The sequence below is a fragment of the Polypterus senegalus genome, chromosome 16 (genome assembly GCF_016835505.1).
Source record: "Polypterus senegalus isolate Bchr_013 chromosome 16, ASM1683550v1, whole genome shotgun sequence".
Lineage (NCBI taxonomy): Eukaryota > Metazoa > Chordata > Cladistia > Polypteriformes > Polypteridae > Polypterus > Polypterus senegalus.
The window spans coordinates 69,481,147-69,553,235 of record NC_053169.1 but is presented as its reverse complement, the minus strand read 5'-3'; positions in this window follow the sequence as shown (position 1 = coordinate 69,553,235).

The window sequence follows — 72,089 nt, the reverse complement described above, 5'->3', positions numbered from 1 at the left end:
TTTGGAAGAGCACAAATGCAAAGACTAAATCTTTGGTATGCCAGATTTTTAACAGATGAGGCAAAGCCTAAAGAAAGTGGACTGGTATACATTGTTGAGAGAGACAGTCAAGGAGCAGTGGAACATGTTTTAAAATGTTTTACCTGTAATGTAGGACAGGTATATCCCAAAATTTGGAATGAGTGTGGAATCTTAAAAACGGTGTGCAGTGGGTTAATAAAGAGTTGAAAAAGAAGCTGCAGTGGAAAAACAGTTATATGAGGCATATAAGTCTAATGACTCCAACGTGAATCGTAGGGCATATAAGAGCATGACAGAAACCATTAAGAAGGATATTACGGAGCTTAATAGAAGTTAGAGAAGAATATTGCTGATAAGGTGAAAGATGACCCAACCAGATTCTTTCAGTATTTTAGAAGTAAAAGAACAGTCAAGGAGGAGGTAAAGTGCATCAGTTCTAGTAAAGGGGAATTAAAAAAAATGCAGATGGTGAAAAAGTATGTGCTGTCAACTTGCATTTTTCTGAGGTCTTCACATGTGAAAAATTTTATATCCTCCCTTTAGTAAAAGGGACTACTAAGGAGGTACTGAGTGATTTAAAAATTGTAGAAGGAGAAGTAATGATAGATAGATAGATAGATAGATAGATAGATAGATAGATAGATAGATAGATAGATAGATAGATAGATAGATAGATAGATACTTTATTAATCCCAAGGGGAAATTCACATAATCCAGCAGCAGTATACTGAAACAAAAAACAATATTAAATTAAAGAGTAATAAAAATAATAATAATCCCGCTAATAATGTTAGCATTTACTCCTCCGTGTGGAATTGAAGAGTCGCATAGTCTGGGGGAGGAACGATCTCCTCAGTCTATCAGTGGAGCAAGGCAGTGACAAAAGTCTGTCACTGAAGCTACTCCTCTGCCTGGAGATGACACTGCTAAGTAGATGCAGTGGATTCTTCATGATTGACAGGAGTTTGCTTAATGCCCGTCGCATTAAGTCTTTGATTAGCTTACTGTACTCCTCCTCTTGCCCACTCCTGATGCAGCCCACAATAGCAGTGTCATCAGCGAACTTTTGCACATGGCAGGACTCCGAATCGTACTGGAAGTCTGATGTATATAGGCTGATAAGGACCAGAGAAAGTACAGTCCCCTGCGGCACTCCTGTGTTGCTGACCACAATGTCAGACCTGCAGTTCCCAAGACGCACATACTGAGGTCTGTCTGTAAGATAGTCCACAATCCATGCCACCAGGTGTGAGTCTACTCCCATTTCAGTCAGCTTGTCCCTAAAGAGCAGAGGTTGCATGGTGTTGAAGGCACTAGAGAAGTCCAAAAACATAATTCTTACAGCACCACTGCCTCTGTCCAAGTGGGAGAGGGATCAGTGTAGCATATAGGTGATGGCATGCTTATCCTTGAGTTCTTAAGGAGGTTAGTGAGTACATATATAAACACTTAATGCATATTTTTAGGAAGTCACTGTGCACTGGGGAAATTCTAAAGGACTGGAAAATGGCAAATATTATCTATACAAACATGGTGATCAGGCAGTTCTAAGCTATAGGCCAGTAAGTTTAACACACCCCACACATAAAATTAATGGAAGGAATTATTAAGGGAAAGATTGAGCAACACTCGGCAAGAAAGGAGTTTAACTTAACAGTCAGCATGGACTCAGAAGGGAGAGGTCAAGTTTTACTAACTAGCTAGAATTCTCTGAGAAAGCAACAAATGAATTACAATCAAAGTGGTGTATATGATACTGTTTATCTTGATTTTCAGAAAATATTTGATAAGGTGCCACATGAGAGGTTGGGCATCACAGAAAGAAGATGGTTATCTGAAATTAGTGATGTTAAACGTGGTGTCCCTCAGGTGTCTGTGCTAAGGTTGCTGCTATTTTTAATATATGTAAATGAGTTGGATAGAAGTATAAATAACAGCCGGTTAAGTCTTCAGATGATACCAAACTATGTGGATTGGCAGATAATCTAGAATCCATTGAATCATTAAAGAGGGTTTTGGACAGCATACAGGCTTGAAAAGATTTGCAGCAGATGAGATTTACTGTAAGCAAATGTAATTTTTTATACATAGGAAATAAACATGTTAGGTTTTAATGCACAATGGGATGCTTGAAAATAGAATGTGCACCTTATGAAAAGTAATTAGGAATCATAGTAGACTCATCACTATCAATTTCCAAACAGTGTTCAGAAGCCATTAAGAAGGCCAACAGAATATTGGTTATATAGCATGATGTGAAGAGTACAAATACAAGAACGTTATGCCCAAGATTAAATAAAGCACTGGTTAGACATAAAATGGAGTACTGTACAAAGTTTTGGTCTCCTTGATAGAAAAAAAAAATTGAAGTGCTAGAAAAAGTAAAGAGAAGAGTGACTAGTCTGATTCCATGAGTGTAGGGGATGAGTTATGAGGAAAGATTAAAGGAGATAAACCTTTTTAGTTTAATCACAAGGAGATTAAGAGGTGACATGATTCAGGTGTTTAAAATTATAATGGGATTGAGACTGTTACTTTAAAATAAGCTCAACAATAACCCGGTGACACAGTTGGAAGCTTAAGGGTAAATTTTGCACAATCGTTAGAAATGTTTTCTCCACAAAAACCACTTCAGACAAATGGAATAAGGTGCCAAGTAATGTAGCAGACAGCTGGACTTCAAAGGTAGACGTGATATTATTTTAGAAGAACTAAGTGGATAGGACTGGTGAGCATTGTTGACCTGAAAGGCCCTTCTTGTCTAGATTGCTCTAATGTTCTAATTAATTAAAATACATCTACATTATTAAATGATTTTAACATTCCTGTTTTAAAACAGTTCACCCAAGCAGCATTTCCAAAGCTTTTTCTTCACTAAAGGAATTTTAGCCAGAGAAATGAACCAGGTGTTTCTGAAATTGCATCCACCAGCAGGTGCACGCTTACCGGATTAGATTTTTTTCAAAGTGCTCCTTCTACCTCTAAATGATATGATCAGTTAAGGTCAACATTTACCCTTCCTTTCCAAGAGCAATCAAGATGATGACCCTTCCTGTTTCATTTAATGCTTGGCCAGAGATTGTGAAAAAAATCATTCTTTATGGCTTCAGCATTCTCCTCTTGCACACAAGCCTTTCCTTTGTTATTGCATTAGCTTAACCTTGCCATAACAGACAACAACTACTACATTTTGAACACGGCTCCTTTCACCTTCCTACTCTGAGAGCTTGCTTAAGGTCTATTTGGAGTTCGTGTCCCTGATATGTAGGAAAAACCCTACTGGAGTTGAAAGATAAGCTCATCACTAACACAAGAAACTTAAAGTTGTTCCCAGCACATCCTACATAATACTTATTCTAGGTCTATCCAGGAGGAATTTTAGTCATCTGAGCCAGCGGGCTGATAGTTGACAGCTTAGCACTTCTTTTTACCAGAATGTTTAAAGCATACAGGCAGTCTAAAATCATGTGACATTAGATAAATTTTTTTACTGTTATCCTAAAGCAATCTGGTACCAGGAACACCAATGAATACTCTTCTGTATAAATATATAGTGTTTATTTTTGATAATCCATGACTAGCACAGAAATCTAATAAATAATAACAAATGCTCAAATGGTTTCACTGAGCCATGCCTCTCCAGGTATCTTTGACATTCAACACATTAGCACTGAACTTTCCTTGTAGGACTATAGTGTCAGGGATGGGTATCTTTAGGATTTTATGTATACAGATATCGATACCAAGACTTATTGTTACTCTTATCAATACTACTTACCATAATCTGGTGAGATAATATGCCTCTTGAATGGGGGTGATAACTGGTTTTAAAAGCTGTCGTCATATACCTACAGATAAAAAAAAATTTTTTTTACAAATTGAGTTAGCTAATTTTGTTCTTTTTGCATTGCTTATGTAGCACCCCTCAGGTTTTACTGAGGGAGCTGACATGAGTCAATTTTTTGCCACAAATGTAAACATGACCTTCTTGTTATATTTAGCACTATCTTTTAATGAACAAACCTATGTTAATAATCTAATGAATGAAAATTAATAATCTGAATTTTATAATCTGTTGAACTCATACTATGTCAAAAAAGATAAACTAATATTTTAACCAGTTAACTCAATAATTTACATAACTTTATCATGAATTGCACCCCTTGTTGCTAAACCACATTTAATAATACTTAGCCAAATGGTAAATCCCTTCCCCTTATTTTCACAACAGGGGTAAGCCAGTCATTATCAGTAGATTCAAGTCCAGGAAAACAATTTTAGTGTTTACTCAACAGATCTTTTCCTGAAAGCATAAAAAATAATAAGTAAAAAGTAAAAAAGTAAAATCTCCCAAGATGGCAAAAGAAAACAATAAAAAAGTCATGTAAATAGCACCACACATAAACGTTGCCGGTCTGGTACTTGCTTGCGATTGTGACTTTACTTGGCGACTGACTTCTTCGCTCTAACAGAGCATACAGAAATTGCTCGTTCCCTGCAGAAGCAAGCCAACACTTGTGTCCGTTGTGGCAAAGTTTGCTGTGATACTTGGTCATCTGGAAAAACATTCAACAGTGGCGACGATCTCCAATGCCCAACGACATCTCCTTTGTTCATCCTTTAATGGACGATGTCCCACAGCTCACCAATTTGGCATTCTCGACACAGTACATCCAACCACCAGCATGTCCACATATTCTCTCCCAACAGTTAACTCCATGCTGGAATCAGCTGAGTGTTAAATAAACTTCTAGTTGAAGTTTACCATTGATACTGTATAAACAAATTTCTCACAGTAAAAACTCAAATATAATTATCTTGTCTACACCTTTACCGATACCTACCTAAATACTCCCTACTTCCCTTTTTTCTGCTATTTTTCTTTTCTTCACGTCTGACCTGCGCCCTCATTAGCTACCATCCAAACTGTGGTCACTGAAAGTTGGGAACAACAGGAAATGGACACCAATATAAAGTAAAAAGCAATTTCTTTATTCTTGGTGGCAGAGAGGCTGCAGCCCCTGACAGCTCTGTTTGTTACAGGCAGCCCCTGAAAGCAGGAAGTTAGCTCAGTTTTATACCAGTTTGTTTACTAGCATAAAAAGAGGAAGCATGGCAGTTCATTTTGAGGTCATACATAGATTGCTATAGCCTGTGTTCACATCCTGGATTGAAACATAAAGAAAAGCACAGTATTTCTTACAGATAAAAGAGTTGTCAGCACATTCACAGTCTTAAGCAACACTCCCCTACTAGCCTTGCACATACACAATGGTCAGTTATAGTAAGTTCGTCCTATAGTCACAGGGTGTATGCAACTTGGCAGATTTAGACAATGCTCACTTCCTTTTTGTACGCACATAGCTTATACAATATCAAGGGTTACATAAAGTTTAGTTCAGTACATTACATTAGTTACAAAGAAATTACACTGTTATAGCTTTAGTATCTGCATTAGATTACATTTATTTTGTTAGCTTAACACATCCTTATTTAATGCATAAGTGACACACTTCTTATAGTTCTATTAGTACCATACTTTTGTTATTTGGAAAGGCTGAAGCATCTTAATTCTAAATATTCTTTCTCAAAACCAATAAAATAAGTTAACATAAATACCAGCGTTTAATTTTAAGTATAAAGCATTCTAAATAGGGTGGCACGGTGGCGCAGTGGTAGCGCTGCTGCCTCGCAGTTAAGGAGACCTGGGTTCGCTTCCCACGTCCTCCCTGCGTGGAGTTTGCATGTTCTCCCTGTGTCTGTGTGGGTTTCCTCCCATAGTCCAAAGACATGCAGATTAGGTGGACTGGCAATTCTAAAGTGACCCTAGTGTGTGCTTGGTGTGTTTGTGTGTGTCCTGCAGTGGGTTGGCACCCTGCCCAAGATTGGTTCCTGCCTTGTGCCCTGTGTTGGCTGGGATTGGCTCCAGCAGACCCCCGTGACCCTGTGTTTGGATTCAGCGGGTTGGAGGATGGATAGCATTCTAAATACATACATAACAATTTAGCGGCATGCATAATAAAATAAACTGTTTTAATCCAATTTTAATTATGTCATTAACATTGCTATTACCACCTTGTAACTCACGTTTTGAAGGCCTGCACTTATTATAGTTATAAATTAACTTTTCCTTTGTTGTCAAAACAGCTCAGTTCAAACTTAAGCTATTAGTAATTTATGCTATGCTATGCATACCAACTCGACTCCACTGTGGTGAAGGGCTGTAAATCTTTCACAATAAACTTTGTCACAGCCTGTGGCATTCTGCTGTTTTTGCCTTCATTGGTTTTCCTCATCGAGCGATGGAGAACAGGGTGGATGTGGGTGTCTGATTTCTGGTATCCATTGATGAAGCTGCAGTTATGCTAGTTATTTTTGAATTGTTCTTTGTTTGGTTTTCTTATCACAAATACATAACTACAAACAACATAGCTCTAAAGATCAATGAAGCAGACAGGCTTCTCCAAAACACCTAAATCACAGTCACAGGTAGTTTAACTTATCACTCATGTATTTTTTTAATTAGTAATATTTTAATACAGTATTTTTTTAATTCCTATTTTAGGACTATTAATAGAACTATATTATGTTTTCCTTGGAAAAGGAAGTAAACTTTGTAAAGCAAATCTGTGTTCTGGCAAGAACATGGGCTGATTTACATATGGAAGATATTTTTGCAATACATGAACATTTATAAGAAATTCATCTTGCTTCAGTCTTCATTACTTTCACACTGGAAACTTTACTCATTGTATTATATCTTAGTTTGAAAACCTATTATCTTTTTCTATAGTGACACCACAGTTAGGGCTCATTTATACTTCATGTTCAGAACGCGTACGCGCCCGCATCATGGCTGCCACGTGTTCCCAGCGTTCATTTCACACGTCCTCTGAGCAGATCCTCAGAAATTAGTGTGACGCATGCGCGAGTTGCAGTACCAGCAAAAAGTCGGGGGCGCAGTGTGCTAAAAGTCGGAATGTGACGTCAGTGTCTCTGTTTACTATTTACATGTGACAGAAAGCCTCTATGCAGATCCTACGGGATGAATGCTTCGATGTGGTGAAGCAAAATGCCGACATACAGATGCATTCGTGGTGCTTTTATATTCAAGCGTCGCATATTCCTGATCGTAATGACACGATACATTTTAAAAGTCTCACATACCATCTTTTGTGCCATCTTTTTTTTTTTTGCAACTTAACAACAGCAACATAATGTATAGCGCTGTATTTGAGCCACTGAGAAAAAAATAAAGGACACGGTGAAAACGTGTATTTTGTGATTAAAGTGGAAATTTTGGAAATTTCGGCTTTAATCTCGAAATGTTTACTTTATCATTATTGCGGACAATCGTAAACGTCATCCCCGTTTTTAATCGCTACGAGCTTCTTGGACCTTTTAGCAACGGCAAGCAGCAATAGATCGCCACGCAGAAAACATGATATGTATGATATTCCAACTCTCTTCACATTTAGAATCTTTAGATTTGTACTTGATACCACTTTCATGATTAAATGCATTAAAGTGTGTATGTTACATTTTACATATAATTTCGTTTAAATAATGAATACTGTTAATAATTACACACATGGGGGGAATAATTATGTGTCACGGTGGTGGAGTGATAGCACTGCTGTCTCACAGGGAGTTATGTTGCTGGTATTTCCTGCTTGTATTCCACACTGTGCTCCGGTATACTTCCAAAGATATGCAGATTTAGGGATTTGGTGCCGCTAAAATGATGCTAGTGTATGCGAGTGCTTGCATTCACCTTGCGATGAGCTGAGGCCTCGTCCAGGGATTGTTTCTCACTCGTGCCCAATGCTTGCTGGAATGGAAACATCCCTGGATTGATGGATTTCATCAATAAACATAATTTTCAGAAATATTGCAGTAAGGTGTCATCAGAATTTAATGAGTGTTCCAGGCAATTCACAACACAGAGAAGCCGAACATGTTCTCACCATGATAATATCTCGCACTGCCGCCTGGTATTTCCTCCAGATTTACGTAAAGTATGTGTGCAAGTGTAAGCACTACAATGCTTGCATAGCAGGAGCGTCCACTGCAGCTTGCGTCGCGTCGCGTCGCGTCACGTGAAGTATAACTCTGGCCTTAGACAGCTATACAAATAAAGAATGTCTAAATACTGTAACTACTTACAATTCCATACATACAATGATATATTCTTCCTTAATATAAAGGATTACATTAATGCATATTCTTGAGCCTACTCCTTAGAAGTGATGGCTAAGTATAGTACATAATGTTGTGAGCCACTAGGGGGTGTACCGCCACCCTAAACCAGACACAGACAGGCAGGACACAGGTTTTGCCACACTACACACGTTTATTTACACTTTGACATGCCCAAAATAACAGTCAACACAACACAACAATACCATTCAGTCCCTTCTTGCCACCAGTGCTGTTCCCTCCTCTCCTCTTCAGGGTTTTTCCTCTCCTCCTGACTTTGGCCAACTTATGCAGTGAGGTGGTTCCTTTTTATAGGGCACCTGGAAAGACTCCAGGTGCCTAACAAGCTTCTTCTGGCCACACTTCCGAGTGTGGCGGAAGCGTGACCAAATAAGGCCCTGGAAAGATCCATGCGCCCCCTGGCAGTGGCCACAAGTTCGAACAGGACTGGGCTCCCTTGCTCACAGCCCGTGGCCCCACTTGAAACCAAGGGGGCAGCCCTCTATCGGCCCAGGGGAGAAACTGTCCTGATAATACTCTTTCTCCCGGCCCTTCCACACCTTGGGCATCCAGGCTGGGTAAGGATTTCGGGCACCTGCCATGATATTCACAATGTTACCAGCATTGTCCATGTTGGAGTAAGTGTTGTGGAACAGACAGATAATTGCATCTTCCGCTCCAGTATTTGTCTGATTGGCAGACACAAAAATGGGTCCAAAGTGGTCTCTCACAAGAGGATTCATACACTCCAGGAATAGCCTTTTGAATGTTTTCATGATACAGTAATCCCTCCTTGATTGTGGGGGTTGCGTTCCAGAACCCCCCGCGAATGGTGAAAATCCGCTAAGTAAAAACCATAATTTTCTGCCTCACTCCACACTGTCTGTGCAATGCGGCCATGGAGAGCTTAAACAACTTGGCACATCCACATAAAAACGACAAGGGGTGAGTGAGCTTTCTTGAAGGCTTTTACTGGACGTACCTTGTTGTAAACTGAAATATATACAAAAGAAATATACAGGTATATACAGGTGTACAATCAAAGACAATAAAGAATGATTTACGAAGCAATACATAGCAGACAGTATATATTACAACAACAACATTTATTTATATAGCACGTTTTCATACAAACAGTAGCTCAAAGTGCTTTACATAATAAAGAATAGAAAAATAAAAGACACAATAAGAAAACAAAATAAATCAACATTAATTAACATCGAATAAGAGTAAGGTCCAATGGCCAGGGGGGACAGAAAAAACAAAACAAAAACTCCAGACGGCTGGAGAAAAAATAAAATCTGTAGGGATTCCAGACCATGAGACCGCCCAGTCCCCTCTGGGCATTCTACCTAACATAAATGAAACATTCCTCTTTGGATTTAGGATATAAAACAATAAAGCTATAAAAGACACTTACAAGGTGAGTGATTTCCACGGTTGGATCAAGACAAAGAGAAGTGTGTAGACAGAAGTTCAAATTACTGCGTACCACAACTAACCAGACCCAGGGATTTCTATACCCTAAGGATATGTTTTGGACGTGACCGAAACAAGAGATAAAGGGGTGCCTATGTGAGAGACATGGGGTGTATTGTATTCAAATGTTCATTATCGGACCTATGTGCTTTACGTGAGTTTCATAGACTTTTATAGTACCACTGTGAGTGTGGGATGTGACTGACTGGTGTGTTAATAAATAACAAGATGAAGGGGGAGCACAGTTCAACAAATAACAGTCTCAACTAACAAGATGTGGGGCAGAACACATATGTTTATATTGTTATTTTTATATTGTCACGCTTAGGTCACAGATTTGCACACTGCAAACAAAGATTTGTCTCTTTTTCAAAAGTTTAAACTGTGCTCCATGACAAGACAGAGATGACAGTTCTGTATCACAATTAAAAGAACGTAAACATATCTTCCTCTTCAAAGGAGTGAACGTCAGAAGCAGAGAATGTCAGAGAGACAGCGAGAGAAAAGCAAACAATCTAAAATCAATAGGTGCTTTTAAGTATGCAAAGGGAGCAATGTGAAGGTAGTCTTTCTGCATTTTTTAAAGGAGCATCCATATCTTCTAGGCCAGTGTGTGAACAGCCCCTCTGCTCACACCCCCTCTGTCAGGAACAGAGAATGTCAGAGAGAGAGAGAGAGAGAAAAGCAAACAATCATAATTCAATAGGTGCCATTCGGCTTTTAAGTATGTGAAGCACCGCGCGGGAAGCATATCGTATATCATTTGAGGAGTTTTATTTAATACATAATACCTGCTCTGATTGGGTAGCTTCTCAGGCATCCGCCAATAGTGTCCCTTGTATGAAATCAACTGGGCAAACCAACTGAGGAAGCATGTACCATAAATTATAAGACCCATTGTCTGCAGAAATCCACGAACCAGCGAAAAATCCGTGATATATATTTAGATATGCTTACATATAAAATCCGCAATTGAGTGAAGTCGCGAAAGTCGAAGCTCCATACAGCGAGGGATAACTGTATAGCATGTAAAGGTCTTTGGTCTGTAGTCATTAGTTGAAGAAGCACTTGCCTTCTTTGGAACAGGAACAATACAGAATGTTTTCCACAGCAGTGGTACTTTCTGGAGCATTAGCGACAGACTGAATGGGTAACAAAAGATAATACATATCTGGGCCCTGAGTTTTTTATGTGTAGTAAATATGCCAGTGCATTCCAAATATCTTTTGTACCACCGGAGTCACCCCTTCCTGCTAACTCAACATATCATCACCATCTTGTTTATTGTATTCAGTTCTCTTTTGAACTCAGTCTGTAAAGACCTTTTTTTCCAGCTTGCTTGCCAAGTATACAGAGTGGCTATTCCAAACCTTTATCTGTGCTAATTGTGTTTATTTTACAGTATAATATACATTAGTCCTTTTGTGAAGATCCCCTGCTCATTTTCAGTTCTTGGCATAATGTTCAGAAAACATGTAATATGTAATTTAACAAAACTCTTTATATATTAATTCAAAAGATTACAGGATAGCTGCAGAACAGAGTAAAGAAATAATGCTAATTAATATATGGTGTCTTTTACTATGGTAATTACTGATAAATCAACCATAAGATCTTATGAAGTTTCACAAAGGAAAGTATTTTGTATATATACAGTATATCTATATATCTATATATATATATATATATATATATATATATATATATATATATATGTATGTGTGTGTGTGTGTGTGTGTGTGATTCACCCTAGAATCCCTGAAGCCTATGAGAAAAGTAGTAATGTATCAATCAGCACAAGCAGCCTGCTATTCCATCCTCCACTGAAGCAGCTCAAGTTGTACCAGCTCAAGTGTCTGGGTGCGAGGTGCCTGGAGTTGTATAGGTTAAATAATATATCATTATATGGAATGCATACATTTCATGTATGTTCAGTGTCTACAACGATCTGGGCAAATGTAAGATGACAGGAAATGCTAGGCAAGAAATCCTGAAAACATACCTAAAACAGAAATGTGATATGTATAATATGCGAAGACCTTAGTTCAAATATCAAATAAACACATGCACTTTTATTCAAGAATACAACCAAAGGAAAAAAAAATCAATTTACTTGTTGCTGTCAATGAGTTAAAAACCCAAACTGAAATGTCAATCAACAGAAAGTTGATATGGCGCAGAGGTAAGAACTGCTGCATTATAACCAAAAGGTTGCAGGTTTGAGTCTGGGTGCTCCATGCTTTGAGTAGCGAGCTGCTATACATTTGATCTGAGTCTGTAACATCCAGAGTAAATTTTGTCTACTTGTAAAATGTATTTATTTTAAAACTGGAGTAATATAATCAAAATTCTTAGTTCTAGTTATGCTCCTTGCTGTAATAATTTGATCTAATTTTAGAACAGCATGTAACACAAATAACCATTCTATGAGTAAATGACTATATTACTCAGTTTGACTTTTTAGTGCTTTGGTATTATAAAAATATATGAAGTAGTTATATATGAAAACTACTTAAGATAGTTGAAATATATGAAATACTTTCATATATTTATGAAGTACACATAATATTTAATACTGTATGTACTGTAGTTTTGTCAGAACATCCAGCAAAACCAGTACATTCAAAATCATACCAAATTAAGAGTGTTTCAAGAGTACTGATATACAGTAAAATAATTTATGACAAATATATTCATTTTTTGTCACAAACAGACTTGCACATGGGCTAACCTGGACTGCAGCAGTTACAAAATTCATAAAAATATATTAATAAATATTTATTATTTGATTTTTAACTAAGTATTACTGCCACTAGTCCTTAACCCATGTAACTGTTAACTTAAAAACAAAAATCTCACCCACCATTAGCTGCCTGCCCACTTTCATCCTATGAACGGCGGCCAGTGATGGAGGGTGGATGGACAGAAGGTCTGAGTGTCCTCTACAGGTTGTCATTCATTGTGCAGCTCATTATTTTCTGACATAATCTGCCAATGTTGTATAGTCCTGAAGAGACTGGCCATCTCCTGGACTTGATATCTCTGGCACTCACAAGGCATAAACGTAATCTCTGTCTTGTACATCTAAAAATGCAGAATTTAAGTCATTTGCAGGAGAAATATTTAAACAGAAAGGTCTATTTAGATCTATATTCTGAAATATTTATTTAGCATATGAATTCATATGAAACAAACACAATTTTCCACTATCCATTGTAGAGAGAATTAACTTTCTATTCTGTACTCAAACCATACAAACGCTACTGACTAAAGATTTTATAAAATGGTTTATTAGGCTTGGCTGAGACATACAGAGGAATATTTCATTTTACTTTGAAAATGTACTGTAAAGAGACACAAGGCAAACGATAAAGGGTCTAGGGCACCCGAAAGGCAAAAACCGTATATTTAATACTCAAAAGGTGTAAAGGAAAATGTGTGGCAATGCAAGTTGTTGAGCGATGGTGTTGATCCCATCTTTGAGGAATTAGTAAAAGGTGGGCCCAGATGTTCTGACCCCAGAAGTGACATCAGAGTGGGAGAGGTTGCTCCTCAAGCACATGCGTGTGACAGTAGATAAAGTGTGTCTGACAATCTAAAGAAAGGATGAGGGAAAGAAATCAATTTTACACGTACACACACGCACACACACACACATACACACACACACACACACACACATATATATATCTATATTAATAAAAGGCAAAGCCCTCACTCACTCACTCACTCACTCACTCACTGACTCACTCACTCACTGACTCATCACTAATTCTCCAACTTCCCGTGTGGGTGGAAGGCTGAAATTTGGCAGGTTCATTCCTTACAGCTTCCTTACAAAAGTTGGGCAGGTTTTATATCGAAATTCTACACGTAATGGTCATAACTGGAAGCAGTTTTCTCCATTTACTGTAATGGAGATGAGCTTCAACGCCGTGGGGGGCGGAGTTTCGCGTGACATCATCACGCCTCCCACGTAATCACGCAGTACATAGAAAACCAGGAAGACCTCAAAAAGCGCTGAAGAAAACATGCATTATATAATTGAGAAGGCAGCGAAACAATAAGAAGCGAGCGAGTGACATATACAACCATATTCATGAGTTCTGCTACTTCGGAAACAAAGCACGATGTAAACCTAAACTTTAAATTAAGTTCATAGACAGGCTGCCGCTGGCGTTTGTAATTTAGTGCCTGCCCATATAAGGCCGTCCGTCAGCGGCAATCCAATAGCAAACTGCCACGGGTAAATATTCACGGGTGAAGGACTGTGCTTATGGAGAGGAAGATGAGATGGTCAGGGTGGTGTTTGACACAAACTCAGCGAAACTGCGAGAGAAAGTTTTAAGTGCCAGGACTAAGGTAACATTAAATACAGCCATGGACATAGCACGAGATGGCACCAGCACAGCTGGGAACCTTCGATGCATGTACACCGAGTGGCTCACGTGAACTGGCGCAGTGCACAGATAAAAGGCAACAGTTCCAAAGACGCTGAACAAAACCGAATTACACAATTGAAAAGGCAGCAAAAAATATGAAGCGTCTCATACATACAAGCATATTCATAAATCCAACTACTGCGGAAACAAAGCACACGTTGGAAAAAGTCAATGTCCCGCTAAAGGAAGACAGTGTAAAAAAAACCCGTGCATGCAGTGTGTCAGGTCTCAGATAAAGAAGAAGACGAGCTGTTTATTGATGCAGTAAGAAACGAATCGATGAATGAAACCTGTCATCTTTACAACGATTGACAAACACGGAATGTAACTTGAACACAACACATCCTACAAATACGAACCTGATTGAAAGAAATAATGATAATCAAATCCTTGATGACAGCAACACTCAGTAACACTCACAAAACAAATACTGTATATTGACAGTCATGTTACGTTATTTTTAAAATGTTCCCTTTTCTTTTTCTAGCTTTTTTAACACACTACTTCTCCGCTGCGATACGCGGGTATATATATATGTATATATATATAACCCGATCTACATACTCGAATAATGGATACTTTATTCGCCATCAGTGATTGTTTTGGTAAAGCCATACTCAGTGTATTCATTAGATGAACGGTAAAAAAGTAAGGGCAAGGGGAGGATGACTTATTGAGGCATGCAGGCTGTAGTGCGTCAACTCTATCTGAATTGCGATCACATTTGAAAAAATATATCTTTTCAAGTTCTATTTAGTCCATATGTGTCAAACTCAAGGGCCGCGGGCCACATCCGGCCCGCGAGATCATTTTATATACTGTATTATTGTTATTAAAGCCCGGGTATATGAAGCGCTGGTAACACAATAAACTACAGATCCCATAATGCAGCGCTTCAGCTGCCTTGCCGAACACTTACCGCGTCCCCGCGGTTTCTTCAGTTGTTTCCTTACTTTGCGAAGGAAGCAGCTTTCTCACAGCTTCTGCAGTGTTTTATAAACGAACGATATATAACAAAGTCCTTTTTCCTTGCTTTGCCAACGAAGCAGCCTTTTTATTTAATCCACGGGTTTTCTTCTGTGTTCACTACGGTGTCTTCTTTCGTTTACGAGCTTCGCCAAGGAAGCAGTTTTCTCACAGCTTCTGCACTGTTTTAAAAACGAACGACATATAAGACAGTCCTTTTTCCTTGCTTCAACAACGAAGCAACCTTTTTATTTAATTCACGGGTTCTCCGCTGTTTCATTGTTCATTTATTACGATTTTTATAGTTGTTTTGTAGGTTTTGTTTAATCCACGGGTTCTCTTCTGTGTTCACTGCGGTGTCTTCTTTCGTTTACGAGCTTCGCCAAGGAAACAGCTTTCTCACAGCTTCTGCACTGTTTTAAAATTGAACGACATATAAGAAAGTCCTTTTTCCTTGTTTCACCAACGAAGCAACCATTTTATTTAATTCACGGGTTCTCTTCTATTTTATTGTTCATTTGTTACGATTGTTACAGTTATTTTGTAGGTTTTTTTTAATCCACGGGTTTTCTTCTGTGTTCACTGCAGTGTCTTCTTTCGTTTATGACCTTCGCCAAGGAAGCAGCTTTCTCACAGCTTCTGCACTGTTTTAAAAACGAACGACATATAAGAAAGTCCTTTTTCCTTGTTTCACCAACGAAGCAACCATTTTATTTAATTCACGGGTTCTCTTCTATTTTATTGTTCATTTGTTACGTTTGTTGTTATTGTGTAGCTATTTTAGACTAACTTTACTGTTCAAATACCCATTTCCTTTATTTAATCCGCGGACTCTCCACTATTTTTTTGTTCCTTTATTACGATTAGAGTTATTTATTGCTTCCCTTCTTTCGCTGACTGCCTGCCCATATAAGCCGCTGCTATGTTTTTTTGTCAAGCAGCCTTTACATAGCTTCTCCGCTATTTTATAAACAAACGCCATATAAGGCCGTTGTTTTTCTTTGCTTCACCGAATTGGCAGCCTTTTTATTTAATCCACGGGTTCTCCGCAGTTTTATTGTTCGTTTATTACGATTGTTATACTTATTGTATAGGTATTTTATACTTTGTTTACTGATCAAGTAATCATTCCCTTCAGTATTTCACCGCTATATATATATTCACATAGTATATTTTTAATATTTGAAAATATATCAGGGGCCTCATGTATAAACGGTGCGTATGCACAGAAATATTGCCTAAGAACTTTTCCACGTTCAAATCGCGATGTATAAAACCTACACTTGGCGTAAAGCCACGCACTTTTCCACGGTACCTCATACCTTGTCGTACGCAAGTTCTCCGCTCGGTTTTGCAGACTGGCGGCACCCAGTGTCAAAGCAGTGCTACTGTTCCTGTGTGGTTACACCTTTATTTTCCTGACGCGGCTTTTTAAATACACTGAAACTAACCGCATATTATTTATTATTGTAATGCATCTGATTGTAATTAACTCGTAACAATATAATGGTCCAGGGAATAGCCCTAGTATTCCAAATACCATAACTGCTTTAGCGTTGTTACTCTCACTTCTCCTTCTTCTTCTTTCAGCTCCTCCTGTTAGGAGTTGCCACAGCGGATCATCTTTTTTCATATTACTCTCACTGCACCACTCTGACTATTTATTATCACTGCATCTGAGTGTGAATCACAGCAGCAGCTGATCGGAAGGAGAATTATCGGTATACAGCTTCAAGGACACGCTGTCTCAGCCACTGCAAAACGTTTTAAAGCCTTTCCTGTACGGACCTCACGGTTCAGAAACAGTTTCATCCCAAGAACTTTAAATGCACTCAATCAATTGCTCCTTGTAGAACTGTTTGTACTTATAAGTTCAATTACCTCACTGTAAACTTGCACTATAGTTATAATATCGCACAACCTGAGCCACTTTATAAAGCGCGTATTTACATATGATGACGATATCATTTTTAAGGTGAAATGCAGCAAAATATGTTTATTAAATTATACAGATAAAACTTTAACTTCATTTAAATAATCTATATTCTTCACTGGAAGTGTCGTGAAGGATATAATAATTAAACATGTACTACGAAGATATTTCAATGTTCCTTAAATGTTTTGAAGAATCGGCGCTAAGCTTACAGATGGCTTAATTTCTACTACAGAGCTGATTGTGTGGCGATAGGTTACTTGGGGAAAGAAAAGTAAGGACTGCAGTAGCGGCTATGCCAATATGTATTGAATATAAAACAGAAAGAGAAAATAACAACACAGCAAAAAACGCAGCGACAAATTTCGGCAAAAGTTAAATGTTTGTGTCATGAGCACGAGGCGGCTATGCAGTGTCCGCAATGGACGTAGCCATCCATCGTGCATAAGCTACCTTACTGACATTGGCGGGCGAAGGAGCCACCGATTCTTCCTCTGCCCAGTGCCACCACAAGCCTAGAGCTGCCCCTGACTGTACTGCTGCAATAAATTATTTCATTGAAGTGAAACACGTTTAATAACGTGCTTTAACTCCTATCATCATGAAAATGATATCACGTATACATCTCAGTATTTTAGTTATTCAGAGAGCTGTAATATCACAAATGTAATGGACTCTGTGTCCAGTTGGAGGAAGAGAGCCAGTTTAAGAAGCAAGTAGTGATTCACACACACAGAGCACATAGAAGATCAAATACAAAACAAAGCATTTAACGTGCTACTTTAATTACGATGTGATTTGAGAAACTGGTTAATTAAACGATTTTAAGATGAAGTTTATGATGTTCTACTTTAATGACAAAATAAACTACGTGATTAAAGTGGAAATGTCGAGATTGAAGTTGACATTTCATGCTTTTTCCCCACTGTGTGCCTTTTTCTCTCTGTACCCTAATAAGCTTTCATATGACACTCAGACAGTGGGCTACAACTCGCCTTTTCACGGCGACTTTGATATGTGACTTCTTTTTTATTTCCGGCACTATGCGATTTTGTGAACGTGAGCTTTCAAGTTTCTCCAACACGCTATGTCACTCGATCAACTTCCTTTTGTTGATTATACCACGGTTTATTTGAACATATAGTATGTTTTTCCTTTGCCTCCACTTGGTATTCGCTGAAATTCTTATATTTTCCCCCGTGCTTTTCCCATTGTCTTTTCACAGAAGGCTGAGCTTAAGGGCAATTTATATTCATTTGCATATTCAAAGAGGCGTAATTCTGGGAGGAGTTGGGGCGTTACATAAAGCGCGTGCACAAGCGTTATTTTTCACGCTGATCGGGATTTATGTAGCGGAAGAACGTGGAAGTTGGAGTACGCACGGATTCCAGCATCTGGATTTTTCTGTGCGTAAGCACATTTCGGCTTTTGTGCTTACGCCATGTTATAGTCCGAATTCTACGCACGGCGTTATACATGAGGCCCCAGGTCTTTATATTTCTGGTTATATGTGCTAAATCACATATTTGATTGCATCTTTTTCATAAGGGTCCTTTTATACTCTTTATTATGAAGATTAATCTTTTTTTATTGAATTTTTCATATCCCAAATTTCATCAATAATTGTTTATTAAAGTTGGGTCTTATATTTTGTCGAAAAAAATGTAATTATTTTATTATGCATAATGATCAAATTTGTAAAAAATATACTTTTCCCTTTACACCTCGGGTCGGCATGGTGGCGCAGTATTAGCTCTGCTTCCTCACAATAAGGAGACCTGGTTCACTTCCCGGGTCCTCCCTGCATGGAGTTTGCATATTCTCCCCATGTCTGCGTAGGTTTCCTCCTACTGTCCAAAGATATGCAGGTTAGGTGCATTGGTGATTCTAAATTGTCCCTAGTGTGTGCTTGGTATGTGGGTGTATATGTATGTGTGCCCTGCAGTGGGCTGGCACCCTGCCCAGGATTTGTTCCTGTATTGTGCACTGTTCTGACTGAGATTGGCTCCAGCAGACCCCTGTGACCCTGTGTTAGGATATAGCGGGTTGGTAAATGACTGACTGACTGACTTGATGTATTAGTCAGTCACTCTACAGTTTTATATGTACAGTATATTGCTATATCCTGTGGCTTCGCCCACATACTAATGAAACAGGAAAAAATTTTAAAATTAATCAACGGCACTATATCTGATCGTGTTCAAGTTTGTTTTTTTTTTGAAATTTTACTAATTTTATTGCAATCATTCCATACAAATCAATCAATTTTTACAAAAAGTAGGATTGAGAGCAAGTCGATCCTGTTCAACTCTGACGGGAAAACCACATGGCCGTGATATCTCTGGCAATCAGCAGCTACTCTCTAAAATACATGGAACTCTGATCTCTCTCTCAAAAACATCAAACATTACTCCTTAACAATCTGTAGATGATAATGTCTGTGAGGTACATCTTTCTTTCTGCATTATTTTGCACAAAGTCATAGCTGCAACTGTGTGTTACTGTTCCCTATGACACGTGTGTGTATTCCCTAAAAGTTTGATACCTACCCATATCAAAATAAAAGCACTTGTCTTAAGATGTAGAGTTCTATTCTTTATCTGATAACTATTTGTTGGAACTCTGGCACTTAGATTTTTTAAAATAATGAGATTTGAAAAAATGTGAGTTTTTATAATTTTTAAACTGCTGGAACAGGGGCCTCATGTATAAACAGTGTGTATGTACAAAGATGTTGTGTATGCCCGTTTCTACGTTCACTTTGAGATGTATAAAAGCTAAACTTGATGTAAAGCCACACACATTTTCATAGCCATGCTTAGGCACTTTTCTGCTCAATTTTGCAAACGGGCAGCACACAGCATCAAAGCAGTACTACTATTTCTGTGGTCTTTTTTAGATTTACACCCATGACGTGGCCCATATCAAATACATGAAAATGAATTGCATATCTTTTACAAATTTAAGATACTTGATTGTAATCATTCAGTAACAATATAATGGTGCATATAATGTAATAATATACAGTGGAACCTCGGTTCACAAACGTCTCGGTTCACATACAAATCAGTTTTCGACCAAAAAGTTTGCCAGACTTTTCCCTCTGTTCACGGCCACACACTCAGTATACGAACAAGCCAGTTTCCCTTTCGGTTTGTGTCTCTCTCTCTCTCTCTCTCTCTCTCTCTCTCATGCGCCTGTTTGTGTGCGTGTGTCGTGCTCTCTCTCGCTCGCTGCACAGGAAATGCACAGGGAGAGACTGAACACGTACAAACCGAAAGGGAAACTGGCCTGTTCGTATACCGAGTGTGTGGTCGTGAACAGAAGCACAAGTTAGGTGAACTTTTTGGTCGTAAACCGATTTGTACGTGAACCGAGACATTCGTGAACCGAGGTTCCACTGTAATTATAAAAAGCATTACAACATCCTGGCATTTAGAGACCCCACTTCTATGGAACCCTGGACACACCTGATTACCACAGCTGCTGATCTGCTTAACCTTGGAAATTTGGAATTGCTACTCTTCATGGTTTGCTACACTGTAAACTTCAGCACACCTGCGGAGAAGGCAACAGTCATAACCATTGACAGCACCTCAGTTAAATGTAGTGTTCATCTCTGATGACATTTATCTCAGGCCTCCCAAAAGGTCTAACTATGCATTGTTATTCTTAAAGACTCTTTTAATAAAAAAAAATATAAAATTATCATTTGTGTGTGATTTGTTCATGCAGTTGTTCTGGTGGTTAATGTGTTGTCATTGAGGCTTTAGGGTGGCATGGTAAATGCAGCAAACTTTCTATTGTGCAATTCATGGCTCTGAACCTGGTCTTGCTGAGGAGATGGCATTCCCTGCTGGACACATTAAAGAGAGCAATTCTGAAGCTTAGCTAAGAATAAGTTTAAAGCTGCTGTAAGTCCAGAATAGAGAGAAGAAAGTAGGATGAAGGGTCACTGAACAGACAGCATGTGAGGCTTGTTTCATTTTAGCAGCAGAGTCTGTAATATACTGTATACTGAAGCAAACCATATGTACAAAGCACCTAAGTATTGGCAGCACTTTTTCCACTTCACTCTGTTGTGTTTTCCTCTGCTTTGTATCATTTATGAAGTTATATTAGGCAGCTCTACTTCTGTAGGGCCATCACAGTGGTGTATCTGCTGCCTCTCAACAATGAGTTTATGGTTTGTGTTTTGGGTGCTCCTTATGTGAAGTCTGCATGTTCTATGGGTTTCCTCCCACAATCCAAAGACATTCAAGTTAGGTGAACAGGTATTGCCAAATTGGTCATAGTGTGTGTTTGTATGTGAGTGTGTTCACTGGTGTCCCATCCAAGAATTGTCCCTCCTCTGTACCAGATGCTTGCTGGGATAAGCTCCCACTTCCTCACAACAGGTCTTAGGATAAGTAGGTTTGGAACAATGAATGGAGGGACTAATTCTGTCCAGTATGAAATTAAGTGAGATACTTCATACACAAAACTAACACATTTAGATTCTACAAAAGAACAGTGCCCATCTCTCACATACCCATAACAAAGCTGGTTAGGTCAGTTTTACTTCATCTAAAATGCACTTCTTCATGTGCATGGTGGTGGTTGGGGGGAATAACAGAAACAAATCTCATTAGATGACAACTTGAACATCACCTAAAGTATTTATTGGAACACCAAAAATGAAATTAAAATGATATAAAATTGTTGGGGAAATAACTAACAAAACAATTATGCAGGATGAAAAGATGAAAGAATCTAAAAAAATTAATTTTGAAACTGACTTAGAAAATCATTATTTGGTACAGAAATACTGAACAAGCAAAAAACAGATATATAGTTGTTCTTGTGTTTTTAAGACCAGTTTACAAAAACACACATCAACATATTGGGTTTATTGTGACTGATAAAGATGTTTTTTTCAAGCAACCCCTACATATTCAACCTAAAATAAAGTCCCATGGTAACATATCTTACATAAATACAAGACTTTGTGAGAAATATTTTCTGATAGGAGGTATGCAAAATATTATTGCATATAAATTAAAACACGTTAGTTCAAAAATAAGAAGCAGAAAACGTTATCTGTAAATAAAGAATGACCTATGTAAAATGAATTTTTGATCTTACATACAGAAGAATAAAACAGCATGAAATCATGAACTGTACTGTAACAAGTCAAAAAGTTCTTAAAGGTGTTAATTCTAGATGGATATTTTGCACAGTTTGTACCATGCAAGCATGCGGGTATGCTTTTTTTAGTGGTTAAATGAAGAAAGGCATTTGGTATTTCGTTCAACATTCTACATTTAAACCATAAAAACCTTTACATTTTAACATTATGATAACCAAACACAAATGAAACACAACAAAACAAGTTCAGATTTGTTATTATGTCTCCTTTAAAGCTCAAACTTGTTCAGTCCTGCTTTCTCCAACTATAGTTTAAGTAGTTGCTGGTGAACTGTGAAGATAAAACAGAGAAGAGAACATGATTATATTACTTTGATTCAAAATTGATATTGTGAATGTTCATAATTTTCCTTTTGTTAAAAAAAACAAAAACCCTTAAGTTCTCAGCCTTTGAAGTTAAAGAAATTAATTTAGATATATAAAATTGTTTACATACATATATACACACACACATATACATACATTATATATATATATATACAGAGCACCAGTGGTGGACCTGCCAATTCTGGTATTCTATGGCAAATGCCAATGAAGCTCCACAGTGCCGGGCAGTGACCACAGGGCTCACTAGAGGACATTGGGCCCTCCGGCCACCCTCAAGAAGTCTGTTATTGATTGTTTGGTCAGAGATATTCACACCAGTGGTGTGCTGGAGGTCATTTTGTAGGCTCTGGCAGTGCTCATCCTCATTGGGTCCTGCTGATGGGTTAAGGACCTTCTATGGTCCTGTCCAGCTCTCCTAGAGTAACTGCCTATCTGTCTCCTGGAATCTCCTCAATGCCCTTAAGACTGTGCTGGGAGACACAGCAAACCATCTGACAATGGTACGTACTGATGTGCCATCCTGGAGAAGCTGGACTACCTGTGCCACCTCTGTAGGGTCCAGGTATCGCCTCATGCTACCAGTAGTGACACTGACTGAAGCCAAATGCAAAACTAGCGAAAAAACAGATGAGGAGGGAAAAATGTCAGTGGCCTCCACCTGTTAAACCATTCCTGTTTTGGGGATCATCTCATTGTTGCGCCTCTAGTACACATTTGGTTTCATTAACACCAAAGAAGCTGAAAGTGATTAACAGCCCCCTTTGTTACTTAACTAACCAGATCAATAGCCCAGAAGTTTCATTGACTTGATGCTATACTCTGATTAAAAAGTGTTCCTTTAATTTTTTTCGCAGTATATACCTACAGAATAATATGTAACAAATGTCCTATGGAGACTGAAGTTTCTCATCATTTTTCCTAATGCCCCTTACATTTTACATGTGTGCTAAGCACAGATTTTATTTTCTTCCCTCTTCGACATTTTTTTGAATGTGGGCAAGTTTATTTTTTTCATCTTTGAGAATCTGCAGTGATAGGCCTGTATGTTAAACTGAATAGTAAACAAAGGTATATCAATATGACTGCCTAATTGTATTAATTGTCCAAAACAAGGCATAAAAGGAAGTTATAATTCACATGGTGAGATTCTAAAACATCCATTCAATTTTGATGTGAACTTTTTTGGAAATGAGGCAGTCTCAGCAGAGTGGGCATTAGTCTGCACATATAAACACAATCAAAAGAACACTATGGCAATTCAGTTGTCAAAAAGCCTAACAGAATGTTACTGAACTATGAGAGAGCTCCAAAATACCTGGAGAAAGTACTAATGAATGCAAGGGCAACTTGCAGACTCGGCTGATATGATTATACATGTATTAACCTACAACTACAAAGGCAGAGAGTGAGTAAAACTGAAGAGGTAGCCAATTTTGTTCACCTTAACAGAAACTGGAGGGTCCAGGATGTTCATGAGATTCTTTTTTCGCTGCTTCTTCACAGTCACCTACTAAAGATCATCAATGAGGATAATTAACAGTAGAGTGAAGAGAAAAAACAAGTGCATTTTTAGTGTTTGTGCAAAACATTTATTTCATAGTGAGAACTGGTTAACGTAACATAAATTGTTGTTCATCCCCTTGACAAGTTCTAGTTGATATCTTCAAATGGATAAGCAATTGCATGATATTTAAATCATGACTTGGAAGATCTGCACAGTGAAACAGAGTGTGTTATTCTAAGCATATTTTATTACATAATATTTATCTACTGTAGACTTTACAGTTAATTTTAAATGGAGCAGAGGCAATGAACCATTTCAGTTAAATTTGATCTAATAGTAGTTCACATTTGAATTTACTTGATATCTGAAAATGAAACAAACAGCCCCATCTTACAAATGTGCCATTCTAAAAGATTTTCTGGTAAAATATGCCATATAATAGGTTGGTGAAAATGACAAAATATTGACTCTTAATTCCCAAGTATAAGACTCTAAAAAAATTAATTTGAGTTCAACCTCTTTTACTATAACACAGAGTTTAATTAGGTTTTGAAGTTCCATGAACACAAATGTAACTAGCCTATATAACCATATAACACATTCTGGTTCAAATGTTTCAGCCTATTGTCTCAGTATCATTAACTCTGCCAACCTCTTGAAAAGATTTTAGAAATTACAACAAATGATAATGGTTGCAAAAAATACCTCTAATCACTGTTTTGTCATATCCAATAGATCTGCAAATGTATTTTTTCAAATTTGGTTTGGTATTTCAATTTGTTTTGCCATTTTATGTTCCAACTAATTTATTCCTGTCTGTGAGTTTATATTATCAGAAATTCATTATACCATATAATTAACATCTTTCTCCTAATTATTGTATGACGTTTCAAAATATGTGTGACGATAGTGACTGCCTTAAGAAAATATCAACTAGTAATTCGTTTCTAAAGAAAATAGTTGCATATTCTAGAAAATTTTAGACGATGCAGAGCAACAACATGTTCTCTCATTAAATGTCATGCTTTATTATTGCTTACCAAACAACTTTATCCACATTCTATTCTTGTAGTGATAATATTAAGTTTTGGAATTCATGATTATTTACAATTACATGCTTTAATAGGAAACCAAAAAAAACAAATAGGATGTTAATTGGAAAGTTATGTTGAATTAAAAAAAATACATATTATATATACTGTATGTTCTTAATGCAGTGATTGAAGCTTGTTTATTCATTACACAGAATTCCATAACAAAACTGTACTTACTGGTTATGTGCTGTCCATAAATGTAGACTGGACCAACCCCAGAACACAAATTAAAGGTCACAGGAAGATTCACTTCATAGCCATATAAAATAACCTGGAAGATTTAAAAAAAATAAATTTTGCAAAAAGTTGCTTGGGCAGGGATCGGTTGTATAGAGTGCACTGGTCTGACTGGTGACAGAGGACTCTTGCAACTTTTAGTAGGGTTGACTGTGGTACTGTGTCAGACTGGTGGGTGAGGCTCTAAATGTAACTTTAAAGACAGAATACTTTCTTTCTTATGTCATCTTAATTATGATGGAGAGGCAGGTCAATATAATTAAGATATGTCTCAGGCCACATTTCACCTATAAAGACAACTTAATACTTCCTTCCTACACTATGCTTCCATTGTGATATTAAAGGGATACAAAATGGCTCACCATTGGCATTACCAACTAAAATATAATAATGTATATGTTTAATATCAATACACTACAAGTTATCTCAAAGCATCACTCACTGTTGATAAAAAAGCTTATGTTCCAATAAGCCATTTACTTTGAACACAAATTGTCTCTGGTTCTCTGTCAGAATACAACCTAAGGAAAGACAAACATAAAGCATTAGGTTGGGAGCTTCAAATCATGAATGGACCAATGAGTGAAAATGGCTTCAAGAAATTCATAGAAAACATGAATATTCTATTAGTTCATCTACACACTATAAATTGAGCTTTTCAAATCTAAAGATTAAACAGTTGAATCATGCAGATGACAAGGGCTGACAATGATAAATAAATAAATAAATAAATGGGTGAACATTCTGGTTAAAAAAAGCAATCAGTTCAATTTATATACAGTTAAATCCAAAATTTGGATGGCACTAATGCAGACCCCCAGAGAATCCTCACTCTTTGAAAACTCAAACATTTTCAAATTTCTCTGTTTTTGTGTTTAAGGGTGCACAGATGTGGATGATTGCTACAGACACATAGTGGCAACAATCGATAACACGGATCATAAGAATGCAAAGAAATAACAAAATCATAAACAAGGTGTTATAAGAATATATTTAAAGAAAACAATAGAAGCATCTGTCAATCAAAAACATTTTCCAATAACAATTAGTACTGCGCATACAACAAAAGTCATGGGAATGAACAAATACAATAAGTATATTAATTTTGAAAAATGGAGTACTCTGTATATGTTAATAAATAAACCAACAAAATTTGCCTGTTCATCTCTTTTGTATTCTTCTTTAATTTTTGAATTTTAAAAGTAATGGAAAAAAACATAAAAAGAACAAAAAAAACAAAAATCTCTTGACCAAATCCCTGAGCAGTCCTGATTTTAATACTTTTATTATAATGTTATTTTTTACTAATTAAGAAGAAAATTAAGTTTATTCAAAAATTAATTAAAATTAAAGACATTTATTGAGTTAATCATAATTCTTTTTGCTTAAGAAACATCCTTTTGCAATGCTTCAATAAAGGAATGTAGGGAATTCTTTTCACAAATACAAATATGCTTGTTTGGAAGCAAAAGGTAACCTTTCAAAACATAAAATCAGTTTCAAATATTTCACTGCACAAAACTGCAAAAGCCAAAACCTCAGAATCAAACTTTAACACAGCATTGTTTTTTAAATAAAATGAAACTGCAACGATTCTAGTTCCTTTAGAAATAGAAGTGTCTGCTGAACTTTAATACAAGGAGAGACATAAAAGAATAACTTGGTACTCTTTCAATCTGAGCTATTTTACCATGCATTTGAACCCAAAAGATCAACAAATATGTTTGTGTTATTTGCGGCTGTTTCCTCTCTTTGTAATTATGAAGCCAAACTGCACTTGAAGTAAATTACTGTACTTTAACACTGTTTAAATCTTTTCTTTATAAAGAAAAACCATGATACATTTTTATGATAGGGCATATATTTCATACTGAGCAGGTTTACACTCAACTTGTTATTTTCAATTTTCCAATATGATTAAAGCAAACATAACAAAATATGGCACTTTCCAAAATCATGTCAAAATACATGTATATTATTAAGTTGGGCTCAAATATGACTTTTCCATGTTGGGAAAAATAAAAAAATATTTCTACAGCATAACACAAGGCATGGAGAAAAAATAAACAAAGCTGATGCAAACACTAAGACATTGTTAACAGGTCATCCATAAAAGCAACACAATCACATTTACAGATGTATAATGTATAATCATGCTGGATTTAATAAACAAAAAAAATCACTGTGAGAAAACAATCTTGAGGATATTTAGCTGCAAAAGCTCAGATGTAATCAGAAGATCAAGTACAGTATTTAATCACATGCTTTCTAAATACAAATGCATAGCTTACAGTTTATTTTTTGAAGTTTATATTTTTATCTGAACAAAGAGAAAATCCTGCTTCCTATAATGTTAAAGGCCTCCTGCTTGTAATTTCTGTCACCTCTTCTCAGTGACAGGGCTGAACAAGACTTCTTCTAATTTAGAAGAATGTCTGCAACAATTACATTCTAGGCATGCAGCAGACTTTACAATTGTATTTTAGTCTCTTCGCTGAACATGTTTAGGGCCTTGAATGGATGTGATCATTCTTGTAATGTGGTACTTTATTTCAGAAGAAAAGCCCATTGACCCCGCTTCTTTAACTTTCATGTGGAATTAGGGTTTTTTGTTTTCAATGCTGAAAGTAGTTGAATTGTAATAGGTTTCTAGATTTTTAAAATTTCCATTCAGTGCACTTATACTAAATTACATGTAGTTGTGTTTTTCCAAATTTATCAAAGTTTTGCAGCTCTTACTTTGCTTGATTGGATGATTCAAGCACCTGTGTGACGCGTTTTCAAATAATTCCACAGACCAAAAATCTTCATTTTAAAAGTTTAAGTAAAATTGTCAAGGCAAAACAGTTCACACAAAAATAGAGAAAAACTGGTATTAAAGAAAATAAGAGTTCTGTTTAAGGCTTATATATCTCATTTCACTCTTTAAGTTTGGTCATACAGTCATGCTTAAGGCACGTTAAGCAAGTTAAACACATTAGACACATTAAGCACGGTCAGAAACCTGTATGCCATCTTCTATTCTATTTGCAATCATATCTAACAGTCCATGCTAGCAGTAGGACTCACTAGGTTACTTAGCACTGTTCTACAGATATAGCCAAGAAAGGTCCATCTCATGTTAACTTACAGGGGGTAAAAGGCTATACCGTATTCTAGGTAGATACAGTGGGTACGGAAAGTATTCAGACCCCCTTCAATTTTTCACTCTTTGTTATATTGCAGCCATTTGCTAAAATCATTTAAATTATTTTTTTTCCTCATTAATGTACACATAGCACCCCATATTGACATACAAAAAAAAGAATTTTTGAAATTGTTGCAGATGTATTAAAAAAGAAAAACTGAACTATCACATGGTCCTAAGTATTCAGACCCTTTGCTCAGTATTTAATAGAAGTATTTTGAGCTAATACAGCCATGAGTCTTCCTGGGAAAAAAGACGCAACAAGTTTTTCACACCTGGATTTGGGGATCCTCTGCCATTCCTCCTTGCAGATCCTCTGCAGTTCTGTCAGGTTGGATGGTAAACATTGGTGGACAGCCATTTTTAGGTCCCTCCAGAGATTCTCAATTGGGTTTAAGTCAGGGCTCTGGCTGGGCCATTCAAGAACAGTCACAGAGTTGTTGTGAAGCCACTCCTTCGTTATTTTAGCTGTATGTTTAGGGTCATTGTCGTGTTGGAAGGTAAACCTTTGGCCCAGTCTGAGGTCCTTAGCACTCTGGAGAAGGTTTTTGTCCAGGATATCCCTGTACTTGGCCGCATTCATCTTTCCCTCGATTGCAACCAGTCGTCCTGTCCCTGCAGCTGAAAAACACCCCCACAACATGATGCTGCTACCACCATGCTTCACTGTGGGGACTGTATTGGACAAGTGATGAGCAGTGCCTGGTTGCCTCCACACATACCGCTTAGAATTAAGGCCAAAAAGTTCTATCTTGGTCTCATCAGACCAAAGAATCTTACAGAGAGTCATAGCAAACTCCATGCGGGCTGTCATGTGTCTTGCACTGAGGAGAGGTTTCCGACAGGCCACTCTGCCATAAAGCCCTGACTGGTGGAGGGCTGCAGTGATGGTTGACTTTTTACAACTTTCTCCCATCTCCTGACTGCATCTCTAACTCAGCCAAAGTGATCTTTGGGTTCTTCTTTACCTTTCTCACCAAGGCTCTTCTCCCCCAGTAGCTCAGCTTGGCCAGACGGCCAGCTCTAGGAAGGGTTCTGGTCGTCCCAAACGTCTTCCATTTAAGGATTATGGAGGCCACTGTGCTCTTGGGAACCTTAAGTGCAGCAGAAATTTTTTGTAACCTTGGCCAAATCTGTGCCTTGCCACAATTCTGTCTCTGAGCTCTTCAGGCAGTTCCTTTGACCTCATGATTCTCATTTGCTCTGATATGCATTGTGAGCTGTAAGGTCTTATATAGACAGGTGTGTGGCTTTCCTAATCAAGTCCAATCAGTATAATCAAACACAGCTGGACTCAAATGAAGGTGATCTCAAGGATGATCAGAAGAAATAGAAAGCACCTGAGTTAAATATATGAGTGTCACAGCAAAGGGTCTGAATACTTAGGACCATGTGATATTTCAGTTTTTCTTTTTTAATTCTAAATCTGCAACAATTTCAAAAATTCTTTTTTTTTGTTTGTCAATATGGAGTGCTGTGTGTACATTAATGAGGGAAAAAATTAATTTAAATGATTTTAGCAAATGGCTGCAATATAACAAAGAGTGAAAAATTGAAGGGGGTCTAAATACTTTCCGTACCCACTGTATAAGAAACTGATGTTCTATAGAAATTAAGCAAACACTTATATGAATTTAACATTAAACATTCAAATTCTAATATAAAACATTACAGACACTTCCTCGTGAAAAGAAGCACACCATCAAATACATTTTTTATTGATATTACATACTTTAAAAGAAAAAAAAATGTTAAAGTTAAATTTCAGCATATGGATAAATGGTAAATGCTACCAATTCTAAATTAGTAATCCTGTAACACTAGTGCAGAGATGTTCATAGCAAAAAAATGAAACCCTTTAAAATAAACTCCTTTCCTTAAAATCTCTTTGAAGTTGGTGGTCAAATACTCCACAGAGATTTTAAATCACAAGCACAAATAACAATTAAAAAAGAAAGGCCATTGTTATATTCGATATATGTAATGACAATGTTTATATGTGTAATAATAAAATGTAACTTAAAATAGATTCTGTTTTAACTCTCAATAATAACTTCTTCAATATTCTTATAATAATTCATAATGTTGTTTTTCTTTAGGAAGATATTAAAAATGCAACATGTTTAGTAATTGGGGATCTATCAAAAAAAACAAAAAAATAAATTGACAAGTGTGGTCTTGTACTCATAAAGCTAAATTCCATAAATATGTTTGTGATTTAAAGCATAAAATTCTGGCTGCTTTCAACAAATACTGTGTGGCCACAGTGGCTGTAAGATTTTATCAGAATTGTAAAAGTGAATCTTGGAAAGTTAATGTTAATGTCCATCCATCCATCCATTCTCCTCCGCTTAACCGAGGTCGGGTCACGGGGGCAGCAGCTTGAGCAGAGAGGCCCAGATTTCCCTCTCCCCGGCCACTACTTCTAGCTCTTCCAGGAGAATCCCAAGACGTTCCCAGGCCAGCTGGGAGACATAGTCCCTCCAGCGTGTCCTGGGTCTTCCCTGGGGCCTCCTCCCAGTTGGATGTGCCTGGAACACCGCACCAGGGGGGCATCTGGAGGCATCCTGATCAGATGCCCGAGCCACCTCATCTGACTCCTCTTGATGTGGAGTGCGGAGGAGCAGTGGCTCTACTCTGAGCCCCTCCTGGATGACTGAGCTTCTCAACCTTTCTTTAAGGGAAAGCCCATACACCCTGCGGAGGAAACTCATTTCAGCCGCTTGTATGCGCGATGTTGTTCTTTCAGTCACTACTCATAGCTCATGACCATAGGTGAGGGTAGCAACATAGATCGAATGGTAAATTGAGAACTTTGCCTTACAGCTCAGCTCCTTTTTCACCATGACAGACCAATGCAGAGCCCACATCACTGCGGGCTCCGCACCGATCCACCTGTTGATCTCACGCTCCATTCTTCCCTCACTCATGAACAAGACCCTGAGATACTTGAACTCCTCCACTTGGGGCAGGATCTCTCCCCCAACCCTGCAAGGGCACTCCACCCTTTTTTGGCTGAGGACCATGGTCTCGGATTTGGATGTGCTGATTCCCATCCCAGCCGCTTCACACTCAGCTGCGAACCGATTCAGAGAGAGCTGAAGATCACGGCCTGATGAAGCAAAAAGGACATCATCATCTGCAAAAAACAGTGATCCAATCCTGAGTCCACCACACCGGACCCCCTCAACACCCTGGCTGCGCCTAGAAATTCTGTCCATAAAAGTTATGAACAGAATCAGTGACAAAGGGCAGCCCTGGCGGAGTCCAACTCTCACTGGTAACGAGCTCAACTTACTGCTGGCAATGTGGACCAAGCTCTGACACCGGTTGTACAGGGACAAAACAGTTGTTATCAGGGGGTCCGGTACCCCATACTCCTGGAGCACCCCCCACAGGATTCCCCGAGGGACACGGTCAAACGCTTTTCCAAGTCCACAAAACACATGTAGACTGGTTGGGCAAACTCCCATGCACCCTCCAGGATTCTGCTAAGGGTGTAGAGCTGGTCCACTGTTCCGCGGCCAGGACGAAAACCACACCGTTCCTCCTGAATCCGAGGTTCAACTATTCAACGGACCCTCCTCTCCAGAATCCCTGAATAGACTTTTCCAGGGAGTCTGAGGAGTGTGATCCCTCTGTAGTTGGAACACACCCTCCGGTCCCCCTTTTTAAAGAGGGGGACCACCACCCCGGTCTCCCAATCCAGAGGCACTGTCCCTGATGTCCATGCGATGTTGCAGAGACGTTTCAACCAAGACAGTCCTACAACATCCAGAGCCTTGAGGAACTCCGGGTGTATCTCATCTACTCCCGGGGCCCTGCCACCAAGGAGTTTTTTCACCACCTCGGGGACCTCAGCCCCAGAGATGGGGGAGCCCACCTCCGAGTCGCCAGGCTCTGTTTTCTCATTGGAATGCATGTTAGTGGGATTGAGGAGGTCTTCAAAGTACTCCCTCCACTGACCCACAACGTCCCGAGTCGAGGTCAGCAGCGCACCATTCCCACTATATACAGTGTTGACACTGCACTGCTTCCCCCTCCTGAGACACCGGACGGTGGACAAAAATCTCCTCGAAGCCGTCTGAAAGTCGTTCTCCATGGCCTCCCCAAACTCCTCCCATGCCCGAGTTTCTACCTCAGCAACCACCGAAGCCGCATTCCGCTTGTCCTGTCAGTACCTATTAGCTGCCTCCAAAGTCCCACAGGACAAAAGGGTCCGGTAGGACTCCTTCTTCAGCTTGACGACATCCCTCACCGCTGGTGTCCACTGACCGCCTTACGGCCACAGCTCCGGTCAGCCGCCTCAACAATAGAGGCACGGAACATGGTCCATTTGGACTCAATGTCCCCCACCTCCCTCGGGACGTGGTCGAAGTTCTGCCGGAGGTGGGAGTTGAAGTTATTTCAGACCCTCACAACACTTTTGGACCTACCTGGCCTAACCGGCATCCTCCCCCACCATCGAAGCCAACTCACCACCAAGTGGTGATCAAGTGGTGATAAACTGACAGCTCCGGCCCTCCGAGTGTCCAAGACATGTGGCCGCAAGTCCGACGACACAACCACATCGATCATCGAACTGAGGCCTCGGGTGTCCTGGTGCCAAGTGCACATATGAACACCTCCATGCTTGAACATGGTGTTCGTTATGGACAATCCGTGATGAGCACAGAAGTCCAATAACAAAACACCGCTCGGTGTTCAGATCTGGGTGGCCATTCCTCCCAATCACGCCCTTCCAGGTCTCACTGTCATTGCGCACGTGAGCATTGAAGTCTCCCAGCAGTACGAGGGAGTCCTCAGAAGGTATGCCCTCTAGCACCCCCTCCAGTTACTCCAAAAAGGGTGGGTACTCCAAACTGTCGTTCGGCACATACGCACAAACAACAATCAGGACCTGTCCCCCCACCCGAAGGCGGAGGGAGGCTACCCTCTCATCCACCGGGGTAAACCCCAATGTACAGGCTCCAAGTTGGGGGGCAATAAGTATGCCCACACCAGCTCGGTGCCTCTCACCAGTGGCAAATCCAGAGTGGTAGAGAGTCCAGCACCTCTCAAGGAGATTGGTTCCAGAGTCCAAGCTGTGTGTTGAGGTGAGCCCAACTATATCTAGCCAGAACCTCTCGACCTCGTGCACTAGCTCAGGCTCCTTCCCCTTCAGAGAGGTGACATTCCAGGTCCCAAGAGCCAGCTTCTGTAGGCGAGGATCGGAACGCCAAGGTCTCCGCTATTGGCCACCACCCAACTCACACTGCACCCGACCTCCTTGGCCCCTCCCAAAGGTGGTGAGCCCATGAGAAGGGGGACCAACGTTGCCTCTTCGGGCTGTGCCTGGCCGAGACCCATGGGTGCAGGCCCGGCCACCAGGCGCTTGCCATCGAGCCCCACCTCTAGGCCTTGTTCCAGAGGGGGGCCCTGGTGATCCGTGTCCCAGGCGAGGGAAAACGCCGTCCAAATTTTTTATTCTTCATAGAAGGTCTGTTGAACCGCTCTTTGTCTCATCCCTCACCTAGGACCAGTTTGCCTTGGGTGGCCCTACCAGGGGCATAAAGCCCCGGACAACAGAGCTCCTAAGATCATTGGGACACGCAAACCCCTCCACCACGATAAGGTGGCAGTTCAAGGAGGGGAAATGTTAATGTCAAATTCACTTAAGTGTTTGTTTAAGTTCAATAGAATATCAGTTTCTTATAGATACTACATGAAATTGAACTTTCTTTGCTATACCTGTAAAACAGTATTAATTTAGCCAGAAATAGTCTCACTTCTAGCATGGACTATTAGATAGGTTTACAAATAGGAGATTGGCATGCAGTTTTCTGACCATGCTTAACATGGTTATTGGTTTTGATATTAACATTTGAAAGTATGACTATGTGACCAAACTTAGAGAGAAATGAAACAAGATAAATATGCCTTAAACAGAACTTTCTTTAAACACAAACTTTTCCTTTATTTCCTTCAATTGTTTTGCTTTGAATTTTTACTAAAACCTTTAAAGCGAAGATATTTGGTCTGTGAAATTATTTGAACATGTGTAACCCTATTGCCTTAACTGTCCTATGAAACAAACTAAATGATGAAGATCTTTGGTAATTTGGGACAAACGCAGCTACATTGATCACTGTCTTAATTAGGAGATAGTTTTTGCTGCAAAATAGGTTATTTTGTCTTGATTTTAAGATTTAGATCCCTTAATTATGTATTTTTCTTAATTAGCAGCCAAACATTAATCTATATATACATATATTGTGGCAGTAGGGGGCGCTAGTGCTTCCTTGAACCCTCAGGGATGACTCCAAGCACCAGGTAAAAGTCCAAGACCTTTTATTGTTTTTCACCGTGCACAAAGCACCTTCCACACTACTCATAAACTATTTTAAACAAACTCCAACACAATAAACACTCCTCGCCCAGACACTTGCTCCTCTACCTCCCAGCTCAGCTCGTTGTCTGGAGCGAGGCACCGCCCTTTTATAGCCCCTGACCCGGAGGTGTTTCTGTCCCAACAGTCCACAGTTCCTTATTCCTTCCGGGTCAGGGCAATTAGTCCTTTACTTCAACCCGGGAGCACGACATTTCTTCCCGTCACGTGACCGTGACGTACTCCCAAGTCACACGGCATCACCGAGCCCATAAGTCCCCCCACAGCGACTCCTGGTGGTCCCCAAGGTATCCAGCAGGGCTGTGTATAAACACTACAAAGTCCATGAGGCCCTGCTGGACCTCGGGCACGCATCCTGCTGTCGGGGAGCTCTCCTGGCGGCCTGGGGTGAGGACCGCATGGGAAGCCGCAGTCCTCCACAATATATATATATATATATATATATATATACATATATATATACATATATATATATATACATATATATATATATATATATATATATATATATATATATATAAATAATCCAATGTCTATCTGTATGTCTGTCCGCTTTTAATGGGAGAACTACTTAACAGATTTTCTATAACATGCTTAGACATTCTGGTTGATTTTGCAACTTCTCTCATTGCGCAAAGTATCATAGTACGCTTGTGGTACCAATTTATTTGCACGAATCCAAGAGAGAGGCTGCAGGCCGAAGGGAAGGGGGCAGGACACTCCTCACTCACACGCTAGCCTGTGTTTGAGTCTGTCTATTTCTCGCCATATGTTGGAATGTACCTTGCCTCTGCTTAGCTAGCGATACCTGTTTGTTCTATAGATATTAACATCTACAGTTTGCTAAGGAGTAACATTTGACGTTTTTGAGAGAGAGATCAGAGCTACATGGGTTTTAGAGCAGTGGTTCTCACCTGGTCTGGCTTTGGGGCCCACCATCATCCCTTAATGACAACTTCTCAAATTTATTGAATGAAAAGATGGTGCAGTTTGAAACTGAGATAATAGAATAGAATATCACAGTATTCCAGCACAAAAAACCTGATAAACCTAATGATAAACCAAAATGACCAGCAAGTGGTGATGCCAGAGAGGGAAATATTCCCTTTTACACTCAATTAGTTGCATTTTAATTAAAATCAAAACTCTTCAGTACTACTGTTAAAAACTCTTCAGTAACTGTTTTTAACAGACTCAATAGTGCTTTTATGCACAAAATATGAAATAAAAAGTGCAGCTACTGAGTATTTAAAAAAAACTCAAATTATGTAGTTTTACTAGAGAATCCTTACTTATTGAATCTATGACAACCAACACTGCACTATGGAAAAAAATCAGTTTCTTCATTAGCATTTTTTTTAACAAAGAGAAATAAATTAAACAAAGAGTGAAGTTCAAAAGGATTCCAAGTATACTAAATTAGATTTTCTTCTGATTACCTTATCAGTAGGTAAATGGTGAAAACATTGTGCTTTGAAGAAAGTTAAACAACACTCACTTCAACCTTTGGTGTAACACTGACATTAAAGACCTGAGTTTGGAGGAATTAATGGGAGAACTGGCCATGTTTTGTGCTCCTGACAAGAGTCTCAAAGTCTGGAGTTACTGTAGACAAAGCAACTCTGCCCAGTCTGTTTCTATGTTTTGTCTTCAGCTGAACCAGAGCTGAGAATCCACACTCACAGAGATAGGTAGTGCTGAATGGTAGCAGGATTTTTACAGCTCGAGTGGCAAGACAAGGATTCTCGCTCATCACAGTGCTGCACCAGAACTGGGAAAGGCTTACCTCCATGAATTTCTTTTTTAGCGTGCTGTCACATGATAGCTCCACCAGCTGACTCTCTTCAATGCTTGGCAACATGACGCTTTCCATGTCGATTCCAAATGGGTCGCGTATCCAGTCATCATCCCTCTGTTTCTTGGGAAAGTAGTCATTAAACCGCTCTAGAAGTTTTTTCAGATGTGTCGTAATCGTTTTCCTCATTACATTTTTTCCTGCCGCATCCAGTTGCTGTCCCTCATGACTTGCCCACAAGGGAGATCTTCTTTTTGAAAGCATTGAATTTGCCATACTGTTCAAAAATATTGTGACCCCTCCCCTGCACACACATTTAAAGTGTTTAATTGTTCAAACACATCAGTGAGGTAAGCAACATTGTGTGAGCCACACACTGTTGCTAAACAGGTCTGCAAGAGGCAAATTGTTCTGGGCAAGAAAAGCTGTGATTTCAGCTCATAGTTTATAAAAACAGGACAGTACCTTTCCCCTCGAAAGCCAGTGTACCTCAACATGATAAAACATTTATATGTGCTCACTACTAAGATCTTTGCACAGTTTCTGAAAACATCGGGTGCTCTTTGCACTCCGTTTAATGTAGTTTACCACTTGGATGACATCTTTTAATATTCCATGAAGCATTGGTACCATATCCTTTGCTGCCAGGGACTCCTGATGTAAAAAACAATGGTTCCAAGTTGCATTCAGAGCTTTTTCAAGTATTCTCCTCACGACCCCCGAGTTTTTTCCTTTCATGGAGGCAGCGCCATCAGTTGTAATACCGACGCACATATCCCAGCTTAGGCCCACTGAACACAAATACAAGTTCACAGAGCTGAAAATGTCCTCTGCAGTCATAGTAGTTTGGAGCTCCCTTGTGCAGAGTAAACACTTCTCTCTATGCTGTGGTTTCTATTACACACCTGAAAGAAAGAGACAATATATGTGAAAACATCATCGCACAAATGCAATATCATTTGAACACGAACAGCGTCAGATCGGGTGTGAATTTATGCAGGAACTGGAAATTCTCTGATGTGGGACCTTCCCCCAGGGAAGAAAGTACAGTGTTAGGTGCTCATTCAGTGTTATAGGAACCATAGAACAGAGAGGTGTGTACACTGCAACAAGTACACATGTCGTAAATATAGGAAGGACAGTCCTTGGGTGTGTGGGAACTGTTAATATTTGAATGTAATGATTTTATATACTGTAGCACGGAATGGAAATCAGCACTTCTTAGCATTGCACCATGCAAGCTGTCGTATCAATCGCCTACTGTAACTTGCTTTCTTTTTTCTTCGGTTATACAGGTAGTCTTGAATAAAAGTGCACATGTTTTGTTATACTTTTACACCAACATATGTTCCTGTGATTGAGCATGCTCAAACGGGCATGCTCAAAAAATACACGTGTAATGCCACGAAAAGTACACGCAGACACTTCATTTCGCAAACATTGGTATGAGAATGCAGTCACAAGTACACTGCAGAGCTATAGTGCATCTTTATGTGAAAACAGCCGTGTCAGATGGGGTTGTATGGATTGATTCTGAACACGACTGAGAGAATGAAAAGTGAATTAAAAAAAAAAACAAAGCTAACCTTTATAAGGATTATACATTACACCGGCTGTTACAGACCGAAATCAAATGTATGCTTTTATTCTAAAATAGTAAGACTAAGAGCAGTTTACTTCTCAAAACGGAGAAGTGCAGGTTCAAACTCACGACCCTTTGGTTCCCAGTCGGCAGCTGAATCTATTGCGCCACGGAGGCAATCATAATAAACAGGTGTCAATGTCGCATGTTAAGGCGGCTTTTTATTTCTGCAGTTATATTTTTTAATAAAAGCGCAACTGTTGTGTTATATTTGTACCTTTTGTGAAAATGTTTCTTTGATATCTAGACTTCAGGCTTCATACATTATATAGTTTATGCCTACATTTTGTCATCTACTACTAGAATATAAAAAACGTTTCAGTTTTAACAATGTGTTTACAGAGATTACTGTAGAAACGGAACAGACATGAAATGCGTGTGTTCCAAATAACAATCTATTATTTCCACTCTAAAACTTCACTTCACTCCCAGATACTCAATCAAGGCATGAGCTGAGAGAAGTTCGTGCACGTTCTAAGTTGGTGGGGGGATGGAATAGCCGGCCGCTTCTACCTTCTCTTTATCAGCACATATAGAGGATAAAGGACGCTGGCGTAGAGGTGTGAAGGTATTTAAGGTGGGACGGATTTACTAATTTTTTCGTAGGTTCTGGTAATTCTAGTGTTAACCACTTCCAAAATTCACGGTTTTTCGCAATTCATGGGTGCTCTAAGAACGTAACCCACATGAATTTTGGGGGTGTACTGCAATGCTTTGATTTGTAATCTTCTACCGTTACAAAGTTTTGGAGGGTTGAGATGAAAAGCAATATAAAGTGAATCAATGTTAAGTTATTGCATACAGCTTTGATGTTTATAGGCTGCATGTTTACCTGGCTTATGCAATGAACCAAATGTTTCAAGCATTGTACAGAAAAGAACATGGGCCAAATTTATAAAATTTTGCATGATCCTAAACGTGAAAATGTATGTATGCCAAAAAACAGGAAAATGCATTTGCCCAAAAAATATCAGATTTATAAAACTTGTTGTACACACATTTTTACTCAATTTCCCCTTAATAAATTACAATTATTTTGTAGATGTGCCTTCAAATGCCTCCCGGTTCTACCCTGCAACAACCATATATTAACCATGCTAATCTACCTCATACATATGCAGTCACAATGCAGACCTTCCTTATGCATTCAGTAGAGCGAGATACACCTTCTCATCTCTAAATTAGAGGCACACAAATAACTTTTATTTGGTGAACTAAACACAGGTCTCACCAACAAGAGCAAATATGTTGAATGGCAACATGAGTAGTTATATGCATGCGGCTTCTGTCAAGATGATTTATAACCCTTAAGCCCCGCCCCTTATGACGTTATACCGGAAGTCCCGCCCATATGATGCAAGACCAGAAGTCCCGCCCCCTGCTGACGTCATGACTTCCTCCACGTGACCTAGCCCCGCCCCTCGACACCTGATTGACTCTCCTTTCTGTCAAGGGCCTTTTGATGGATGTCTGTCCTCTCATTGAACCCGCCCCGGCACCTGATTGGCTCTCCTTTCTGTCAAGGGCTTTTTGATGAATGTCTGACCCTTCTTGAACCCGCCCCTGGCACATGATTGGTTCAGGAAAATGTCAAGGGCAGTTTGATGGATGTCTGACCCCTGTTTGAACTCATCCCACAGCCACCCGCTTAATTAAACAAACTGTCAAGAACAGCCCCCCTCCTTGAACGGGCATGCCCAGGCCTGTTACAGACCTGTTGGTGGCCCACTTCTCTCGAAGACACATGCACAAGCGTTTCAAGGGGCAGAGCTGCCTGCCTATGTTTGGGTAAGAATTCCTGTATCTATCTATTATTTAAAATAATCTATGACTTTAAAGATCACCCAGACGTATGCTGCAGTTCCCTTTCAAATCATGTTTGAGCCGTCTAAAATATCTAGCCTGGGCTGATTGGTGGCTGATACCAAAAATGTTCACATATATACAGAGCTTAACTTTAGGGTTTATTTTCCTGAGGGCTGTCTAAAATCGGACAAAAGACAGTTACTAAAAAAGAGCAAAACCCTAATTTCCTTAATTACATTGTCCTCCTGGCTGAGTAATGAACCATGTCCTGTACATGTCGAGATGCCAGCCCATGTCTGCCGTCCCTTACAAAATGAGTAACCTAAAAACGTTATATAGTGTAAGTATAATATAATGAAGTTTTTTTTTAAAGTAACACCACATCGCTCAAGAGAGACAGATTCCACGTGTGTTTTTGGATTTGCTGTGGTCAGTGATTTTTTAATTTTTTGATTAGCTCATTTCTATCACCTAGGAGCCTTTTGACAAAGGAAAACTCTGTAAATGCACTTGTGCATTTAAACGGAGCTTTATAAGGAAGCACACGAGGCTATAGTGGAGTGTGCTGGTTTAACTAGAGGCCTTTTAAACACCCTTTGGCAAGCCACGAATACGTCGGTCATTTTTTCAACTGTTTCCAAAGCACATAGCCCCCCAGCGTCTATATGAACTTCTTAGAAAAATTATATCTTTTATCTTTGTATAGGATAAAATGAAATATAACTAATCTTCATGCACACTATTCATGATTATTATAGGCGCCAATCGAGTATGTTTATAAAAAACGGATGGCTGAATCCTTAATATTTCCAAGTTCATTCTCAAGTCTGTGCGTGCATGAGCGCGCTCGTGTGTAGTCGCGTGAGCGCGCTCATGCATGCGTATAATATAAGATGCAGCATTTTTTTATAGTAGCCCAAATTCCGGGTAATTTTAGACGTGTGAGTAATATAATGAAGTTATTTTTAAAAGTAACCCCATACCGCACAAGAGAGACAGATTCCACGTGTGTTTTAGGATTTGCTGCGGTCAGTGATTTTTTTAATTTTTTGCTTAGCTCATTTCTATCACCTAGGAGCCTTTTGACAAAGGAAAACTCTGTAAGTATACACTTGTGCATTTAAACGGAGATTTATAAGAAAGCAGGTTGCATACCTTATCCCAGTTTTGTACGTGCATTTAAAAGCACTCACTGTTACACTAGCACAAAATGTTGATATTTTTTGTCTACTCAAAACTAAAATTATTTCTTTTAACACAGGGGATAATTAGAAATCATTTTACTATTTTTAATTAAAAAGTTAAAAACAGAAAAGCCCAATTATGATTTTTGTTTCTGCGGTGGGTTGGTGCCCTGCCCGGGATTGGTTCCCTGCCTTGTGCCCTGTGTTGGCAGGGATTGGCTCCAGCAGACCCCCGTGACCCCGTGTTCGGATTCAGTGGGGGGTTCTTCTGCACATCCGAAGTTCATTGTACTAAAATATCAGAGCTAATTACTCTTTCTGCTTAAACTAATGATCAAATATTTAGGTAATTCTTAATTAAACACTAGTTTAATTAGTGAACAAAATACATTTTCAGTAGCCAAGTAAAATTACCAGTTGCTTTAACATGAAAATAAAGCATTATAAGAAAAATCCCTTTTTTCAACAGTTTTTTGACCAGTCTTTGGAATTATCAGTGCCTTTCTGATCACATCCACCCCAAACATAGCATAGAACTTAATTTCTGTACTCATTTTAAATGATAATAGCTAGTATAAAGTCCCTAAAGGAACTGGAGACATCAAATATCTTCTATCATATATCTTTTTTTGCCAGCAAGTCATTCAGATTCTGCTTACAACACACATGTACGATTATTTTTCTCAAACGGCCAAATCTTTGGCCTGCCAATCATGAAAAAATCAGATTTTATTCTCATGACACTTTTATTATACCTACTTAACTTTTATCGACATTTATCTACCTCTATATTTATTTTTCTGTATCAGAATGTAATTTAAGTTAATTTGTTTTGGGTTCAATAGATGTATTTTTAATATTTTCGATTCTTATTTTCTTTTTTTCACATCTTTGTGTCCCCTTTTTGTTACTTTGCGCCCCCCAGCGGGGTCCGCACCGAGTTTGAGAACCACTGTGTAGGATTTTATTTGTAAAACACTCTGCGGCATTTGAAGCTAAGTTAGATTCCCTTGTTTATTCAGCCGTCCATCGGTGTTCAATTTTTATTATAAATTGTATTTAGTCTCTCTTTATTTACTAAGCATTTTATACGATGATTAGAAAACAGTTATCTTGTTCAGGCTTTAATTTAAATCAGCATTTTCATCAACAGGTTATAAACACTTTGGTACTCAGGGAGCTTTGTATAATACAACGTTTTAGAAATTCTGTGAACGCTTGGCAATAGCCTTCCATTTTACATCAGTTATGAACCCCTGAAAATAAGAACGGTTATAGCAGGTTATAGGAGCCTGTACACTACAGGGCTGATGATGATTAGGCTTTGGACACATTAGGCCAATCAGGATGGAGAATGTTTTAGTGAATAGTTACATCATGTCTATTATATGTGTTAGCACAAGGATTAAAATTTTATTAAAACTGTGAGGTTTTATTCTTTCTTTTAGGTAGTCCAGGTAACATAGGACAGCTGTCATTGAAAACTGCTTTTCCCTCTGTTTGTGAAAAAGCACCCTTGGTTTTAGTAGCATTCAGGGAGAATGGGATGTAAGTTTAAACTGTGATTCCAAGAGTCAAAGGACCAGAGTTTGTGCAAGGATCATAGTCAGGGGCAGAGTTAAGCTAGACATTATTATTCCAAAATGAAACATTGACTCGCCCCTGTCACAAAGATAAGGCAGTAAAAACTAAAATTTACAAATACTAAGTCGCAGAGGAGATTAAAAAACATCTTGAGACTGGATCAACAAGGGATCATTTCAAGCTCACCGCACACTACAACAGAACCTACATGTTTAGCGATATATTATCAGCTAAACTGTCATCTATGTAGGCAGTTCCATGGGATTGCAAAGAGTTGGGGAAAACATTATTTAACATCGGCTAGTATGAGGCTAATTAACATTAGCCGGTTATTGTTAGAATCTTATCTGGCAGTAAAAGTTAGGCTTGTGTTCCTCCTGATTCAGGAAGAACATTAAATATTGGAGTTTAGAATATGAACTAGACTGGTAGTCATGATGGTAAGGACATTTGTGCCAATATAAATAAATAAAGTTATTTATGAAGTAAATAACCACATGAAAAAGTGGAGTGATTACAATTTGAAAACTGCCGTGATGTATAAAAACATTTGAAATAAATAAGAAGCTTTTTTTGACATGCGCAGTCTGGAATAGTCTGAATGTGTCCTAAAGAGTTCATTTTTAAATAAAGCTTAAAAAGGCAAATTAAAAATATTAAATCTGAATAAAACACAGAAATATCATTTAGTGATATCAATTAGGGTTAAGTATTATCAAGCACCAGGATCTATTTATAAGGTTTATTTAATTTAGTTATAAACAAAATGATTGGTGGCATTTTGCTTTGAAATTAACAATAGTTTGACAGAGCTTTAAGATTCAGAATGCAAGACAACCCTCTCACACTCTATAACAAAATGTTGCTGTTCCAATTGGAGTATCTCGGATCTCTGTTTTATTTTAACCTTTTGACAAGAAGCCCCTGGTCAGGGAAATATACCACCTATATTGAAAATGAACAGTGCCGACATGCTAACTAAATAGACATAATCTAAGATATTTTAGAATATGACCCTGGGCGCTACCCCATGATTCTGTCAAAGTAATGGGTCTGCACTTTATTGTCCAACTTCCTGCGGGTGCTATCGATCTTGTAATGGAGACTGAAAAAGATTCTATAATCTTTACTCTGTAATGGTCCATATGACGGAGATCTAGCGCCTGTGTCCGCAGTGTTAACCAGTCATAGGACATGATGTTCAAAATTCACCTAGGGTTTTTCAAAAGAGATAGGACGAGTGCGGCATGTGTTCTGTATTCTCTTTTCTGTATTAACTATTCACAGTGACCATACCCCCAAGACCTTAGGTCTTTTATGCCGAAGTACCTTTCACAGACCCAAATAAGAGACATCCATGAAAAGGCTCTTGACACAAAGGAGGCCTAATCAGGCTGGTGGGGCGGAAGTCTCTACACAGTGGTTCTCAAACTCGGTGCGGACCCCGCTAGGGGGCGCAAAGTAACAAAAAGGGGACATGAAGATGTGAAAAAAAGAAAACAAGAATCGAAAATATGAAAAATACATCTATTGAACCCAAAACAAATTAACTTAAATTACATTCTGATACAGAAAAATAAATATAGAGGTAGATAAATGTCGATAAAAGTTAAGTAGATATAATAAAAGTGTCATGAGAATAAAATCTGATTTTTTCATGATTAGCAGGCCAAAGATTTGGCCGTTTGAGAAAAATAATCGTACATATGTGTTGTAAGCAGAATCTGAATGACTTGGGCTGGCAAGAAAAGATATATGATAGAAGATATTTGATGTCTCCAGTTCCTTTAGGGACTTTATACTAGCTATTATCATTTAAAATGAGTACAGAAATTAAGTTCTAAGCTATGTTTGGGGTGGATGTGATCAGAAAGGCACTGATAATTCCAAAGACCGGTCAAAAAAACTGTTGGAAAAAGGGATTTTTCTTATAATGCTTTATTTTCATGTTAAAGCAACTTGTCATTTTACTTGGCTACTGAAAATGTATTTTGTTCACTAATGCTTTAGTGTTTAATTAAGAATTACCTAAATATTTGATCATTAGTTTAAGCAGAAAGAGTAATTAGCTCTGCTATTTTAGTACAATGAACTTCGGATGTGCAGAAGAACCCCCCGCTAATTCCGAACACGGGGTCACGGGGGTCTGCTGGAGCCAATCCCTGCCAACACAGGGCGCAAGGCAGGGAACCAATCCCGGGCAGGGCACCAACCCACCGCAGAAACAAAAATCATAATTGGGCTTTTCTGTTTTTAACTTTTTAATTAAAAATAGTAAAATGATTTCTAATTATCCCCTGTGTTAAAAAAAATAATTTTAGTTTTGAGTAGACAGAAAATATCAACATTTTGTGCTAGTGTAACAGTGAGTGCTTTTAAATGCACGTACAAAACTGGGATAAGGTATGCAACCTGCTTTTTTATAAATCTCCGTTTAAATGAACAAGTGTAGTTACAGAGTTTTCCTTTTGTCAAAAGGCTCCTAGGTGATAGAAATGAGCTAAGCATAAAATTAAAAAAATCACTGACCGCAGCAAATCCTAAAACACACGTGGAATCTGTCTCTCTTGTGTGGTATGGGGTTACTTTTAAAAATAACTTCATTATATTACTCACACGTCTAAAATCACCCGGAATTTGGGCTACTATTCTGTATTAAAATAATTACATTTAATGAAATGAATGAAAACACCGTTACAGTAAGCTCCTGGAGTCTGTCTCTAACCGGTTGTTCAAATGAGAGTTTATAAAGCAAAAATGTTTTGTTATCTCAGCCTTTAAAAAACAGTACAGAGAGGCTGTTTCGAAACAGTAGGCATTTATTTCACCAGCAGGTCCCTTCTGCAGGTAGTTTAGAATACTTTTATTATGTCAGAGTTAATGCACCACCGGCCTGCGCTTTAAAGCCACTCCTGAATATTCTCAGAGGAGAGGCCCCTGTTTGAATTTTCAGACGCCGAGACAAAAACTACTTGATTGGATTACCCGTTTTGGTTTGAAAAACTACTATTGTTTGCTTCAGTCCTATGGATTTGTACATTAATCGTCGTTCACGTAGATAGAAAAAAATGCTGCATCTTATATTATACGCATGCATGAGCGCGCTCACGCGACTACATACGAGCGCGCTTACTCACGCACGCACTTGAGAATCAACTTGGAAATATTAAGGATTCAGCCATACGTTTTTTATAAACATAGTTGATTGGCGCCTATAATAATCATGAATAGTCTGCATGAAGAATAGTTATATTTCATTTCATCCTATACAAAGATAAAAGAAAAAGTTTTTCTAAGAAGTTCATATAGACGCTGGGGGGCAATGTGCTTTGGTAACAGTTGAAAAAATGACCGACATATTCTTGGCTTGCCAAAGGGTGTTTTAAAGGCCTCTAGTTAAACCAGCACACTCCACTATAGCCTCGCGTGCTTCCTTATAAAGCTCCGTATAAATGCACAAGTGCATTTACAGAGTTTTCCTTTGTCAAAAGGCTCCTAGGTGATAGAAATGAGCTAATCAAAAAATTAAAAAATCACTGAACACAGCAAATCCAAAAACACACGTGGAATATGTCTCTCTTGAGCGATGTGGTGTTACTTTAAAAAAAAAACTTCATTATATTATACTTACACTATATAACGTTTTTAGGTTACTCATTTTGTAAGGGATGGCAGACATGGGCTGGCATCTCAACATGTACAGGACATGGTTCATTACTCAGCCTGGAGGACAATGTAATTAAGGAAATTAGGGTTTTGCTGTTTTTTAGTAACTGTCTTTTGTCTGATTTTAGACATCCCCCAGGAAAATAAACCCTAAAGTTAAGCTCTGTATATATGTAAACATTTTTGGTATCAGCCACCAATCAGCCCAGGCTAGATATTTTAGATGTCTCAAACATGATGTGAAAGGGAACTGCGGCATACGTCTGTGTGATTTTTACAAGGCTTATATATCAAAATATATTTAAAAGGGGGTGGAAAAAAGGTTTTAGACCAATTTTAGAGCATTTCTCTTTATAGAGCGGTATTTTGGAAGTACTTTATGATAGCAAATGTTTGCCAATCTTTTGAACCGGACACAAGCAATGCTCATTGCACCGCGTCTTTGGAATGTCTCCTAAAAACATCCTTTGTTTTACAAGCTGCATTCCACAAGGTAAGGCAATTTTTCACATCGGCGCTACCTGTTGCCTAGGTGCTGTGAATCGCGCCCCATCCTTTCCGCCCTACTCTGCCATCTCTGGGCTGTGAAGCGCACCCCCCACCACCACTTTAGCTTCAGGCGAGCGCTTCATGTATTGGGAAAATGTCCTCCGTATTTGTGGCTTGCCAAAGCGTCTTTACCTTTTCCCAGAATGACGGCATGTTGAAGGTGATCTAACTTTTAGACCTATAAATGTCTAAAAAAAAAAAATCTAACTGTGGGGAAATACTTTTTATACACCGAGGATAGTTTTTTTAAAATACGCCATTTAAAAAGGTGCTGTTGCATAATATTTAACTGTGTGATTTTTACAGGGCTTATATATCAAAATATATTTAAATGGGGATGGAAAAAAAAAAAGGTTTTAGACCAATTTTAAAGCATCTCTCTTTATAAAGCGGTATTTTGGAAGTGCTTTATGATAGCAAATGTTTGCCAATCATTTTAACCGGACACAAGCAACGCTCATTGCACCGCGTCTTTGGAATGTCTCCTAAAAACATCCTTTGTTTTACGAGCTGCATTCCACAAGGTAAGGCAATTTTTCACATCGGGCGCAACCTGTTGCCTAGGTGCTGCGAATCGCTCCCCTCCTTTTCTCCCTACTCTGCCATCTCTGGGCTGTGAAGTGCACCCCTCACGCCTGGGGGTTGGAGGAGGTGGAGTTTACACTCAGCTGTTTACGCGCAGGGGCTATAGTTTACAACTATAGACTGCTTGCCGGGGCTCAGAGACTGTCAGCTTTTTAGAGAGCCTGTCAGCTTTTTACAGACTCAGGTACTCGGCTATGTAGACAGAGAGCCGGCAATTCGTCTTTCCATCTTGCCTGCGTGTACGCTTGGAGCTTCGACCCAGGGGCATCTCGGGGTGCACGCAGAGGCTGTCTCAGCTCTCAGCTCTCACGCATCAACTGTGTAGAGAGAGAGAGTGAAGGGACAGCTTGTCAGTGCAGAGAATGTCTGGGGGCTTGACTTAGATAAAATAAAAAAAATGGTTAACAAGTGCTGAACTAAGGTTTAGATCTTTAAAGTCATAGATTATTTTAAATAATAGATAGATACAGGAATTCTTACCCAAACATAGGCAGGCAGCTCTGCCCCTTGAAACGCTTGTGCATGTGTCTTCGAGAGAAGTGGGCCACCAACAGGTCTGTAACAGGCCTGGGCATGCCCGTTCAAGGAGGGGGGCTGTTCTTGACAGTTTGTTTAATTAAGCGGGAGGCTGTGGGATGAGTTCAAACAGAGGTCAGACATCCATCAAACTACCCTTGACATTTTCCTGAACCAATCATGTGCCGGGGGCGGTTCAAGAAGGGTCAGACATCCATCAAAAGGCCCTTGACAGAAAGGAGAGCCAATCAGGTGCCGAGGCGGGTTAAACTAGGGGACAGACATCCATCAAAAGACCCTTGACGGAACGGAGAGCCAATCAGGTACTGAGGGGCGGGGCTAGGTCACGTGGAGGGAGGCATGACGTCAGCAGGGGCGGGAGCTCCGATCTCATCATACGGGCGGGACTTCCGGTATGATGTCGTAGGGGGCGTGGCTTAAGGGTCATAAATCTTTTTGACAGAAGCCACATGCATATAACTACTCATGTTGCCATTCAACATATTTGCTCTTTTTGCTGAGACCTGTGTTTAGGCCACCAAATAAAAGTAAATTTGTGTGTCTCTAATTTAGAGATGAGAAGGTGTATCTTGCTCTACTGAATGCATAAGGAAGGTCTGCATTGTGACTGCATATGTATGAGGTAGATTAGCATGGTTAATATATGGTTGTTGCAGGGTAAAACCGGGAGGGATTTGAAGGCACATCTACAAAATAATTGTAATTTCTAAAGAGCAAATTGAGTAAAAATGTGTGTACAGCAAGTTTTATAAATCTGATATTTTTTGGGCAAATGCATTTTCCTTTTTTTGTCATACATACATTTTCACGTTTGGGATCATGCAAAATTTTATAAATTTGGTCCCTGTTCTTTTCTGTACAATGCTTGAAACATTTGGTTCATTGCATAAGCCAGGTAAACATGCAGCCTATAAACATCAAAGCTGTATGCAATAACCTAACATTGATTCACTGTATATTGCTTTTCATCTTAACCCTCCAAAACTTTGTAACGGTAGAAGATTAAAAATCAAAGCATTGCAGTACACCCCCAAAATTCATGGAAGTTACCCATGAATTGTGAAAAACCGTGAATTTTGGTTAGTGGTTAACACTAGAATTACCAGAGCCTACGAAAAAACTCGTAAATCTGTCCCACCTTAAATCGCTTCTTAAAATCGTTCACAGCTCTCCACCAGCGTCTTTTGTCATCTAAATGTGCTGATAAAAATCAGGCTGCAAGTAGCCGGCTATTCCATCCCCCCACCGACTTAGAACGTGCACAAACTTCTCCCAACTCATGCTTTGATTGATTTTCTGGGAGTAAAGTGGAGTTTTAGAGTGGAAATAATAGATCGTTGTTTGGACCACACGCATTTTATGTTTGTTCCGTTTCTACAGTAATCTGTGTAAACACATTGTTAAAACAGAAACGTTTTATATATTCTACTAGTAGATGACAACATGTAGGCATAAACTATATAATGTATGAAGCCTGAAGTCCAAATATCAAAGAAATATTTTCACAGAAGGTACAAATCTAACACAACAATTGAGCTTTTATTCAAAAATATAACTGCAGAAACAAAAAGCCGCCTTAACATGCGACATTGACAACTGTTTATTATGACTGTCTCTGTGGTGTAATCGAATCAGCAGCTGACTGGGACTCAGAAGGTCCCAAGTTCGATCCTGCCCCACTCCTTTTTGAGAAGTAAACTGTTCTTAGTCTTACTATTTTAGAATAAAAACATACATTTGATTTCAGTCTGTAACAGCCGGTGTAATTTATGATTCTTGTAAAGGTTAGCTTTGTATTTTTTTTTTTTTTAGTTAGTTTTATTATCTCAGCCGCGTTCATGAGCCCAAACACACCCCACCCTCGCATCTGACACTGAAGTTTTCACATAGACGCGCTGTAACAGAGGTAAACTCAGCTCCCTTCTACATCGGAGCAAGAATGCACATACAGTGGTGTGAAAAACTGTTTGCCCCCTTCCCGATTTCTTATTCTTTTGCATGTTTGTCACACAAAATGTTTCTGATCATCAAACACATTTAACCATTAGTCAAATATAACACAAGTAAACACAAAATGCAGTTTTTAAATGATGGTTTTTATTATTTAGGGAGAAAAAATCCAAACCTACATGGCCCTGTGTGAAAAAGTAATTGCCCCCTGAACCTAATAACTGGTTGGGCCACCCTTAGCAGCAATAACTGCAATCAAGCGCTTATATAACTTGCAATGAGTCTTTTACAGCGCTCTGGAGGAATTTTGGCCCACTAATCTTTGCAGAATTGTTGTAATTCAGCTTTATTTGAGGGTTTTCTAGCATGAACCGCCTTTTTAAGGTGATGCCATAGCATCTCAATTGGATTCAGGTCAAGACTTTGACTAGGCCACTCCAAAGTCTTCATTTTGTTTTTCTTCAGCCATTCAGAGGTGGATTTGCTGGTGTGTTTTGGGTCATTGTCCTGTTGCAGCACCCAAGATTGCTTCAGCTTGAGTTGACGAACAGATGGCCGGACATTCTCCTTCAGGATTTTTTGGTAGACAGTAGAATTCAAGGTTCCATCTATCACAGCAAGCCTTCCAGGTCCTGAAGCAGCAAAACAACCCCACACCATCACACTACCACCACCATATTTTACTATTGGTATGATGTTCTTTTTCTGAAATGCTGTGTTCCTTTTACGCCAGATGTAACGGGACATTTGCCTTCCAAAAAGTTCAACTTTTGTCTCATCGGTCCACAAGGTATTTTCCCAAAAGTCTTGGCAATCATTGAGATGTTTCTTAGCAAAATTGAGACAAGCCCTAATGTTCTTTTGCTTAACAGTGGTGTGCGTCTTGAAATCTGCCATGCAGGCGTTTTGCCCAGTCTCTTTCTTATGGTAGAGTCGTGAACACTGACCTTAATTGAGGCAAGTGAGGCCTGCGGTTCTTTAGACGTTGTCCTGGGGTCTTTTGTGACCTCTCGGATGAGTCGTCTCTGTGCTCTTGGGGTAATTTTGGTCGGCCGGCCACTCCAGGGAAGGTTCACCACTGTTCCATGTTTTTGCCATTTGTGGATAATGGCTCTCACTGTGGTTCGCTGGAGTCCCAAAGCTTTAGAAATGGATTTATAACCTTTACCAGACTGATAGATCTCAGTTCCTGAATTTCTTTGGATCTTGGCATGATGTCTAGCTTTTGAAGTGCTTTTGGTCTACTTCTCTGTGTCAGGCAGCTCCTATTGAAGTGATTTCTTGATTGAAACAGGTGTGGCAGTAATCAGGCCTGGGGGTGGCTACGGAAATTGAACTCAGGTGTGATACACCACAGTTAGGTAATTTTTTAACAAGGGGGCAATTCTTCACACAGGGCCATGTAGGTTTGGATTTTTTTTTCTCCCTAAATAATAAAACCATCATTTAAAAACTGCATTTTGTGTTTACTTGTGTTATATTTGACTAATGGTTAAATGTGTTTGATGATCAGAAACATTTTGTGTGACAAACATGCAAAAGAATAAGAAATCAGGAAGGGGGCAAATAGTTTTTCACACCACTGTACCATTGCTTGCATACTAAAGTGTCAGCAGGCACTTTTCGTGGCATTACACATGTATTTTTTGAGCATGCCCTCTGCACACTACGTGTGACTTTAGGCTTTAGGAAGTAAGTAAATAAATAAAGGTAAATCGTGTCATAAAATGATTTCTTCAAAACGTCGAATGTTATTTATTTGGCACAGACATGCTCAAAAAATACATGTGTAATGCCACAAAAAGTGCATCCAGATATGTGAACGCGGTTGAGATAATAAAACTGACTTAAAAAAAAAAAAACAAAGCTAACCTTTACAAGTATCATAAATTACACTGGCTGTTACAGACTGAAATCAAATGTATGTTTTTATTCTAAAATAGTAAGACTAAGAGCAGTTTACTTCTCAAAAAGAAGTGGGGCAGGATCAAACTCGGGACCTTCTGAGTCCCAGTCGGCTGCTAATTCTATTACACCACGGAGATAGTCTTAATAAATGGCTGTCAATGTCGCATGTTAACGCGGCTTTTTATTTCTGCAGTTATATTTTTGAATAAAAGAGCAATTGTGTTAGATTTGTACTTTCTGTGAAAATATTTCTTTGATATTTGGACTTCAGGCTTCATACATTATATAGTTTATGCCTACATTTTGTCATCTACTAGTAGAATATAAAAAACGTTTCTGTTTTAACAATGTGTTTACACAGATTACTGTAGAAACGGAACAGACATGAAATGTGTGTGTTCCAAACAACGATCTATTATTTCCACTCTAAAACTCCACTTCACTCCCAGAAAATCAATCAAGGCATGAGTTGGGAGAAGTTTGTGAACGTTCTAAGTCGGTTGGGGGATGGAATAGCCGGCTACTTGCAGCTTTTCTTTTATCAGCACACTTAGATTAACAAAAGACGCTGGCGGAGAGGTGAGAACGGTTTTAAGAAGCGATTTAAGGTGGGACGGATTTACGAGTTTTTTCGTAGGCTCTGGTAATTCTAGTGTTAAAAAAATTCCTATTTTTATAGTTTAAACCCTAAATATGCCCCCAAAACACTTTAATTTCAAATCAGCTTAATACATAACCTAAAAAAAAAAGAATGTAAAGGTAAACCTGTATACCGTACTGCAATGTCTCCCGCAGTGCTAGAATGTAAAATACCAATGTTACCACTATATGTACTGTAATTCGTGCAAGTGTGTTTTCATTGCCAGAAGCCTTAGAAGGTGCTGGGCATTTCGATGGCATCTTGGGGCTTTAACCCTTAAACTGCCACATACTCAGGGTTTAGTACATCCCTGGACGCCAAATACTTTTTTGCTGCACTTTAAGTAAACTTCATTATTCACAAAGAAAAAGTGAAATTTTAATGGAACACATTTTTTTCATGCAAAGAGCATCACAATTACTGCAACACTGATAATTTTACACACTGCTAATGAACTGTAAAAACTATTTAAAAAGGTACTGGAACAATATGTACAAAGTGCAACAAACACCATGGATGAAACTCAGTAAATCACTAAGCCAACTGTGCTTGAACTGCCTGCACGCAAGCACAAAGAGGTAAACGCTGATGACTGCAGGCTACTCTAGTGCAGCGGCTCATTCCCAGGGGCAGTGCTGAAGGGTGTAACGCTTGGATCACAGAATTGCACAGAAACACACGAGATTGTAGAGGCAGGAACTTTATTCAAACACTTCAAACAAACATGTCTCTGAGTATGAGTAAAACAAGCTCAGTATGCAGTTAGTTCTCAATTAAAGAATAGACAAAGATCAGAGGGGAGCACAACAGGAGCGGGACCCCCAACAGAAGCAGAGGATGTCTGGGGGAGGAGAGAGAAACAAAGCAATCAGCCAAAAATGACAGGTGCTTTTCAGGCTTTTAAGTTTGTGTAGCGTTGCGCGAGAAACATATCACACAACACAGCAGACACAAGCAAGCCCAGCAAGTAAGGGAGCAATGTGAAAGTAGTCTATCAGCATTCTTTCAGAAGGGATTTTTGAGCAGTGTCCATATCTTATAGGGGTGCGTTCAGCCCCCCTGCTTACAAGGGGCTGGCGGTGGTCATGAGCTGGCTGCTCAATAAATGTACGGCACTGACTTATCAGCTCCTGGGTGCTCGCAAATGGCACTGGGAAATGACTACAGTATAGCCGGTTGTGGCAGTTTAAGGGTTAAGAGGAACAAAATGGAAAACACAAGAACACTCAGCTGGAGATGCATCACAGTTAATCAGCAGCAAGGAGAAATGAATAACGCTGTAGCGGTCCATTGCTGCTAAGATTCACACCGTCAAGAAGACGGTGATTTATTTATTTTTATGGTGGAGATTCCAGGGACGCACCCAGCCTTGACCTGACCCGCACACACTCACAAACAGAAACAAAAACAAAGCAAACCAGTAATCAAAAAGCAAATAAAGAATGTAATGAAAACAAATGAAATAAAAGAAAACGATACCACCCCTATTCCCTTTACGGCGATCACACATTAAATACAACAAAGCACAAACAAAAAACACAGAAAATCATGAAAAACGTTCATGAAAAAAGGCAACAGATGAAATGTGATGATGAAAATAGATAGTCCAGAGATCTGCACGTTGAATGGGAATGTAAAGATAGTCCTACCGCTAGTCCCTGAAATGGTGAAGACGGTTGGATAGGTTCAGGAGTGCTCCTTTCTTTGCAGGATAGCCATGAATCCACTTACAGTCCTTAATGTACACAGGCAGACGGCAGACAATCCAGATGCATGAAACGATCCAGGACAAAATTAATAACTACAGGTAACCCAACAGGAGGCAGACAGACAGGAACTTGTAACATAAATTACAAAAAAATTTTTTTTTTGCTTTTAGTCACCCGCCCCCTTGTAAAAGCCACACTGACATCCTTTGACCCCAACAACCCCAGCACCCTCAGCAGAAGACCAATCAGAGCCACTGCAGGGACTGCTGGGAGTTGCAGTTTCAAATTCTATTGGTTACTTTCACCGTCCCAAGCCGCATTGTCCTCTATGGTTGCTTCCTTTTCTCTCTACAGTGCAGTATTGCCACGATAAAAGCCATAAAAATTGCGGAGGATATTTGCGGTTTCCGCTAACAATTATTAGATAGGTTCTAACAGTTAACAGGATATGCCATAGTGTGAAATTATATTCATAGCCAAAACTCCCATTATTCCTACTAATTACCTGATTGAATTCAACAGAATAGTATTTCATCTCAAATTTTGCTCATCTATTACCATCAACAAGGCCATCGATAAAGTGGAACCTTGGTAAATTGTCACGTGTATAATCAGGATTCTACTGTATTTCAAAATACACAAAACAAAGTAGATGGACCCAAACTGATTCAAAAACATGATGCTATGAGTCACATATAGGAAATTAAGGAGAATTTCAAACAAACCTCCAAGATAGGTTACATACATACATTATTGGCTACATTATTAATACATCCTAATACACCTAGCTAAGATGAGGGTTTGACACAAAGCACACCAGCAAATGACTAGATTACCAATCTTACACAGTAATATTGTGAGAGACTAAAATGTATTACAACTGTGAAATAGTGTGATTTATATAATACAAAATTTAGTTGTAGCTGAGCCTTGCACTGGGAAACCAGTGTGGAAAAATCCTATGTACATACTTTATATCAGGTTTCTGTGAAAATATGTGTTGAAAACCTCCATTGTATTCAATCGGATAGTTTCCAAATTCTCCAAAATAATTTTTATAAATTACAAAAATACATTAGAATATTCATATAGTAGTGGCTAGTGGACATAGCACTAACAGGTAGAGTTGAGCAAGTTACTTGGAATCAATTATACCTGTTCAAGAAAAAAATGGAATGACTTCCAACAGCCTGCTAGAAGTTTATTTTCATGGATGTAGGCAATTCTGCAGAGGAATTTAAATTAAATAGAAATACTGTAATTGCCAAGGTTGTCCAACAATCAGGTGGCAAAAGTGAGCAATAGGTATCAGTGAGTAGATGTACTCTTCACAGGATAGAAGAAGCTTGGTGAGCCAATGAGCAGTAGAATAGCTGCAGCTGGAGATCTAGGAGAATCTCATTTCAAGAAAGAGGAGAGGCTGTGTGCTAAGGAGAGGTCAAGCAGTTGCCAGGAATGTCTGAAGTAAACAGTAACACATCTGTAAGTATGCAAAGTAGTGTGAATGTAATGATCGAGAGGGGACAAGGTGAGGTGACCTGAGGTGTGCAACTTTGTCTAGATTAATATTTGTTGTTTTAGAGTTATCCTCTATGGTCGAAAACACAGGAAAAATTTCCTTAGGAGTGCTATGATTAAGTGATTTGCCTGTGTCCAGGAAAAAAGAAAAAAATACCTCATTGGTTTATTTAAGGACAGAACTATTACTAATAGTAAAGGGGAATTTAAAATACAGATAGTGAAATAGAAGATGCTCTAAACTTGCATTTTTCTGAGATCTTCACATTTGAGGACGTAGATAACCTCCCAGCAGTGAAAGGGACCACTAAGGATGTACTGAGTGATTTGGAAATTGTAGAGGGAAGCATACTGCTTATAGTTAATGGGCCGAAAGCAAACAAATCACCAGAACCAGATACTTTTTACCCTTGAGTTCTTAAGGAGGTATGCGAGTACATATATAAACCCTTGAGACATGTTTTTATGGAGGCATTGCATACTGGGGAAATTCTGAAGCACTGGAAAATGGCAAATATTAAAAGGGTGATCAGGCAGCCCAAGCAACTGTAGGCTAGTAAGCTTAACATTGATCACAGGTAAATTAATGGAAAGAATTATTAAGGAAAAGATTGAGCAACAGATTGGCAGAACAGTTTTATTAAACAGTCAGCATGGGTTCTAAATATGGAAATCATGACTTATTATTTATTTTGACTTTTACAGAGCATTTAATAAGGTAAGGTGTTTTGTGTATAGACGGGTGCATAACCTGTTCAGACATAGGAAGCAGAAGATGTTGGTGCGAGGAACCTTTTCAAAATTGGCTGATGTTAACAGTGGTGTACCACAGGGGTCAGTGCTAGGGCTGCTGCTGTTTTTAATATATATAAATCATTTAGGTAAGAATAAGCTGGCTACATTTGTGGATGATATCATTGAATTAAGTACAAATGTTAGGCTTGAATACACAGTGGTAGTTCTAAAAATCGAAAGTTCATCTAATGAGAAGGATATAGGAGTTGAGGTGGACTTGACACTATCAGCAATCAACATGTGACTTGTGGAACATGGTTATGTAGTCTTAACAGCTATTTTGGGACACTATATTAAAAAAAAAACTCAAAAAATTGTTAGCTCATTGTCACTTCTGATTTTTTTTATAATTTCTAGTTATTCGGATTCACTTTTGTTTATTATTGTTTATTATTATTTTGATTGTGATTTTTGAATGCATTTTTTTTCATCTCAGTGTGGAGTTCATGCCATTTTTAGGTTAGTTTAAATAGGCAGGTCCTTGTGCTTACTACAGTGAATTCAGAAGTGAATCAAGCATTTGCTGCTGTTTACTTTACATGTTGGGTGTTGTAACTTTCCAGCATCTTTTTAATATTTTTTTAACCTTTTTAATGGCATTTGCAAGTATTTTTCAAGTGGTTTTCTGGCATTTGTATGTGGTTTTCGGGCACTTTTCAGGTGTTTTTGGAACATTTTTCATGCATTTTTCAAGAGTTTTCAAAGAAGCATTTTACAGGAAAACATAGTTGACATTATTTCCATTTTGTAGGTTGTGAGGTGTTTTTGTGTTTTTAGAATGTCTTTTATGTCTTTAGTGTTTTTAATCCTGTTGATAATAGAACTAAAGAACAAGTGTTGTCAGCGTTAAATGCACATATCAGGTTCAACTTATTCTGCAACAAAGAGAGTCAAAAGGACATCTTTAGTCCCTCAGGCAGCATCTTGAAAAATTCTAAGATTATAAAAGAGTGTTGATAAGCATGTAAATAGTACATATGTAAAAATAAAGGCATTGCATTATTTCTCAAGAAAAAATACACGCTGTCAGAAAACACAAACGCAAATGGAAAACGCAAATGCAAATTAGAGACAACAAATACAAAGAGCGCAGCTCACTGACAAAATGAATGCACAAGCAAATTGGGAGACATGAAAACAAAAAGAGCAGAACACAACCCAAATCAAAGCAGAAAATTTAAAAAAGTCCGAGCTGAAAGTACATCACAATTCAATCACATTATTTTAATAAGTGTGGTTGTGTAGAAATGCAGAAAGATAAAAGCAATCTCTTATCTTTTCAAGGTATTTGTATATGCTTTAAAAGGAAACCTAACACTTTAACTTCTTTTACTGTCTGCTGGGCCATGTTTAAAGTACTATAACCACAAATCACTTAATATTTTCACTTTGTTGGTAGTGAAGTTATAACTGGATGATAAAAGTATTTATGAAAATGATAAAAAATGTTTGGTTTTAGCATTAGTTTTGCTGACATTGTACTTAACATGTGCAATGGCATAAATTGACCATATAGCCTCATAGTCCTCGCAGCAGTCCACCATAGTTCATGTCCAGGTCTGTTAGTTAACAAAATTAGCATACCTATTATCTTTATATATTGTTGATCAAGAAAATGTTTTTGAATGTTCTCTTAAGCTTCATGAAGTTGAAATATCGAGCAATTATCTAACATTTTAGCAATAGGGCTAATTTGTTCTTTATTAAATATAATGAGCTTGACCATCATTTACACAGATGAATGCATTTTACAACTTATTTTTTACATTATCACTTAATGTCACTGAAGATGAAACATATTGTGAAGAGCAAGACAGAAAGGTGTGGCAATACAAGTTATGTTCGTTCTATTGTGATTTTAGATCGGTGTTACTGTAACACTACTGTCTTCAGCATAGTAATTATTCATGAATCAGTCCTTTGCTATGTTTATTTCATAGTCATATTTGCACATTTGTATCATTCAATGGACTCAAAATTAATTTATTTAGACATCACACTGAGAAGGACAATGCTAAAGTGAAACAGGAATACTTGGTCATGTTCTGCCTATAGTGCTATATCAAGCAACCCCTTTCAAATGTAGGCCTTCACTTGAAAAACCATGAAATGGTGTCTTGTCCTTTCACAAACTACCTGTATCGTACAAATGTGTACTCTTCATTCAATGAGCCTAAGTCCAGGGTTCACCTAATATGTGACATATGTGACATGCATATATGATATGATGTTGTCTTTTGTGAATATGGTAACCCAGGTGCTGATGTAGGTCAGTCTTTTGAAGATACTACTACAGAAGGTACAGATGCATGTGTTCTCTTAAAGGGTCAAGTGTAGACCATTTAAAGAACCAACTACAATAAAATTTTGCCTCTTTATTTCTTAAAATGTAAACTGCCCTTCATATGTCTGAAACTGCTACATAGCAAGTAATTGGACACTTTAACCAGATATTTTCACTTTCAAAACCTCCTATTAGAGATGCAGTTTTTTAATAAACTAAAAAGGCATGGAAATAATTTGAACATCCACATATTTAGTGAGATAATAGATGCAGTAATAGATAGCAATGTTTGTTTTAATAGCACATCTAAATATGGATGACTTTCCACATTCAAACAAAGTAAAACTTTGAGCAATCATCTAATTACATCTTGCCTGAAGAAGGTGCCTGAGTTGCCTCGAAAGCTTGCATATTATTATCTTTTTAGTTAGCCAATAAAAGGTGTTGTTTTGCATGGCTTTTCTCTACACACCCAGCTTTAAAAAACTATGCTTGTAAAGGGACAATAGGTGGGAACAGCCATGAGAATGCTTCTTTGCTTAATATGGTTTCATTGCTGATAGGTTCTGAAATTCCAGAAGGAAACAAAACATGGGAGGTCCTAATGAATTTGAAAGATGTAATGGAGTTGTGCTTGGCACCAGTGTTTACTGAGGAAACAACTGAATGCCTGAAGTGTAATATTAGTGATCATTGGCAGATTTTATTAGAATTGTTTATTGAATTCAAACTACGGTCAAAACATCACTACATTGAGCACTATCTAGACCTTATTAAATGTATTGAATGATTTATACAACTTGCATTTTGAAGGTAAATATAATTTCTTCAAAAGAGTTGTTCATGATACACAAAATTTCAAGAACATTTCAAAAACATTGGTATCAAGGCACCAAAACATGACAGCATTCCATCCCAGGATGCTGTCATATTTTACAGCAGCTTTAGTTTCTACATTGGCTGAAGTTGCTAAAAACTACATTCAGAAAGAGATGGATGGCAACCCTTTTTCCAACACCACAAAAGTGTCAGTTGATGGTATAAACTATGGAGTTTGTGTCCATAGCATGGCATGTTTGTGTCTGTAGGAATGAGTGGACTAGTGCCACAATATTATGAAATTTTACACTTTTATTTTTTATTTTATTTTATACTTTTTATTCATGGTGGCTCTAAAATCCGTACTGACCCCAACTCTCTCTTCTGTTTCTTTTTCTTTTTCTTTTTCCACCTACTCAAAGCATCATGATGCACCAACATTGATGGACTGAAAGCCAGAAGTCTACGTGACCATCATCATCAGGTCCTTCCATGAAAACCCTAAATACAAAGAGGACTGTTTGACTTATGTTAGGTAGATTGCCCAGGGGGGACTGGGCGGTCTCGTGGTCTGGAACCCCTACAGATTGTATTTTTTTTCTCCAGCTTTTGGAGTTTTTTTTTTTTTTGTTTTGTTTTTTCTGTCCACCCTGGCCATTGGACCTTACTTATTCTATGTTAATTAATGTTGATTTATGTTTATTTTTTATTGTGTCTTCTATTTTTCTATTCATTTTGTAAAGCACTTTGAGCTACATTTTTTGTATGAATATGTGCTATATAAATAAATGTTGATTGATTGATTGATACACATTTATCTTGCTGAAAACCACATTGCTTTTCTTTGCAAGCATTTTGGTGCATGGTATGATGAGCAACTGCACAGTTATGAACTATCATCAACAGTAGCCCCATCAGTCAAACTGAAACTCAATTTAATGATTTTCTTCCTCTCTTTTTATATGATTTTCTTCCTCTCTTTTATATATGTATATGTTGGGGGTAGCGGAGTGGTGGCTTTGAGGCTAGGAATCTGCACTGGCAACTGGAAGGTCGAATAATCCCATAAATTAACCTGCAATTGCTCAGTCCTGGGTATGATGTTAATCTGCATCCAGCCCAGCATGTAGGCCCTCCAGCCTGCTGGGAAAAATCTGGGGGTTGGTGGCAGAATTGGCACTCCAGCTACCATAAAAAACCTCACATTGTTCCTCTCCATCTGAACTAGTGTGGTGCTGAGGTGTCACCCGTTGCGTGGCTGCACTCGGGTCCAAATCTGGATCCTGAGTTGGTTTGTTGTGTGGTGGGTGCAGCTGTATCAGCATGTGCTCCTAACCTCCTCTCTATGTGTATATCAGACTGACTGTTTAAACATTTCATCCAACTCCACGGAAGTTTAAATTCATACTAAGATGAGTAACAAATGTGGTCTCATCCAGTTTTATATATTTTTCCTCTAAACAGTGCAGTTCAGTTTGTTAATCTTAAATTCAATTTAAAAAACCTATAGGGATAGATCTCTCTTTTGGGGGACATGGGTAGTTTAATAGCACCAGATATTTTACACATAATGATAACTAAAAATCTGTTCTATGACTAGACTTGACATGCCTGTCTTGGTTGTTTATCAAACAAGCAGTTTATATTTTAATTTAACAAATAAGTATGGTTTTATGTTTTCTGACAGCAGTGACAGACATCCAGTCAAAATCTTAAACTCAGGATCATAATCAAAACTGATGACATCAGAAAGGTTATTCTTGAGTCCAGACCTGGATATGTGGAACAGTTGAAAACTATTCTGCAGAACAAAAAGAAGCATGATTTTGACTTTAGCTTACAGTGTGAGGACCCAGATTTTGATGGACAGCTTTGTTTTATGTAATATAAAAGATTTGCCAAAGTAAACAACACTCAAATTGTCTAGCCTGTATGGATCAGAAATTGGCTTATTTACATCCACATCAGATACCGATTTCTTCAAAATTAAGAAGAGCAGGTTGTAAGGAACTTCTTGTCAATTCTCGGAAGTGAAGCAAAAAACCCTAATGCAGAATCAGCACATTTAAACATCAGAAAACTAAAATGTTTAGTAGTCAACTTTTTGCTAAATGTTCCCCAAAGACAAGATTAATTTATTCTGGAAATCCTTAGATTGGAAATTATTTAGGAAATGCATAAAAGAGACAAAAGACCTCACCTTTTTTAAGAGGAACATGATGATTACTTTCTCACTCAGAAGACAGGAAATTGTCAGTGCCGTTCCTCCTGTGAAACACTTCTTGGACCGTTGGCCAGCTCTTAGATTACCATCCCGGGTTCGCTTCCCTGGTCCTCCCTGCATGGAGTTTGCATGTTCTCTACATGTCTGTGTGGGTTTCCTCCGGTTTCCTCCCACAGTCTAAAGACATGCAGGTTAGATGGATTGGAGATCCTAAATTGCCCCTAGTGTGTGCTTGGTGTGGGGGTGTGTGCACACCCTGCGGTGGGCTGGCACCCTGCCCAGGGTTTGTTTCCTGCCTTGTGCCCAGTGTTGGCTGGGATTGGCTTCAGCAGACCCCCATGACCCTGTAGTTAGGATATAGCGGGTTGGATAATGGATGGACTTCCCATGGGCTCACCACCAGGACACGCTGGAGGGACTATGTCTCCCGGCTGGCCTGGGAACGCCTTGGGATTCTGCCGGAAGAGCTGGAAGAAGTGGCCGGGGAGAGGGATGTCTGGTTCTCTCTGCTTAAGCTGCTGCCCCCGCGACCCGACCCCAGATAAGTGGAAGAGGATGAATGGATGGATGGATGGAAGATTAAAAAGTTGTTTTTTTTTTTTTAACAGGAAGAGCTTCACATTCATGGAAGTTGTACAGCTGTGATGCCACAGGATTCTTCAAGACATGTAAAATAGGATTTGTACTGGCAGCTTCTTGACGAGAAGTACATAATTGGAATATTCAGTGATTTATAAAAGCTATTTTTTGTTTTATTTTATTAAGGTGAATGAATTGAAAAATCCAAATAATTATGATGTCCCTGTGGGTCTTCTTATGGTTATCTGTGATAACGTAACTGACACAATCCATTTTAACCCACATGGGATTGCTTTTGTGCTAGAGTACCATTGTTGTGACTGATATTCCAAGACTGGAAAATGCTTTTCAAATGATATTTGAACTGATAAATGCACTTCATCTGATCTACCTAAAAGGATATATAGACACTTGTAGCTTCATTCAGAAAGTCCTGTTAGATTTAGATGATGGAAAACTAGCACCAATGTTGCAGGCTTTGAAAAAAAGTTCCTGATATAAACGTAATTTCTATGCCTATAGACAGCAGTTGCAAAATAATGTATGTACAGTATGTTAAAATTGTTAAATCAGTTAAAATACATAACATCATGTTATCTTCTTAAAGTACTCCCTAGTCTGTTCGAAAGGGTACTTTTTTCTCCATTTCAGACTTTTGAATTTTTATTAATAAATAAATAATTTATCCATATTTTTTATTGTGATTGCACCTTGCTATTTTAGCACAGGTTTTCTTTCCCAAAGATAAAGTGCACGATTAGATTGTGCAGCTGTTGCATGTTTTGTATTTTGTTTTGGAACATTTTTTGTTAGAAAATTCTACAGTAGAGAAAACAGAATAGAGAATTTGAGCTAAAATAACTTTTGTGATATAAACAATTGAGCTAACAGAATTTATCTTGTGTTTTTCTAAGTAAGATAAACTTACTTGATTCAAGGTAATCAATTACCTAAAATATTTGAGTATTCAGTGTAAAAAATGAGTTCTAGTAATTCAGTTTTTTTATTGTGCTTCAATTAAAAGATATATGTTTAACACATTCAGAATTAAGTTTATGTGACATGAAAATCTTAAGTCATTGTAGAGAAAAATACAGCTTTTTATATCTATCAGACTTTTTAAGTCTATGTTAACATATTAAGTTATTTGCCTATGTATTTTTAGTTAGTGTGACTCATCAAGTAAGAGTTGACTGAACTTAATTCTGTATAGTACAAAATTAAAAAATTACAAATTTAAAGTTTTTTAACTTAAAATGTTTGAGGAAATCAGTTTCCTCATTTTTATAAAGTTATCTTAACTTATAGGTTTCTACAGTGATAAAGTTCTTAATGTAATTGCATTCATTCATGTAATAGCATTAAAACATACTGCAACAATGTAAATCAATGTATTATATAAAGTTTTATTCTTTTGCAGGAGATGCAGAAGACAGTTCTAAGGGAGGTTTAGACATCAGCAAAATATGATTCTGACGACCTTGCAATTTCAGATACTCTCATAAGCACATAGTTTAAATATTAGCCAAAGTGCAGGTTATTCTAATAATTTATTTATTATTTTTTTCTTTTATATTCATTTGAAGATGCATTTCAAGGTCCAGGTTATTCAAGTACACCTGTCAAAAAAGTAACTGAAGACAAAGGTGTAATTAAAATGTTAAAAATGGTTGATGGGTAGTAAGCATTAGTTTTCCAACAAAAACAAAAAAGTTTCTTTAGTGCATTGGTTTCTTCTTCACTTTCTAGATTGTCTGAAATAATAGAAAACAGTAGCAGAGATAAAAAGCGAAATTACTAAAATAGATGAAGAACACGCCAGACTACCAAGCGAGACTCTACATAGGAGGAGGCAGGCTCTACATTCAGAATTAAACCTCTTGACAACTAAAGAAACTGAACAACTAATTTACAAATCCAGACATCATTACTATGAACATGGAGAAAGCTAATAAGCTTTTAGCTCAACAAATTCACAAGCAAGAAGTGCGCAACGCAATCTCGGTAATCACTAACACGAACGGAGATAAAATCATCGAACACAAAAATATAATGCACACTTTCAGAGACTACTATAAATCCCTATATACTACTGAGTTTAAAGAAGACAATATACAATCTAATGCATTTCTGGATACATTACAGATACCACAAATAGACGCTTTTAGTGTGGAGGAACTTGATAAACCTCTGGCATTATCAGAATTACTAGATGCTATAAAGTCACTCCAAGGTGGAAAAGCAGCAGGCCCTGACGGCTACCCTGCAGAGTTTTACAAGAAATTCTCCGCTCAGCTAGCTCCCTCCTATTAGCAACATTTACAGAAGCCAGAGATAACCAATTTCTTCCACAAACCTTTCGCCAAGCACTAATCACTGTCTTTCCAAAACAAAATAAGGACTTATTACAATGTGCATCATACAGACCAATTTCACTTCTGAATAACAACGTTAAAATACTCTCTAAAATCATAGCTAGAAGGATGGAGAAAGTGCTCCCGGACAAGACCAAACTGGATTTATTAGGGGCCGACACTTATCTTCAAATCTTGAGCCTGTTTAATGTAATATACTCACCAACTAAATCAAACACCCCAGAAATATTATTATCATTGGATGCAGAAAAAGCATTCGACATGATTGAATGGAAATACCTTTTTACTATATTGGAGAAGTTTGGGTTTGGCCCGAACATTTGTGCATGGATTAAATTACTGTATACTAACCCAGAAGCTTCAGTTTGCATCAATAACATTTGCTCAGACTACTTTAAACTAGAACGTGGCACTAGACAAGGATGCCCCTTGTCACCGCTGCTGTTTGCGATTGCCATTGAACCACTGGCAATACATAATGATATTTGAACTGATAAATGCACTTCATCTGATCTACCTAAAAGGATATATAGACACTTGTAGCTTCATTCAGAAAGTCCTGTTAGATTTAGATGATGGAAAACTAGCACCAATGTTGCAGGCTTTGAAAAAAAGTTCCTGATATAAACGTAATTTCTATGCCTATAGACAGCAGTTGCAAAATAATGTATGTACAGTATGTTAAAATTGTTAAATCAGTTAAAATACATAACATCATGTTATCTTCTTAAAGTACTCCCTAGTCTGTTCGAAAGGGTACTTTTTTCTCCATTTCAGACTTTTGAATTTTTATTAATAAATAAATAATTTATCCATATTTTTTATTGTGATTGCACCTTGCTATTTTAGCACAGGTTTTCTTTCCCAAAGATAAAGTGCACGATTAGATTGTGCAGCTGTTGCATGTTTTGTATTTTGTTTTGGAACATTTTTTGTTAGAAAATTCTACAGTAGAGAAAACAGAATAGAGAATTTGAGCTAAAATAACTTTTGTGATATAAACAATTGAGCTAACAGAATTTATCTTGTGTTTTTCTAAGTAAGATAAACTTACTTGATTCAAGGTAATCAATTACCTAAAATATTTGAGTATTCAGTGTAAAAAATGAGTTCTAGTAATTCAGTTTTTTTATTGTGCTTCAATTAAAAGATATATGTTTAACACATTCAGAATTAAGTTTATGTGACATGAAAATCTTAAGTCATTGTAGAGAAAAATACAGCTTTTTATATCTATCAGACTTTTTAAGTCTATGTTAACATATTAAGTTATTTGCCTATGTATTTTTAGTTAGTGTGACTCATCAAGTAAGAGTTGACTGAACTTAATTCTGTATAGTACAAAATTAAAAATTACAAATTTAAAGTTTTTTAACTTAAAATGTTTGAGGAAATCAGTTTCCTCATTTTTATAAAGTTATCTTAACTTATAGGTTTCTACAGTGATAAAGTTCTTAATGTAATTGCATTCATTCATGTAATAGCATTAAAACATACTGCAGCAATGTAAATCAATGTATTATATAAAGTTTTATTCTTTTGCAGGAGATGCAGAAGACAGTTCTAAGGGAGGTTTAGACATCAGCAAAATATGATTCTGACGACCTTGCAATTTCAGATACTCTCATAAGCACATAGTTTAAATATTAGCCAAAGTGCAGGTTATTCTAATAATTTATTTATTATTTTTTTCTTTTATATTCATTTGAAGATGCATTTCAAGGTCCAGGTTATTCAAGTACACCTGTCAAAAAAGTAACTGAAGACAAAGGTGTAATTAAAATGTTAAAAATGGTTGATGGGTAGTAAGCATTAGTTTTCCAACAAAAACAAAAAAGTTTCTTTAGTGCATTGGTTTCTTCTTCACTTTCTAGATTGTCTGAAATAATAGAAAACAGTAGCAGAGATAAAAAGCGAAATTACTAAAATAGATGAAGAACATGCCAGACTACCAAGCGAGACTCTACATAGGAGGAGGCAGGCTCTACATTCAGAATTAAACCTCTTGACAACTAAAGAAACTGAACAACTAATTTACAAATCCAGACATCATTACTATGAACATGGAGAGAAAGCTAATAAGCTTTTAGCTCAACAAATTCACAAGCAAGAAGTGCACAACGCAATCTCGGTAATCACTAACACGAACGGAGATAAAATCATCGAACACAAAAATATAATGCACACTTTCAGAGACTACTATAAATCCCTATATACTACTGAGTTTAAAGAAGACAATATACAATCTAATGCATTTCTGGATACATTACAGATACCACAAATAGACGCTTTTAGTGTGGAGGAACTTGATAAACCTCTGGCATTATCAGAATTACTAGATGCTATAAAGTCACTCCAAGGTGGAAAAGCAGCAGGCCCTGATGGCTACCCTGCAGAGTTTTACAAGAAATTCTCCGCTCAGCTAGCTCCCCTCCTATTAGCAACATTTACAGAAGCCAGAGATAACCAATCTCTTCCACAAACCTTTCGCCAAGCACTAATCACTGTCTTTCCAAAACAAAATAAGGACTTATTACAATGTGCATCATACAGACCAATTTCACTTCTGAATAACAACGTTAAAATACTCTCTAAAATCATAGCTAGAAGGATGGAGAAACTGGACCAAACTGGATTTATTAGGGGCCGACACTTATCTTCAAATCTTCGATGCCTGTTTAATGTAATATACTCACCAACTAAATCAAACACCCCAGAAATATTATTATCATTGGATGCAGAAAAGCATTCGACATGATTGAATGGAAATACCTTTTTACTATATTGGAGAAGTTTGGGTTTGGCCCAACATTTGTGCATGGATTAAATTACTGTATACTAACCCAGAAGCTTCAGTTTGCATCAATAACATTTGCTCAGACTACTTTAAACTAGAACGTGGCACTAGACAAGGATGCCCTTGTCACCGCTGCTGTTTGCATTGCCATTGAACCACTGGCAATACATTGTCGAAAACTGATCAGATAAAGGGGATTAGCAGAGAAGGACTGGAACAGAAAATCTCATTATATGCAGATGACATGGTACTGTATATTTCGGACCCAGAAAATTCTGTGCCTGCAGTCTTAGCAGCACTCACAGAATTTCAAAAGATCTCTGGTCTCAGAATTAATCTGAATAAAAGTGTACTCTTTCCAGTGAATTCTCAAGCATATAATATTAGATTAGACACCCTACCTTTTATCATTGCAGAACAGTTTAAATACCTAGGGGTAAACATCACAAGTAAACATAAAGCTCTTTATCAACAAAATTTCACCATCTGCATGGAAAAAATTAAACAAGACTTGCATAGATGGTCAACCCTTCATCTCACACTAGCTGGAAGAATTAACACTGTTAAGATGAATATTCTTCCTAAGCTCCTTTTTATTTCAAAACATCCCAATATACATTAATAAATCATTCTTTAAGCAATTAGATTCAACAATAACCTCATTTATTTGGAATTCAAAACATCCACGCATCAAAAGAGCGACCCTACAAAGACAAAAGGCAGAAGGCGGCATGGCTCTACCTAACTTCCAGTTTTATTACTGTGGCAAATATACAGGCGATAAGAACCTGGACACAAATAGAAGAACATACACAGGCTTGGACCGCAATAGAAGTAAAATCCTGCAGTACTTCTTTGTATTCCTTGCTCTGCTCCAATAAACACACGTTATCGGCAATACACTAATAACCCAATTGTGCTCCACTCACTTAGAATCTGGAACCAATGTAGAAAGCATTTTAAGACGGAGAAGCTTCTATCTGTGGCACCCTGCAAGAGAACCACCTCTTTCAACCTTCACAAACATATGCAGTTTTAATATCTGGAAAAAATTTGGAATTAACTTGCTTAGAGATCTTTATATAGACAACGTCTTTGCATCCTATGAACAATTACATTCCAAATTTAACATTCCAGCTACACATTTCTTTCACTATCTTCAAATCAGGAACTTTGTTAAACAGAACCTTCCAGATTTTCCTCATCTTGCACCCTCATCCACGCTGGAAAAATATTGCTCAATCTCAAGGAATTAGACTCCATCTCTACAATATATAAAATCATTTTACAATCCCTTCCTTTCAAAGATCCAAGAGGACACTGGGAAAAAGATCTCTCAATTAATATATCAGAAAAGGAGTGGAAAGTAGCAATGCAGAGAATTCACTCGAAGCTCCATATGCAAAGCATACAATTATACAACTCAAAATTATATATCAAGCACATCTGTCTCGACTAAAACTCTCCAAAATGTTTCCAGGGCATGATCCAACCTGCGAACGTTGCAACCAAGTCCCAGCCTCACTGGTCACATGTTCTGGGCCTGCACCAAATTAACATTATTCTGGACAAAAATTTTTAATTATCTTTCAGACAGCCTTGGACTCACAATCCCTCCTAACCCATTAACAGCTGTGTTTGGGGTTCTTCCAGAGGGCTTAAAGTGGAGAAGAACAAACAAATTGTGATTGCATTCACTACACTGTTGGCCCGCAGACTCATTCTAATAAACTGGAAGAACCCAAACTCTCCTCTTTTAAGTCAGTGGGAAACCGATGTGTTATATTATTTGAAATTGGAAAAATCAAATACTCAGTTAGAGGATCCGTACAGACTTTTTTCAAAACATGGCAGGATCTAATCACTAATATTATAAAATAAGTTTATAAAGCACAGAGAATTTATTAATTTAGGTATGTTTACAAGCCTTAACTTTTACGCCGTTTGGCTTGCTCTCTCTCTCAGGGTGGGGATCGATCTGTTCTTAACTCAATTCTTCTTTTTGTAAAAACTTGATTGCTTTGTATGGATTGTAATAAAATTAATAAAAAAAAATGAAATAATATGAAACAGAAAGGTAGGACTATAATTCTTTTTAACAGAATTACCCAGAAAATTGAAAATTATACAGATAAACTGTTGGAAAAAATTATTATAGTTATTATCCATCCATTCTCATCCAAACCGTTATATCCTAACTACAGGGTCACTGGGGTCTGCTGGACCCAATCCCAGCCAACACAGGGTGCAAGGCAGGATATTATAGTTATCAAGTAAACAAATATACTTAATGCCCTAGCTTCACTTGCAACATTTCTTACAATCTTATGAAATAAGCAGAATTACTGCATTAAAAGTATATATGTTTGTAGACATATATTTTCATTATTACAGATCTTCAAATGTTGTTCCTTGTAAATAACTATATGCTCACCTTTACAAAAGCAGTTGTTAGTCTATTCCATGGGTGGCTAACTCCAATCCTGGAGAGCCACAGTAACTACAGGATTTAATTCTGACTAGTTTCCTAATTAGAGACTAGTTTTTGCTACTAATTAACTTCATTAAATTTATTTACAGTTTAAGTCTCAGACCCTTTAAATCAGGGCTTAGTAATGCCGGTTCTGGAGGGCCACAGTGGCTTCAGGTTTTTGTTCCAACCGAATTGCTTCATAAAAAATAATGCATTGCTGATGAAGCACTTATTGCTTCATTTTAGTTGTCTTGCTTGTTAAGATTTTGAACGCTTGATTGCCTATTTTAGTCTTACACACTTGTCTTCTTTGCTTTAACTTGTCGCCATGTCCACCTGTGTGTATTCATCATTCACCATTTGATTTAATTGACAAGAAAGTGAAGATTTACTGAATATTACTCATCCATTTTAGGCTTCAAATCCAAGGAATAACAAAATATATGATTTAAGAATGAACTGACATCCATCCATTATCCAACCCGCTATATCCCAACTACAGGGTCATGGGGGTCTGCTGGAGCCAATCCCAGCCAACATAGGGCGCAAGGCAGCAAACAAACCCTGGGCAGGGCACCAGCCCACCGCAGGGCACAAACACACACACACACACACACACACCCACACACCAAGCACACACTAGGGACAATTTAGAATAACCAATGCACCTAACCTGCATGTCTTTGGACTGTGGGAGGAAACCGGAGCACTTAGAGGAAACCCATGCAGACATGAGGAGAACATGCAGACACCACGCAGGGAGGACCCGGGAAGCGAACCCAGGTCTAGAGTTAAAACATTAACAAGTCATGGAATTAAATAAGATTTGTTATTGGTGAGGATTGGCTTCTAATTAAGCAACTGGGTTGGAACAAAAAACCTGCAGCCACTGCAGCTGTCCGGATCGGAGTTGGACACCCCTGGTCTATTCAAAGTACTGTGTATATTTTTATATTGCATCCACCTTATTTCTGTATGTACTGAAGGAGGAATCAAGATCATCTGAACAGTCAGCTCATATCAATTCTGAACTATATCAAAGTCTACTATTCCCTATGGTTCATTTTATTTTTTCTCTACACTGATTATACAAATATGTATGTTGCTGTTGTTTGAAACAGCAGTTATGAATCGGAGGATTGCACTGATTTCACAAGAAAGGTATGAACCTTTGCAGAATGGTATACAAATGTAATGTTTTAATGTAGAGACTTTTTAAATCATTTGTTTTAAAATATACATTAAATATACAGATTCTCTACTACTGTTAATTAAAATGGACTGATGAAGTAAAAATAGTTTCTTTTTGCAATTAACATAATTAACATAACATAACATAATGGAAGAAGTCTCTGCTGTGGATGTTATTGCAAACCTTATGAAGTCAGCTTGTTCTATGTTCAACAATAACAGGACAAATGTATGGGATAGAGCTATACGTGGTTTTAGACTTTCATCATATGATCCTTCAGTAGATATGTTAGTGAAATTCACATATGATATTGGGCAAGCAGAGGAGGCTGTGGATACATTTGGGCCTAAATGAGAATTTCTTTCTTTACTCAAGGAATGCTTGAATAACTGCAAATATCTAAAATTTGACAGTGAAGGTGTGTTAACTCTTACATCTGTTGGTTGAATGGTTCCAAGAAGACATACTGCCTTAAAGATATTTTGTTTTTAATTTGTTTTCATTCCCTTTTAAA